The sequence below is a fragment of the Sciurus vulgaris genome (assembly GCF_902686455.1).
Source record: "Sciurus vulgaris genome assembly, chromosome: 7".
Lineage (NCBI taxonomy): Eukaryota > Metazoa > Chordata > Mammalia > Rodentia > Sciuridae > Sciurus > Sciurus vulgaris.
The window spans coordinates 25,001,306-25,073,394 of NC_136467.1; positions in this window are offsets into that span (position 1 = coordinate 25,001,306).

The following is a 72,089-nucleotide window of genomic DNA, read 5'->3' on the forward strand; positions in this document are numbered from 1 at the left end:
TTATTTGGTACCCTGGTTGTTTAGAGTATGCTTTTTATTTCCACAGCTCTGTGAGTTTCCAAATTCCTTTTTGTAACTGATTTCTATTCAGTTACATTCAGTTGTAACTGGAAAGCACTAAGTATTATTTTTGTCATTTTAAACATATTTAAATTTATCTTATAGCTTAGAATGTAGTTTATCTTGGAAAATATTCCAAGTGCACATGAGAACACATATTCTAAATTTTTGATGGAGTAGTCTATAGATGTCTGCTAGATTTAATTAGTTTATATTATGGAAATCTTTTAATGATTGGTAATCTTCCTAGCCATTCAATTCATTATTAAAAGTGAGATTCTGAACTAAAGAAAAAAAGAAATGAAACTATCACTATTTTAAGATGACATGATTATCTGCACAGAAAATTCCAAAGAATCTAAGTAACAAAACAAAATTAAAATTGCTAGAAGGAACCACAGAGTCAGGCAGTCACAGCATACATTAGTCTACAAATAACAATTATATATCTTTGTGCTAGCAATTAACATGAGGACATAAGAATTAAAACTACAATATCCTTTACTACCACTCAAAAGAATTAAAATATGTATTCATAACTTTTCATAAATTCATAAAAATGACATGAGATGAAAAGACAAGCCATAGACTTGGTTTACAGATAGAAAATATCTATAAACCAAACGTCTGACAAAGGATTACTATCAAAAATATACAAAGAACTCAAGAACTCAAGTGTAAGAAGCAAAAAATCCATTAAAAATTGGGCAAAATAAATGAATAGATGTTTTACTCAGTAGGGCGTGAAGTTGTCATAAAGTACATGAAAAGATACTCAACATCATTATTCATTAGGCACATTCAAATTTAAAACATAATTATGTATTATGTTATACCTACCTGAGTTTCTCTAGTTATACACATTGACGATATGAAATAAGGATTCAGAGAAACTGCCACTTATATACTGTTCATGGAAAAATAAACAGTAGATCACTCTGGAAAACAGTTTGGTAATGTCTTAATAAAATCACATACACAAATACATATGAGCCAGTAATTGCCCTTTTGATTATTTACCCTACAGTAATGAAAATCTGTACACAATACCTGTACACAAATATGTTCATACCAAATTTATTTGTGATACCCTAGATGGCAAATAATCCAAGTTCCTTCAGTTGATGAATGATTAAATAAACTGTGGTACTTTCATGCTATAAAATAGTACTCAGCAATATAAAGAAACAATATACACAATGACTTAGATGAATCTCTAGAAAATTGATCTAGTCAAAAATCAATCTTTAAATGCCTACAATTTTATGTCTCATTTTCTGTAGCATTCCTGAAAAGACAGAATCGCAGAAATGAATGACAATTAAGGACCAGTTGTTCAGGAGGGAACTTGGATAGGAGGAACATGACTTTTGCCATAAAGGTCAATGTACAGAGTTGGGCAGGCACAGTGGTATATGCCTGCAAACCCAGTGACTCCAGATGCTGAGGCCAGATTGCATATGAGTTCAAAGTCAGCCTCAGCAACTTAGGGAGGACTAAGCAACTTAGTGAGACCTCAAAAAAAAAAAAAAAAAAAGAAAAGAAAAGAAAAAAGAAAGACGGGTGGAGCTGGGAATGTGGCTCAGTTATTAAGTATGCTTAGGTTCAATCCTAATATGAAAGAAAGAAAGAAAAAGAAAGAGAGAGAGAGAGAGAGAGAGAGAGAGAGAGAGAGAGAGAAAGAAAGAAAGAAAGAAAGAAAGAAAGAAAGAAAGAAAGAAAGAAAGAAAGAAAGAAAGAAAGAAAGAAAGAAAGAAAGAAAGAAAAGAAAGAAAGCCAATGTGTGGGACATGTAAGTTCTGCATCTTACTTTATCAGTGTCCATATCCTGGTATTGGTATTTTACTATAATTTTTCAGAATTCTACCATGATGGGGGTGGTGAAAGCTGGAAAAGAGACACAGGATTTCTCTGCATTATTTCTTACAGTTGTATGGAAACTCTATCATTATCTCAAATAAAAAATTAAAGATAAATTTTTAATACACCAGAGCAATGGTAAAATGATCTAAGGTAAATATTGAATATTGAGATAATTAAACTACTTTGGAATTATGGTCATATGCAACAAATGCAATATTACATATTTCAACAAATTATTAATAATGTAAGCAAAAAATGGGGAAATAAAGAGGGAGGAAAGACAAAAGTTATTTTTATGACAATATTAAATAACTTATATCAAAGTAGCTGAAATCTCATCATGAAAAAATTTAAGAGATAAGATTAATCTTTTTTCTTAATATAGGAAGTTTTTTAGAACTTTTATTGTTGGAAAACAATAGTATGAATTTCTCATTCTCTTCAGCTCTGCTTCAGATTACATTTTGTTTACTATCAATTTGAGTAAAATAAAAAATACATTGTTAAATAGCATTATAATATTATTGTCATTACCATAATATCTGTGTAGGTACTTAGAACAATTTTAGCACTCATTTAATAAAATGTTGAACCAGGTTATTTGTAGATGCTTTAATTTTGAGTTATAGTTATTTATTTGTTTGTTTACTTTGTTTGCTTTCACCTTCATAGAAGAATGATGCTAGTTGGAAATTTTGTCTTTCTCTTACTGAATAGGTTCCATGAAATCAATGACATATCTTCTTTAGTCCATGAAATATACTCCATAAATTAGAATTTTTCCATGAAATAATATTTGCAATAATTTTGATTATCTGCAAAAATATCAATCATGATGTCCAGTCTCACTTATAGATTTATTCATATACACAAAGAAATAAATGCAAAGTTACAATCATATTATACAGGAGATCCAAATCTTATGATTATCTTCTACTGAATACTCTTAAATTGTCCACTGGTTTACATTAAGTTCCATTGAGATATACCCCATGAAGAGTAAAATGTAATATATTAAATGTTTTTTGATTAGAAGAAATGCATTATCTTTTAAACAATTAAGAAAAAATGAGCATTTTTCTGTGATAAATATTACTTAACGTGTTACATCATTTTGTTACCACAAAAATATATTATATATTACAAATTCACATTATTTATAAAATACGTGAATATTCATACTCTTAGAAATTCAAATCATTGCTCTCTACATTAAGAGATAAAGTTTCTAAAGAGCCTTTTTTAATTTTAACAAAAAAAGATTAATTTGATGGCTTAATTGTTTCTATAATGGGGTTTTAACTACTTTGATAGCATTCTAAATACTGAAAGTTTTTCATGCAAACCATGTTGGAGATTGTTCTTTTTTTGTTTTTTAAGAAAGTATATATTTTCCTAAAATACAGTTGATGAGAAATATAGAATATTAGATCATAGTTTTCTAGTTATTTTTGTTAAAATTTTCATTATTTGTCTAATCCCTGATTTTTTGGTTGATTATTAATAATTTGTTAAAATATGTAATATTGCATTTGTTGCATATAACCATAATTCCAAAGTGATTTTTAAGTCCAAGTATTTTGCCATTACTTTTGATAAGTAAATTTTTTCTGTAATATGTGATATTAATATTTAAGATATAATATTATCTTAACATTTAGTAGACTGTAAATGTGGTTTATTAACAGCACAGTTACACTTATACTATTTAATATTATTTACAGTTCATTTACTTATAGTCAAATGGAAATTCTTTATATCAAGTGACTTGAAGGATTTTTGTGAAAATCTATTACTGAATAAAGTTCTCTTGTATTTTACATAGTATGAGAAATATATTTATTTGCTTGTATTTCTCATACAGATATATAGAGAGAGAGCACCTCAGAGGAGGATGTAAAAGAAGTGGGTTGTAAAATCGATTCATTTGCAGCTGTATTTCCTTGATTACTTTAACTCTTGGTATTTTATTTGCCTGGCTTCTAACATGGGAATAATGAACCTCCCTTACAGTGGTATATGATTGAGGAACCAAAGAAGATTCTTGTAAAAACACTTAAAAACATTACATTCAATATTATTTAAAAGGTTACTTATGATGACAAGTCCCTGCTCTTGGCACCTGGGATATTTTATAAATTAAAAATAAACATGATTCAACACATTTTTTTCGCTTCGTTGTTTGTACTATTTCTCCTTTTAGGGGTAATTTTCTTGGTTTGTACTATTTTTCCTTTTAGGCTAGTGTTCTTGTTTATTACATGATCAAATATGTGAGTGGGTCAATTTTTTTATTTATATAAATTCTTTCCTGGCTAGGTAAATTCCGTACTACAGAGCCAGAAATGCAATTTTGTAATGAATATGATTTTTGTTTCATTATTTTCCCCTTTATTTCTTAATCTACCCAAAGTTTGAACAAACTTTATAAAATTTGCAGGTGTAGCAATGAAATTACCATTTTATTACATTTGGAATTAGATTGTCCTAACAAGAGGAAATGAACAATGAAGTGGAAATCACACTCATTCTTAATCACCAAATCTTTCAGAATTTACATAAAATTATACTCATCTAAAGTCATTAGTTTAGTGATCAGTTCTTTTTTTTTTTTTTTTAATTTCACTTGGGAACAGAGTAGAATTGCAAAATTAGCCAATGTTCAATTCTACAATTGAGTGTTACGAAGAAGTAAGAATAGTAAATTATTCATAATGTAAAGAGGAGTTTCTGCAAGGAAAAATATTATAATTAAGTTTCTGAATCTCTTGTACCTACATAGTATTACATGCAGCAAGAAGGACAAATCTTATCTAAGAGATGCCCTTGCATCTTTTAGATACAGAATACCTGCAGCACAAGGCATTCATTTAAAAGGAATGTTTTTCTTGTACTTTAGGCATCATTATCAGTTGAAATTCAACATAAATTAGCTTTGTGGGAGCAGGTAAAACATCAGGGTTAAATCTAACATGCTAAACCATACACATTTTCAAATCTCATTAAAGGCTCCCACAATTTAACAATTCTGGCATCTAGAAATCTATGTCTCACTGATTTTGTATGTTTTCTTGGTCTTCTGAGTTAATACATTTTTTTTGTAACCATGTATCTACTTATTGATAAAGTAAAAAGCAATTGAATTATCTGTATAATTTCAGATGACACGGGTCTCTGTCCTCAAGAAGTACATGGCTTACTGAGAGAGACAAAATTTATTTTTTATTAAAAAAAGTTTTTGGCACCGGGGATTGAATCCAGGGGTACTTTACCACTGAACCACATCCCCAACCCTTTTTATTTTTTATTTTGATTCAGGGTCTCAAAAAGACTGATTAGAGCCTCACTAAATTGTTGAGGCTGGCCTTAAACTTGTAATTCACCTGCCTCATCCTCCAGAGCTGCTGGGATTATAGGAATGTGCAAGAGGTAGATATTTTTAAGAGATAATTATGAGACATGCAACAGATGCGTGGATATTTGGGCAAAGATCTGTGGAACTACAGAGCAAAACAAATTGTAAAACCTTTGGTGGTCAATGTTACCTAAACACAGTGTAAATTTCTCAGTATTAAAGAAATCAGTCAATAGTGTAACTAAAATTGCATGTGGATTGTGTGTCTGAGTGTGATACAGAGTGAATGTACTCTATCCAGTAAGTGGTCATCTTTCTTGGTCACTTATGCTGGCCTGAGTTACTGACTGTGCCATAAAAGATTTCATTATCCCTTCAGAAGTCTGCATTTCTTCCCAACTTACCTATTTTGGTTCATTTTCTATTGCTATAAGAGATGATTTGAAATTATGTAATTTCTTAAAAAAAAGAAGAAGAAAGTTATTTTGAGCTACATTTCTGGATCCTGGGAAATTCGAGATTGTGTAGCCACATTTGGTCAGCTTCTCCTAACAGCTTTGTGCTGCTTCAATTCATGGAGGAAAGCAGAAGGTCAAGAAAGCACTTTGGAAGAAAGGAAAAGATCCTAACTTGTAAGATAGCTAACTCATTTCCACAATAGAGGCACTGATCCATTTACCTCCATGACCAAAACACCTCCTACTGAACCCACCTCCCAATACTGTTGCACTGGGGACCAGGCTTCCACATGAGTTCTGGTGTGGACAGACTATATTCAAACTGTAGAATTTCCCGTAGCCAGTTTATAATCTTCTGATACTTCAACTATCAGCAACAAAATCCTTTAAGGAAAGATGTCTGTCTAATGCTTTCCTTTAGTCTTTCAGGTATCAGAGCTCTCTGTGGGCTTTTTATCCAAAAAGTGGTCTTGGCTCCAAAGTAGACGGTATTCTTGTTCCTGTGCACTGTATACTGGCCTCACCTCATAAATCAACATACAATTTTATTCTTTTTCTTCCAGGTATTATCTCTATCTAAAACTATACTGTACCCTAGTGATTCTCCTCTTCACTTAGTTTTTACGTAGTTTTTCACTTAGTTTTATGAGCACTGGAGAATAACTTAAGATCACAGTCTCATTTGTAACCAAAGATAGGACCTCTCTCTCATTTCACAAGGTCATTTCAAGAGAGAACAAGATGATTAAATGGACCTCATTGTAAAATTATATTACAATTCTAAAGGAAAAAAGTGGGATGGTTTATTAATCTTCTCACCTAAAGTTCAGGAAAAGCACTTTAGTATTAGTGTCAAATGCCTTTATATTAAATATAACCATGCATATTTTATGAAGTGTTATATCAGTAGATCAAAGACTACAATATAAAAACATTACAGAGATATCCATTCTAAATTAACACAGAAGAAAGAAATAAGACGGGCTATTTGAACATGATGAGGCAGTCCACAGGGTTTTCTGTCTGACATCTTCAGAGGTCTTGGTAGGAAAAATCATGGCAAATTATGAGTACTGCAGTGTAAAAAGGAAAAGCAAACCAAGAGTGGCCAATGAAAAAGCTGAAGTTGTATTATACTAACAATACTGAATAAAGTGAAAGCCAGTGTTTAAAGCATATAAAACTATGAGAGAGGTGACAACTAGTCTCAATAAAATACAGATGCTGCGTGTCTGGTTAAAACAGGGTAAGTAGAAACATATTGACTCCATTATTCTCTGTGAAATACACTGAAAACAACAAGACTAAGAGAACCTACATTTAAAAAAATTATAAAACATCCAAAAGATTTCCTGAAAGTCCAAACATAAATAATCCTTTTTTTCAATATAAATTGCCAATGTTATGAAATGTTAATGAACTATGTTATTATTAAAATTCAATGCATTTGTCATAAAAATTTAAATCAGACATGTAACTCTCTTTGCAGATGATTCTTATATTTCATCTCGAAAAATAAACAAATACAACACCAAAAAAACCCAGAAGATAATCTGAAAAGAGATTAGGCCAAATACCTGTCCAATGCATCATCTCTGGATCTCCCTGTAAGCATTTCTCCAAAAAAACCTTGAGCTCATAGCTAATCTCTGTTCTTTCTTGGCCTCTCAGTAACCAATCTCACTGCCATAGCACAAATGGGCTATGAACATTCCAGCAGGTATACAAGAATGTTCATCATGCATTAATAAGAAAAACAGCATGGTAGAATAATGTAAGTGTAACATGATTTTTATAAGAAATACATATATGTGCACGCATGCGTGCACACACACACACACACACACACACACAGGTTAATCTTAGAGGTGTTCTGGGAGTCATAATTCAACCAATATCCTCCAAAACCCAAGCAAATACTATCAATGTCTGTGGAAGCTAAGTAAAAGAATAGGAAGTGGTGGTTGTGAATTGTGGAATGAATTTCATACTTAAACACATTCAAATTCAATTTTCAAAAGTTTAAACTAGGGCTGGGGATATAGCTCAATTGATAGAGTGCTTGTCTTGCAAGCACAAGACCCTGGGTTTGATCTCCAACATTGCAAAGCAAACAAACAATCAAAAAAAAAAAGTTTAAAATATCATATTGCCTAAATTAAACAGTGATTTTCTTAGGAGGGGAATCCTAGTACAGCTCTTCATATTCAGTTAGAATTGCTAGAAGTCATATGAAAAATGTTGAAGAGAGAGAAATATTTTAAAGTCGAGCCAAGATGGCAAAAGGTAACTGTCATTTACACTTTATACTTTTCTGTGCAGATTTACACTTTTTTTTTCTTTTTTACTATGAGCAAGTATTTTGTTTTTCTAAAGAGACTAGTACAAATAAAAATGTATAAAATAAACCATACAAATAAAATGTACAAATAAAAATACAATAAATTTTCTTTGTTAATATCTAAAATACACCATATATTTTTAAAATTGAGAAAGAATATTTGCCTCAAGACACTCTTAATCCAGCAATATATAACTGCATATATTTCCTGCATGTTCTGCTAAAATTTGGATTGTAGTGTTTCATATTACATGTAAACTCTCTATATAACATGACTTTATATTGTACTTGGTCTGTGGTGCTGCTTCACTTGGAATATCTGTCCCTCTGCAGTCCTTGATGTCTGCTACACATGTTTTCATCCTTCTCAAACTTGGTCAATACACTCCCTTAGATTTTTCAAAGTTTCTGGTTCCCCATGGTGACCATGGCGAATCGCCCCCTCTCCTGCAACACTTTGTTTTGCAGCATATTTTGATCCTGTGTGTATCACAAGGAGTTAGCACTTACTAGAGTGTATACTATTACTCTCCTACAGTTCAAAAGTTCCTTGAGAACAGAATTAATGCCTTATTTTCCTTAATAAGAACAGTACCATGCATAAGGCCATAAACAAAATTGGTTTGTCACAAATTTTATTCAAATGAAGTGGGAATACAAACATTTTATTTGGGTGTCATCTGTAAATCAATCCTAGAGCCTAGGAAAACAGCAAAAGCTGCTGTTTACTGAAGGATTACAATGACATTTCTTAAGCACTCAATATGTATTATCTCATTTAAGATGTCCACAGACCCTATAGATCACGCTTAAGCTCATTTACCAGATGAAGAACTCGAGTTTCTGAGTCAATACATTTCTTGACCAAGTTCTGTGATACAGAACTTCTTTATAATATCATAGGTTAAGATTTGAACCTGGAATAAACACTATCAGGAAATTACTCTTAGACTCAAGAACACATAAACTGAAAATAATGCTTATTCTATCACTTTATGTTTAAAAATTAAAAGAAGGAGTTTTTTTTCTCAATAGTAGGACAATGAGGATTTTGAAATAATAAAATTGGAAAAAAGACAAAGAAGGAAATAAATTTATGTGATTAAAAAAAACAAGTAAAAAAAAAATCCAATGAGTACAAATGAACTTGGTTCGTAAGGCTATATATGAAATGCTTTGGCATCATAAAATACACTATATTAATTAATTACTTGATATATTTAGTACAGTTTGCCCAAGAAGAGAATATAAAAAGATTAGCAAACTGGATTACTGATTTGAATATTTTTAAATATAAAGGGAAGTAAATCCAGAAGGACTAAAGAGATACAAAATTATACTTTTCAAGTTAGAGCATCACAGAAGCCCCACAATAGAAACTTAATGTGGAGAGTTCATAAATATTACTGGTTAAAAATGAAACCTTTAAAGGATTATAGAAAATAAAACATCCTAAAGCAAGATGAATCAGAAAGTAATTTAATAATTTAATTATAACATAATATCAGAAAAGGTGGAAAAGACTTGAAAAATTGGGTTCATTGGGGAACTTTAAATATCAAAAATATATATTTTAAATAAAATGGAAGTATGCAAATAAAAATCTGACATCTTACACTTATATTAAAAATGTAGGAAAAATGAAGGAATAGTTTCTAAACTTGATATCACTATATTTAAAAGTCCTGTGAAATCATAATTCTCTTAGGTTCTCAAAAAATGTGCAATATTTTCTGGAATAGGAATTCATATACTTGAATTGGAATAAGGGAATTCTTCTCCCTGCTTTAAAGTGTGTTACAGCTACATCTTCTCTGACCACAATCATCTCATTTGGATGGTTATTGTCAATTGTGAGGTAGGAATATAGGTTAAAAACCTCGTTGCCGTTAGCTGCTAATTGTAAAAATAAATGCATATAAAAGAACACTCAGAATATCACTAAGGTGTTCCTCGGTATATTTATGTGAGAAGAAAGCATCTCCTGAGAAAGTCACCACTCTATACTAAATGAGCTGCTCAAGGCCTTATGGCTCTGGGTCTCCGGGCTGTTTAGCAGCCTGTGTCAAAAAAATTACTTGTTTCAGTCCAATTTCTCTCAATTCAATAGGCCCTAAGCCTCTCAAAACAAAGCAAAGTTAAAATGATTTTCAATTGCTTTGGACTAGGATGTGTCAGGACTACATTTCATGGACATCAATGGAACAAAGCACTCACCCTTAAACTTTTCTCATTAATCAAAATTCCAATGAGATGTTTTTTTTTTTTTTTTTTTTTTTTTTTTTTTTTTTTTTTTTTAACTCTAATCTAGAGGAGGACTTAGGCGAAATGAAATTTTTCTGACTCATGACTTTCAGTTAAGTACTCTGGAGATACATTCCAGAGAAAAACAACACAGCTAATCATCCCACTTAACTCTAAATAATGTGTCCTTGATTACAGATGGTGTTCCAGAAATCTGGCAATCAAGAAGCTTGAGAAAAATGAAAGTGTGGCTCTCTGCTCTGGACTCTCTTTCTTGGTGAATGACTATTCTTACTCTGGTTTATTTAGTCACACATCCTAATATAAGTTCATTGTGTCAGAAAGGTAAAATCACAAGAATTAACGATGGAGGATTTCACTTACTCAACCGCCTGTCGCCACCTGTCAACTTTCTACCCATTCATCACTTAGCCTGTCACACTTGACATAAGCTTCTGAAGGGCTGGGCGAAGGGGAGGCAGGAGAGGCTGGATAAATGTCTTCATGATCATCTTTAGCAATGTCAGTAGCTCGGTGCTCTCAGTATTTTAGACTTGCCTGTGACAGCTTTAGCACTAGCACTGAGGCTGCATTCCAAATTGATGTTTGTGGCGGCTTGGATTCTAGGCTGGAGCCGTGCCTAAGGCAAGCCAAATTCTGCAGTTTGATACCAGTAAACAATATGATCTCTCTTTGTGTTTATGTGGATGTGCTGAAGTGGAATGAGGGAAGGATAACTTCAAATGACAGTTGCCACAGGTGATTAATTTTTTTTTTTTTTTTGTCTTTTACAGATTTATTCTCCCTGCTCTAATTTAAATCGGTGTTCATAATGATCCTTTCATTTGGCATAAAAGCTGAAGAGATGCTTTCACTCATGAAACAAATGAACAGGCAGGATGCCATGCACAAAGAGGACACCCGGGGCTCCCTGTAAAAAGGGTCCTGTTATGTGTTTCCTCTTTATTGATGCTCACCTGACCAGCCCATTTCTGAGCAGGAAACACAAGTGCGAGGCAGCCCTGGAGCAAGAAGTGGGAGGAAAGGGCTGTTCCTGAGAGTTGGGAATGGAGAGGGCAGCCTGGAGGCTTCAGGTAAAGAGCCCAAGCTGAGCCCAGAGGACAGAAGACACATGGAAATCAGGGAAAAGTAAATTAACTTCACTGTGACTCAGCGAACTAAGGAAATAATGAACGAAGACGACTTCAAAGAGACATTGTAAGGATAAGACAATGCATATGAGAACATTTTAAAAGTTTTAAGCGTTGTTCAAGAATTAGTTAAATATTATTTATAATTCTCTCATATCAAGGAGAACCCAAATGGCTGATCATTGAGCCTTTAACATTGACCTTGGGAATGAGAGAGAATACAAAATCTCATGTTTTATATGGTCTAATCTTAGCCATTTTTAGGTTTCCATTTTGGGATATATGTAAACATTGAAGCAGTAGGATTAGTATATATCAAAATATTTAAGCAACACAAATTTAGAGAAGTTGGCAGCATAGAAAGGAACAACTTTTGAGAGTAATTTTAGCCATCCCATCAGAAAACTTAAAAAAAAAAAAGAAAGAAAGAAAGAAAGAAAGAAAGACAGTAGTGCAATGCTAAATAAAGTCTCTCAAGTATAATGACAGTCCAAATCACAATTCATTTGTATGACCTATGGATTAATAAAATGTTTCTTTAAATTAACTAAAAAAAACCTCATATTTCTCATTTTATCACAGAAATAGCCTTAGAATTTAAGATTACAATGGAAAATACAGGATTTTTCACTTTGACTTTACTCAGTCAATAGTCAGGGGCTGTACTGTGATTACCTGACATACATTCAAACAAATGTGAGCTCCCACATTGATCTATTGCTCTCTGGGGAGCAAAGCTCTCAGAAGCTCTGTTTCTGCATAACAAGGTGAGGGTGAGCTGATACAAACTTCCTTTGAAAGAAAATGCCAGCTATGAAATAGAAAAACAACAGAAATTCCTTAGCCTTTTTAAAAAGATTCTTGGGCTTGAATCTCCTATAGTATGTCCTATAGACACATACTTTGAGAATGTCAGATGAACAGATGCACAAAGGTTCTACCTACCCAATCAATTCTCCCAGGGACAGAAATATGGATAATTCTAACCAAAAATATTTAAAATTTGCAATCCAATGTTGAGCAATGACTTCTTTGTTCTAATCAGATAGTACCTTGTCTGTTCCTTGAAGCAATGCCTGACATTTATTCAATTGGAAGAAACCCACAGCAAAAAAGTATGCAGGAAACAAAATGTCAATCAATTATTTATGTTCTCTAAAACATTATCCATTTTATACCTTATCACATCTTAGCTAGACAAACAGTTTAGCTTATGAGCTACCTGCATCCAGTCTGCCAGTGGTCCAAATCATCAGCATGCATTCAACACAGAAATTTGGAATTTCAAAGTCCTTCTGATCATAACTCTAGTTTTCAAACTGTTAATGACTTTCCCTTGTGTGCACACATGCACACACACACACACACACACACACACAAACAACATTTGCTTAGTACATTCTAATATCATAGCACATTTTTAATAATTCTTATTTTTCCCATTAAATCCATATTAAGTCCACAATCCAGTTAGACAAAACCTACCCATTTTCTTCCAAACACTCCTTGTATTTTTCTTCTCTATTCACACTCTTTTCTTTGTTTGAAATATTCTCACTCTTCTTTTATTTCTGTCTCATTGAACTTTTACTTACCCTTTTAGTTCTGATCAAAAGTCACACACCTATTTTTCTGCATGAATATCATTTTCCAGAACCCCAAATTATAAAAACAAAACAAAACAAAATACAAAACATTTATGTTAGTCAGTTTTTTCATCGTTGTGACCAAAATACTCAATGAGAACAATGTAGAGTAAGGAAAGTTTTATTTAGGGCTCATGGTTTCAGAGGGCTCAGTCCATAGATGGCCAACTCCATAGCTCTGGGCCCAAGTTGAGGCAGAATATCATGGCAGAGGAAGCAGATCAAGATATGGCAATCAGGTAGCAGAGAGAGCACTCCAATCACCAGGGACAAAGTACAAACTCCTAAAACATGTCCCCCAGTGACCCACTTCCTCCAGCCTTCTTCCCACCCACCTAGAGTTACTGCCCAGTTAATTCATATGAATGCATTAATGTCCTGATTAGATTAAAACTCTCATAGCTCAATCATTTCTCTTCTAAACTTTCTTCCATTGTCCTACACATGAGCGTTTTGGGGCACACCTCACCTGTAAACCGTAACAACACCTAAGAATCAAAGATATGTACAAACCCAATAAAGGCCTTCAATACTAGATGTCAAACTGCAACTAGAATCTGTGAAGGGTTTACACAGGTTACAATTACACAAACCTGAAATGTCATTCCATTTTGGAAATGGTCTCTGGCTTGTTTGTTATCATTGGAGGAATGGCACACTGCAGAGCCTGCAGAAAGCAGGAGTTTGCATCTTCTCTAGAGTTAAGACTCAGATTCTTAGCTCTATGGGCCTCCAGAGCATTTTATTAATTTTTAAACAGCAAATTATGTTATTTTTGTAATGGTCAAATATTTTCATTGCATTTCATTTTCTTAAGTGGATTACCATTCCTGGAAAATTGGGGCCTCAGAAAATCAGCAGGATCTGTGATGAAGCAAAGTTTCTGCAGCAATATTATCCCAAGACAGTGTTTGTAGGAGGGTTTATGGACGCAAGAATTTGTGTTGCTTATCTGTATATGAACCACATGATATAATTATTTGGTTAGAGTTTCAGACAGAGATGATTGGAAATAAGAGGGGTGAAATTACACACACACACACACACACACACCACATGCACACGCACATTCACATAAACTTCAATTGAGCATAAAACACTAATGAGTATTTGTGAAAATAATGGAAATTGAACCAGGAGTTATGTATATTAACCTACTTCTCAGGTATAGAACTGAAAAAGAAAAATAAAGCATAATAAATATTCAAGTGTAGGTGTCTATGGTTCTCTTTCTTTTAACTACATCATAAAAATACTTTAGCTTTGTTTTGAGAATCAAGTACATTGTGTGAAATGAATTTTATGCAACTATTTTTTTTTGCTTACTATAGAGGTTTTGTAATATGTGTTGTAATTCAAAATTGATGCTCATGTTTGATACTGTGTGCCTTACTGCATGTCTGCTGAAATTATCTGACAACCCTCCCAAATTGAGTTGAATAGAGAATAGGGGACTAAGGATATGACTCATTTTCTAAATTTTTGTTTCCATCCATTCTGGATATAATTTTCCTGTCTTCAAGAAAATTAAAAAAAAATAATAACTTGCATGGCACCTATGAAAAATACAGAACCATCAGTGATATTATATTTTAAACATTTTGGACATGTCCAGCTCTAAGCTGTAGGAAAATATTTGAAAAAGATAAAAAGCATTAGTCCTCAAAACAAACATTTGATTGGGACACAGAAATAGCATTTATTCTAAACTGTTCAAGTTATTTTGAATGACTAAGGCAAACGTCCCTTTCAAAAGATGCTTTAGAATAAGATGTTCTGTTTAGAACAGATTCCAATGTAATCTAAGAAAACTAATAGATTATCTAGTGAAGGGAGATTTTAGTAAATACTGGGAAGCAAAATATTAGCATAAAAAAGGGACACATAAAATGGGTATTTAAATGAGCCATAAAAGGTAAATCCCAAAATCCTTCAAGGAAAAGAAAGAAAAAAATGCCAACATATATAAAAATGAACAGCAATCAGTGGAACTAACTACTGAGATTGTAATAAAATATTTGATAAAATTAGGTGCCAAAATGTATTGAAAATTTAAAAATCATGAGATCTGGGGAACTGTTTTGTCATGGATATATGTCTAGCTTAGTGATAAGTGGAAAGGTTAGGAATCAGCAGGCACTTTTCTAAATAAAGAAGTGTAAACACAAATGTTCCTTTGGGAGCAGTGCCAATATATGTCTTATTTAATGTTTTATCAATGATTTAGAGAAAAAGGAGAAAACATTAATCTCAAAATTTGTGGATGACTTTTCTGTGTAATGCCAACACTTCTAAAACTAAATAAGCTCTCAGGAATATTTTGTAATTTGACTTATAGATAGAAATTAATTTTAATTGGAGGTAGTTCACTTAGAAAATAATCTAACTTACATGCAGGGGATGTTCTCTTGAAAATACCAGTTTTCACATAGTTTATAGACCTTGGAATTATTGCATTATATATCCTTCATAACAGCAGGAAAGAGGAATTATAGCATTCAAATGTAACAAAAAATCATCATCAGTAATTTGATCCTTGGAACACTACTAAAATGCTATTCTGCATTTATTCTGTACCTAAAGTACCTGTGTGTTTGTGTGTCTACATTTGCTTTTTCCTTCAAAACTCCAGGCAACTAAAATTTCCAAAAAGTTGAGGACACTGAAAAGTAAGGTAACGTCAAAAGGAAAGCTCCCCTATTCAGACTCTGAATTAATTAATTCCCTTCTGATTAAGTCCCACTTCCTGTTTATCCATCTCCTGCATCTTCAATGACTCATGTACCCAGTACTGGAACCTTCCCTTTAGCATCAATATTTAAATTTACTCTAACAGCTCATGATGCAAAATCAAAGAATTTATTTCTAAGTCAAGGACAATTGAACTTATAAATTTACCACCATCATCTTCCAAAATTGAGGGAATAGCAGTTACAAAATTTTTTAGAGATCAATATATTTTCTGTGTACATTTGTGTAAGTTTAGGTTACATATACACAGAATAACTTTTTTGGCAAATTTGTGAAGTACCAAGCCCTTCAGAAACAAAGCATTCAGATAAGGGAAGATAAGTGGTAAACATTAATGGAGAAAATGAGGATGAAAAGTCATGTTATAATGAAGCCTAAGCAATAAGATGTTAATGCAGATTGACACACATTATTAGCCAAATGCATGGCAAAATGTCAAAATATCGTTCAAAGCAAACAAACAGAAAGTAAATCCTACGATTAATTCCAGTAAATCAGGCCTAGACACTGGGCTCTTAAAATTTTAATAGTTAACAAGTAACAGTATTAAAATATATGTTAGTGATGTGAAAAAGACAAGTTTTTTTCTTGAGAAGAAAGGCAATTATATAAATAGTCAACAAAAAACTTAAAAATATAAACAAATGATTGAATACTATAAAAATATTATTAAACAACAAAAAATGGAAATGACCAGAAATATTTTAGTGATTGAATTAAGTGGGGATTTAATAAGGGAGGGGACAAAAGTATAACTGTGGTATTCTGTGGAGATTATTATTTAATTTCAGATAACTGGATTTCTCAGTAGTATTTGACAAAGTTTATCATTGAACTTGAAATGTTATATTTGCCTGATTTCAGAAACAGGAAGCTTTCCCGGTTTTTCCTCCAACACTGAACACTCCCTTGAAGTTCTCATTGTCATTGTTCCTTCCTTTTCCCAGAAGAGTCTTGGTTTCTGTGACCTGGGTCTCCACACACAGTTGCTTTTCTTCTCCCTGTATACCTTTCCCTCAGGTTATCTTCCACTAATTAGCTTTAAATGTTATGATGTGGATGACTCCAAATTTTTAGTTCCAGATTTCTCTTCTCAGTTCTGCCATATGCATTTAACAGTTTACCTCACATCAACATTAGGATGTCTCATAATTATCACAATACAGCACGTGTGAGATCAAATCCTCAACTCCTCCCATCCCCAACATTTTCTTCTCTGGTCATCCTCACCTGAGCAGTGGACTTTATCTAACAGCCATTATTCATGGTATAAACACAGAAAATTTTCTTGAAACCAGCTTTTTAATCACCCACCATTGATCCATTTCCATTCGTGAATTTACATTAAAATATCTGCTTATTCTCATCTTATTCCAAGACAATTAGACTTAAAAAAATTTCCTAAATTATGTCTGGAACTATTCCTGTCTCTCTTTAATACTTGGTCCTATCAGGATCAAAATTGATATATTTTTTAACAACATTAAGTGTCAAGGGGTGTAACTCAGTGGTAGACTGCTTGGTTTGCATATGTGAGGTTCTGTGTTTTATTCCCAGCACAGTACAAATTAATAATAATAAAAAAAAGAATAGTAAGAAGAATCAAAGAATGAGGGTACTTGTCTTAAAAAATACAGTATTCTTAAAATAAATTAATGTACTAAACATAACCTTCAAAGTTAAACTCGTTATGAATTATTGTTGAAGATTTATTCTTGCTCTTTTACATTTGAAAGAAAACTGGTTTCTTTCAATTTTGGAAAACACCAAATCCTTTTAGGTTCAAGCCATCTTATTATCTCAACCTGCTGTTCCATCCTTCTGTCCAATCTCCCTCCCATGACCTTGCTCAAGCTACCACCTGTCAATATCTACTCACCTTTTTGGCTTTAGATACAATTATTTATTTATTTGTATTTTTAAACTTAGAGACCAATTTCTACAGCACTCCCATGGAATTACACATTACTTTTCACTATTTTGATCACATTTTACACTAGTATTTCATACCATTTGTCATAATTATATTGTTAATTGTTTTAATCATCTTTATGGGGGGTGAAATCTGATTACAGACTGACCCCCATAAAAAGAAAGTGCAAAGTTTTCTGAGATGAGAACAATTTTTCCTGATGATTCCACATTATCTAGCACAGTACCCATTGGATGCTTAAGATATTTTAAATTTGATACATTTATAAATTCTACTTAATGTGCATCCCTAATAAAATGGAAATGTGCTAATCAACAAATCAGAGCAGTTCAAAGGAAGGTATTTCCTTCATAGATTTATGTTAAGTAATTACTGTTCCACATGTGTACACTAAATGCAATTCAAATACTTTTACATATAAAAAGAATAATTTAATGAATGCATTTCTTCTAAGAGATAAGGCTAACTGTAGATAGATTAATGGTTGGAGAATCACCTGTGATTTGATTTGATGTGGCTGAGGTATTTTAATCTTTAAAAATTATACATTTATTATAAAAATGATACATGTTCATTCTTACTGAAATTTCTTATTCTGCGTAACAATTCAATTATGTTTCACTTGACCCTAGTTTTAAAGACATTTTAGTTCTGTGACCCAGATTACTCCCCATTTTCAGGAATGATTTTTCAAATCGTTGTGGAAAAGTACATTTCTGCAGCACCCTCAAAGTTTCTGTTAAGGCAATTAACACAAAATACATATTTTTAATTTAATGTTTAATGTTTAATAACTATAGGATCTTGGAAATATAAAGCACAACTTTATTACTCATTATTTATTCCTAACCACTAAGATAGTGCTTGAAACACAATAATATTTCTTAATTTAGTTAATATGATTAAGTAGGGAGAAGTGGTACTAGTTTCTTAAGAGGACAATTTAATATAAATAATGTCAGAGCACAACTTAATGTAGTTAACCATTTCAAGCTTATCACATACAAGAAGCATATAATTTATGTTTAATAATAATCACTGAAGTTATATTTTATAAGCAGAGTAGGATCAGATATACATATTACTGTGAGATTCAACAAATGAAAAAGAGCAAGGAAAAAACTTGATTCTGTTCCCTATTTCCTTCTTAAAATCAAGTAAATTCCAGGCCAATTTATATATTGCGATTTCAACTTGCTTTACAAAATTCAGAGAGATGTTTTTCACTTTATTATCCAGCAAGATCACTGAGATTGAAGTACGTCTAGAATTAAATCAGAGATTTAGATTTCTTAAAAGACCCCACTTTCAATGCAGTCGACAAATAGTCTTATATCCTTACAGTTGCCTAATTGGGAAAGACTTGGGGCCAATATTAAATGCAAAGAAAAAAAGTTAAATTATAAATACTGCTACAGGTAACACAGATATCTCAAAAAACAGTAGTGCAAATATTTAGACACAGATTTACAGGTAAAATCTTATTATCCTCAATCAAATGCTGTTTGTCTCTCCTGGCCTTTTAATTCAGCTGGGTGTGTCATGTGACTCTTGAATATTGATTCCTGCTTCCAGAAGGAACTTTAAATGCTGCAAGGAAATTTGCCTTCAATTTTGGCAGATGGGAAATTCCTACTAGATCTTCATATTAAGTTAAGATTAGTTTCTTCAAAGTCAGCAAAACAACACAAAATAAACTCAATAGACCAAACCTGTAACAATAATGTAATTAGAAGCAAATTAACATTCAAAGAAATCGTTTGGAATTAACACACTGTGCATTGCATTATTGGTTAAAGATCCATTTTGTTGTATCGGCTGTCACTAACCTAATTACCAGCATGTGGAAAATAACTTTCTTGCCAAATCTGTCAAAATGAGCTCAGCTTATAACAATATAAAGACTAACACTGTACTATTAAATATGAATCTGAATATCAACCTCAGAAAAGAAATATGCTAGGCCAATTGATACACCCTTGCCATTAAAACCCAGGAGAGTTAGGATGTAAGAATATTTTAAAATGTTGTTAATATGAGTTCCTGATTTGGTATATGCAAATCTACATTTTTGTTGCAATAAACATACACACACACACATGCACACACACCCATGTGCATGCACCCACACACCCTTATCTTTTTGTATCTATATGAGTGTGTATATTCACATAAATCATGTCACTTTTTGATATAACATATTACTAAATTTATCAGATCTAAGTTTTTGAATAAAATTGAATGGTTTGGTATCTTAGGAATATTTAGAGTCACCGGTAAGAACTGTGATACTGGGAAGTCATGATATTTTGATTGTACTGTAAATAAAGAAGTACTGTTTTACTTCTACTTTAAAAGTTGAAATTATGAAATAAAGTATTGTTCATTTTAAATGAAATAGGAACAACAGGTAACCATTAAGTAATAAAGTAAAACAGCACTTATGAGGGATATATCACATGCAAAATGTGTACTGACAAATTTTTCCATTATAGTTTGTAAGAATCTGTAAGCAAATATTTCTCTTATTTTACTGATCTCAGCACCATGAAACCTGTTTCCTAAAGGTATATTTATGTTCTTAGGCAAATTATTTAAATTCTTGAGGCTTAACTTTAAATGAGATGATACATGTGAAAGTACTTATATAAATTATAAAGTGTTCCACAAGGGAAAATTATCATTACATCCTTATCCTTACAGGGAGATAATTCTGGATTGTTCACCTGACTCCTCTGGCATGGAGATTCCAGAATTCTCCTCCCCACAAAACACAAAGATCTTTACATTTTATAGAATTCAAATTTCCTCAAGTTTGAGATTTCCAGGAGTTGAAAGAGTGATTCATAATCCAGCTGCATATATGCTTATAGGAATTTACTGAGACACAACTATTAACAATTAATTACATAATGAGTTTTGGTAACTCTTCAAAACATTAATATTTTAATAGAAAAGATATGATGGGAGATCTTTAAAGAATAGACTTCGGTTTCTTATTTGGCCTATTTCCTTTTTGCTCCTGCAATCAGGGTGAATGATCCTCAAACTCATCAGACTTCCTGTAAGAGTGTGGCAAGCCCTGACCCCACAGGGAAGAGCAGAGGGAAGGGCAAGCAGGTATTTTGGGAATGGTTAAACTACAAAGGACAGTTGGTGCAACATGAGTCTGTTTGAGTCCAACTGCAGGTGTAAGACACTCTTCAGTGATGTAACATTCCATTTTATACTTCCAGGAGATAAAAAGAAGGGCCAGGATTCAGCATCAGATTCATCCTTTGTTCTGTTATGAAGACAAAATCTTGAAGTTATGTTCACTTTGGGTGCAACTTACTCTTTCATAGGGGAATAAACTAGAGCCATCAATAAATACAATCAAAACAGAGAAAAAAATCAGTCCTGGCCAGGTGGCACACCTACATCCCAGCAGCTCTAGAGGCTGAGGCAAGAGGATTACTTGTACGAGTCCAGCCTGAGCAATTTAGGGAGGTCCTATTCCAAAATGAAAAAAGCTGGTGCTATAGTTCATTGGTTAAGTGCCCCTTGGTTAAAATCTCCAGTGTGTATGTGTTATCCACATACACACACCACCCACACACACACACACACACCACACATAATATTACATTATAATGTATGTATACATAATTAATCTAAAGAATATAGACCAAGAGGGAAGTTGAGGTTAAATACCTGTTGCTAATAGATCTTATCACAATATTTATTTTTTCAGTTTTCATATGTATTTAAAGGGCAACTATGCTTCCTTCCAGTTCTGTATCAGAAAAGAATGAAATGTTTTCAACCATACACAATGTGGGAATTGTTATACCCTCCAGAGATTCATGAGTGTTTATTTATCCAAAATGATTTTAACCTTCATTGTTGTTAGTATTGTCAGTCATGAAAATAGACTTTGTAGCATAAATTAAATTTTATAATTGCATGCAAAGTTAATGTATCGTATATATTTTAATGTTTTATGTTAGAATACTTTCACACTCACAGTAAAGTTTCAAAGACAGTACACAGAGGTCCTGTATATATCACTATCAGTTTTTCCCTCTGTTTACTTCCTTTATTATTGGTAAATTTGGTAAATTTGTCACAACCAATAAATAAAAAACAATAAATATTAATGAACCAACACTGATTTAGATGAGTAATATATGTGACTACAATGATATGTAAATGCATATAATTAGTGAATTAATTTGAGATATATAAAGCTACTAACGATATGTGGAAATATCTAATTAACTATTATTATAATTGACATAAAACTAATAGACAAACCTTATTCTAGCTTTGTTAATTTTGCTCTATTGTGCTTTCATTTTTCCAGGCTCTTATCGAGAATTCCACTTTCCATTTAGTGATCATGTCTCAGTGAAAAGGCCTAAGTTTCCTTAAGCTGTGTAATTTCTCCAATTTTTCTTGCTTTTGAAGATGTCAACAGTTTTAAGGCATGTGGGTCAGGTACTCTGTTGACTTTTTTCAAATGGTGTCTTTGATTTATTTTCAATAAGACAGCAGTTATAGGTTTGGAGTGGAATATATCAGGGGGCTGTGTAATCCACTAACAATGCCAGCATTGCTGATGCTTAGAACTGGCTAATGTAGTGTTCACCAGTTTCAGCGCTTCAAAGTTTCTTGTCTTTATTTCCTCCCTTTTCATGCTGTATTCTTTACACACACACACTGACACAAATCACTAAGAATATACCATACAATCAACCTTCTTAATAGGAGGCATATTTACATAAATTATTTGGAATTTATTTTTTAGAAAAATTTGTATTTGCTTCTACGGGTATTGATTTATTAATTGTTATTAGTGTAAACTTATGTATATTCATTTTGTATTTTTCATCATAACCCAATACTACATTATTTATTTGATCTAATGTTTCCACTTTGACCACTGAAAGCCCTTTCAGCTGGCTTCTGTTGACTTCTGTGCCCTTTTGAAATGTCCCAGTTGTTTTGATTGTTTGGGAGTGTCTTACTTTCAGGACTCACCTAGGCTCATTTTTTATATTCCTTCACCCAGTCCTAGAATTGGCCACTTCTCAAAAAAATCCTTGTTGCTTTTAATGAAAAATGATATTAGAATCAAACATGAAGTGCTAAGTATGTTGTTTTGATACTTTGTTGCTTATAGGTGCTCTCAGTGGGGAGAGGTTGGAGTTATATGTGTATGAATGCTAGCATGTGTCCACACAGAGAATTGTTTCTGCACCTATCCTTTTCAAACTTTAAAATCAGCAGGAATTCATAGTTATATTTCCAGACCGAAGGTGATAGATACCACATGGCTCATTGAAAACTTCCTGCCTTGATTATCTGTAAATTTCCACTGTAACAGTGAGGAAGCGGTCTCACAACATTCACTGTTCATTTCTCTATTGACCCAATTTCCAGTATACATGTGCAAGAAACTCACAATAGTTAACCCACACTGAAGTTCATCCTATCATGTTTTTCTTTCAGGGATTATGCCTTTGCTGTAGTATCTAAGTTAATTTTGTGAAAGTTGTAAAATCTGTGACAGCACCTTTCTCTTTTGTATTTGGACCTCATTTATTCTGTCAAAACTTTTTGTAAAGAATATCCTTTCTCTAGTAAATTGCTTTTAGGACGTTGTCAAAAATCATTTGATCATACTGTGTGGTTCTGTGGGGGTACTCAGTTTCTTCTGTTTATCTATGCCTCTGTTCTTTTACCAGTGCCACATGGTCTTGTCCAGTTTAGAGTTGCAGAAATTCTTGAAATCAGGTGCAGAGTCCTCCAACTTTGTTCTTCTTAAACTTGTGTGTGCTTTACTAGGTTCTGAGCATTTCCATCTTAATTTTAGAATCAGTTTTGCAAAACCCATTAAAAATATTTTTGTGGGGCTAGGGAGATAGCTCAGTTGATAGAGTGCTTGCCTATCAAGCACGAAGCCCTGGGTTCGATCCCCAGCACTGCAAAAAAAAAAAAAAAAAAAAAAAAAAAAAAAAAAAAAAAATATATATATATATATATATATGTATTTTGTTGTTGTTGTTGTTGTTTGTTATAAGATCTGTAAAAAGAAAATCCAGTCTGATTTAGACCCTTGCCTTTTTTTACAATATCAAACTCAAGGTTGTAGCCAGTGCAGTAAAGCAGTCAAAGAAACAAAATTTATCTAGATATTAAAGAAAAGTAGAAATTATATTCCTATATGTATAGAATGCAATAAAATCTACCAAAAGTTATTGTAAACAATAAGAAAGTTAAGCAAAGTTGCAGGATAGACGATAAATGTAATAAGTCAGTCAGATTTCTATTTAGTAGTAAAGAATAATCAAAAAGAGCAATTCAAACATAATGCACCGTAAGTAGCATAAATTTAGGCATTTAAAAATAAATCTAACAAAAAGTGTATAGGACCTGTATACTACTATTTAAAATCTCATATACCTGCTATTAGTATCAAATTTAAGGACTTAAATATGGTTAGAAGTCTCTATATTGTTAAGAAGTCATTTATCTTCACATTGGTTTATATGATGTATAACAGGCAATACTAATTAAAATTCTAATACAGTAGGGAATACATATTATTGTTTTTATTGTTAAAACTGTTATTGATGAAACTATTGTTTTGATATCAAAATTATGAAATGGAATGCATAGAGCCAGATGAAGAAGAATTCATACTTGTGTGATTCTATTTCTATAAATTCTACAAAATATAAACCATTGTTAGAGACAAAAAAAAATCAGTATAACCTTGAGATTGAAATGGGTGAAGAGGAAGCAGTTTCGGGGGGGATAAAGAAGAGAGAAAAAACCTTTAGAGGTAATGCTCTCCATGGTGAATTGACTCAAGACCCCATAGACACTAAGCTCTGTGGATGTTCAAGTTCCTCATATAAAATGGTATCCTATACTCATTTAACCTACTCACTTTTAGTCATTCTAGATACTTAAAATAGCTAATACAATGTAAATGCTATGTAAATAGTTGCTATCATATTGTTTGGGGAATAATGACCAGAGAAAACATCTGTATATGTTCAGTACAGACACGATTATTTTTAAGACATTTTATCAGCAGTTGCTTGAATCCATGGATGTGGAAACCATGGATACAGAGGGTCAACTATACTCCCCATCTTATTTGTGGTGATTGATCCCTGGGTGTGTGCGCATGTCAAAGATTTTCTAAGTGTACATTTTAAATTATTCCCTATGCTCTTTATTAATTACATGACAAGCCATTTTAAAAAGTTAAAAGGAAATGTTCCCTTTAACTGTTTTCCTCAAACCAAATCTTCCCAAGGATAAACATGATTAGGTCATATTCCTATCTATATCTTAATGAATTGCATACATATTTTATGTATACAATATATATATTTTGCATAAATTACATACTACTATTATTTCACAATTTTAAGAAGAAATGACCAATGGGAAACAGAAGTAAATTTCCAAAAACTTGATATTATTCATCTTTATATTGTAAGATTTAACCAAGCAAGGCACAGTGTCCATAAACAAACCCGTCTGACATCATCCTGAGACCAATTTCAGAGCAACAAACATACACAACAGAGTCTAAAACTTTGGGAGGCACTTTGTGTGAGCAAAGAAAATGGTTACTCACCAAGGAATAAAAATCACACAGCTCTCACAGTGCAGTACTGGATCCTAAATAAAAAAGAACCAACAACTATCAACCCACATGGATATATATTTCACGTATGAAAGTACAAGTTCATCGGAACAACTGTTCAAAGGAGGGGTCTTTCTTAGAATTTATCAAATACTTGGCAATTCTAAGAAGAGCACTCCTGGTTAGTTCTTAAAAAGAGAAGTAAGTTTTCAGGCAAGGGTGGATCTATCTTGAAACCATCAAAGCTTAATTGTGGGCCCTCTTTTGCAAGTAAGTTTCAGACCCTGCAAACCTGGATTCATGCCTGACTGCAGCAGCTTAGGCAATAGGAATCAAATTAGAAATATAAATAAAAGCTAGCTTGAGACAACTTTTTTAAAAGAACAGGAAAAAAGAGGGAGAGATGATAATAGCATTAGGGGGTCATCCATGCAAGACAACTCATTTAAATCAGGACTGCAGCAAATATGCTTCTAAGAAATGTGGTAAGAGATAAAGATAAGGTGAAAATTTATTGGAAAGTGGGAATAATATATGGAACAAAGTGTCAGAGAAGACAGAAAAGGGTTTGGTTAAAAGCTCAGACTGAGAAATCTGCCTTCAAAAAACATATGGATGCTTCTCCCCCTCACCTTTCTATTAACAGTCTGGGGAGAACATTGGAAAGGCTGCTGATGTTCATTTTCTTGAGGGAGTCACGTTGAGGCTGGTCATGCTAGATGGCTTCATTTTTCCTTACAAAATGCCAAGAATGCCATCTGCTAATATAGAGGCATTTTTCAAAAGGCACTTTCCTCTGGTGTGTAATTTATTTGTAACACATTTGGGAATCAACAATTATGTTGCAGAATTAAACCGGTATATATATTGTGATCAGTGCTAAACAAAAAATTCCTTCAGTGTCCATTGATTTTAGAATAAATACATGGAAATGATTTTAATCTGGCCTACCAGGTCCCAATCACGGTCACAGAAGGATCTGTTGCTCAAAATCAAAAGGTGTCACTGGCTTTCTCTGACCAATGAGTTTTCCTCCACACAGTGAATATACTGGAGCAATGTCTTTCTTGTCTCCAAAATTTCATTATCTTTTTTAAATTATGTATTGCCTAAATGGAAAAACTGGAATGTGGGAAAGAAGTAAATAAATATAAAATGAAGTAACCAGAACATCTTGAGGAAGGTAAATGGTTTAAACTGAATCTTAAAGAATGAATCTTCATAATAAAATCTGATATGATTTGCATTTTAGTTAAAATGTTTGAATATGGATGACATTTTATTTAGTCTATAAGTAAATAAATAAATAACAAGCAGTATACATAATCACTATATAAAATCAATTTCCCTATATATACTCAAAATATATGAATATACATATATAATCATATATATATATAGTTATTCCCATTGTAAAAGAAAATAAGAAAAAGAAAGAAAGAAAAGAATTTGAGACTCAGAAAATAGTTGTCCTATTAGTGCATATTCCCAGTGTCCTAGGCATTGTGACAGATGTTGGGGATTCCAATGTAGTTAAGGTCAAGACATGTTCCAGGCAATTCACTTGTTAATGGAATATGATTAGAGGCATTGGAAAATGAAATCAACATAATAGAGTACCCTGAAAACCAATCAGAAATTTGTAGATAACTTCCTTTTGTTACCCTGATAATTCAACATAAATCAAGAAAAACTCTTAATGTAGTCTTCACATCATATTATTGTACTTAATTATTTCATGTGGAAAAATATAATACCAAGAAAGTGATGATTTTAAAAAATTGAGGGAAAATATGTACAATACCATTGAAATATGTTTTAGAAGAATGAAGGAATACATTTACATTCCTAGCAATTCATATTCTACAAATTTCATTAACTAGAAATCTAATTTATCTGAAGATATTAAGTGCACTTTATGAATAGTTAATAAAAGCCAACCACAAATAATAATATGAAAAAAATACATGAAAAAATCATTGAGCCCATTATGAGGAATAATATCACAATAGGAAATAGAACAGTGACCTACTCTTAAATAATTAAACAAACTTTCCTATAACAAAGAATTCATCTGGTAATTATGTAACCATCTTCTAAGTTACTCAAATTCTCATTTGTATTTCTTCTCTGAAGTGTATTTCTGTATTTTAAGTGTGTATAACGTGTTCTCTTTCATTAGTTACAAATAACAATCCATGTTTCTTCCTGTTTGCATGCACCATATGCATGAATGTTAGAAAATGAATTATTGCTTCATAAATATACATGAAATAATTACTTAAAAATAATATCAGCCTAGAACAATAAAAATATGGTATATTAAAAGATGTTAAATGCATACATAAAAATCCAAGATTATTTCACTTTAATGCAAATGTGCTCTACAGGCAAACAGTTAACTGGTACCTTCTGGATACAATTAAACTTATTCCCAAACCCAAAAGAGTTTATCTGATGATAATTTATATAAACCTCAAGTTCATCATTCCCATCTCTGCATCTTTACAGTATGTGACCATGAGTGTATCTTCTGAATGATATTAATTTCATCTGCAGGAGAGTCTCTTAACAAGCCCTCTGAAAACAAAAGTGTGCAGGAAACATAACTTTCTATAATCTAACTTAATGTTTTAAATGAATTTCATTTCACAGAGTGTTGAAAACTGTTCATCAGTTACTTAAGTTTCTCTGGCTTTACTGAGAATTCCCTATGAAAATGTACAGTGCAAAGGAAGGGCCAGGGAGACGGAAACCAGGCACAAGGCCCCAATATGGCCACATTGTCATCATTTGCACTTTTTATTCTATCGTCTGAAATTGGGGGTTCAGGTTAGAACATATTCTTATTTTTTTGATCCAAAAGTCTTTGTAATGTGTCTATTTCTCTCAGGTGTTCAGAAATATTTGCTACTCCCCAAAGTCCTGAGCAATGGGAAACACAGACTTCCTTAAATGAAGGTTCTCATTCAGTCAATGCAGGGGAGAAAAAGTGCTTCAATATCTGTTGCATCTTCACCCCTCAGTCCTCCCCACCCAAATAAGCAAAGCAAAAGGAATCAATTAGGAGAAGAGAGGAGAGTAAAGCAAACTTGGCCGAATGTTTTAAATTGCGATTATTTCTAGAAACTCAAATCAAGTGTTATGGTTGAATTCAACATATACAGTCCTCAAAAGTGGATATTTCAACAATTTGAATTTCATTTTCCACCCTCACTTGGGGGCCATCCAAAGGTCTAAGCAGTCTGAAGTAGCATTCCTATGTGCATAAGGCACAAAGAAGGATATGGAAACACAGGCTAAGTCCTTCTGCACTCCATGAGGTGGGAGTCCCTGCGACACAGCAGGTGGGCAGGCCTTCTCTGGAGCAGAAATCAGGTCTGGAACTGAGGCATTTCTACAGGTCCTTAGCTAGTCCAGAGCGCAAGAACCCATTGTGCATCCTGTGACTCCGGGCTCTGCTCTTCCTCAGGGTATCCAACAAACAAACAAAGAATCACACATGTAAGAGGGCCAATGGATTTCAGTTGAGATCAGAGAGGAAATCAAAATTTCAGTGACACACCATCTAGAAAGTTATAAAAAAAGAACCAATTCTGAATTGTGTACCCACGGACCAGAGTCATGAGCAAAGAGAACTTCTCAAAGGCCCAGGTTATCAATAACAGCATATTTTGAGACTATAGCTGTAGCTGCTTAGAATATCTGCCTGACTAGAATTCTAGAGCCTCACTTGTCCCTCAAATAAAAAGAACACAAGAGCAGAAAGAAAGGTGGAAGAGCAGCAGAGAAGGACTTTGCTCAAGGAAACAAATTCTCCATTTAGGATCTCTTTCCAAGAGCAATGTAGCTGATGGGGGCTGCTAGAAAGAACTATGAAGGGAAAGTGAGGTCTGGGAAGGGAAAGACAGGCACACGTCTCCAGTACAGAGGCTTTTGTTCTTGCTCAAAAGTCCATCTAAATAAGATCCCTAAAGGCCTCTCTCCTACTTCAACTGAAACAGCCGGTATGCAGCACTGCCCTGCAGATGGGCTCATACTTGGGTGAGGTCCTGGAGGGAGACCCAACCACTACTTGGACGAGTGCACAGGTTCTCTAGTCACTCCTTTGCTTGTGATTTCACTCTACATCTGTTGACTTGGTTCGCTCAAGCCACAGAATATCAATTACCAATATGAAGGATGTATTTCAATCATTTGAGAAAATTTTATAAATATTTATACAATTGCCACATGGATGACAGAAGTCCAGAGATTCTCAGTCATGTAGATGAATCTTGAATGCACAGTAGAACTTCTGGTAGGATGTCCCTATTTTCACCTCTGAGCACACCACCAAAGGAAAACTGCAGATTAGCTTAATGAGAGACTGGATGCCACAGACCTTTAATTGACCTCCTGCTCCCCTAGTATCACTAGTTTCCAGTTAAGTATCTTCTGAAATACTACTTAAACGTTCAACCTCACATACTTTCTTAACTAAATTTTTGTGATCTAAGTCTATTAGTTCAGTGACTTAGCATAAGAAATGGTGAATAAACTCTGATTGCCATTTTTGGTTACTGTTATGAATTGAAGGAATTCCAACAGTTTGCATACCCCAAAACCAATTATTTACAAAACTTCCAGTTGTATCCGCACTTGGTGCTAGTTTTCTATGTTAATTAATTAGACTGTTATGTCAACTAACTGTCCTGATTTTGGTGTGGAAAAAATTAGGCCCTGGAAAGCCAGATTAAACATGAAGTTATTGGTTATCTAAAAGGGAGGAATCAAAGCAAGGCCCTAAGCAACTGAGCAAAATAAAAAATAAATAAATAAAAAGGGCTGGTGATGTGGCTTAGTTAGTTAAGCACCCCTGGGTTCAATCCTAATACCAAAAAACATAAAAGAGAGAGAGAGAGAGAGAGAGAGAGAGAGAGGAATTGAACACAAAGGAAGAAGGTATCAAATTGAAATTTTTCACTTTATAATTTGGTCTAGAATTAGCCCTTAGACCTTATAAAAATCTGGTGACTTAGGCCATTCATAGTGCTATCAGGCTCTGAAACTTTCCTCAATTTCACACACTGAGATCTCCTACTTAAATAGTGTTCTGGGACAAGACAAGTCCACAGGAAGAGATGACTCAGAAAACCTGTTAAGGTTGACTTTCTCATTGCTGTGTTTCCTGTTTCCCTTGCAGTTCATGTATTTTTGGCAGGGTGTCATGTTATAAATCGTCTGGGGCTGTTGTTTCATGATAGTGCATTAAGTTGCTAAAAAGAGAGAATTCTGAGTTACTGAATGACTAAGCAGTGTTTCACCCTGAATAATGACAGACCTACTAGACAGCTGTAACTGGATTTTCCATTGCCTTTTTGACAACAGCATAGGGTTATGGGGCTGGAAGTTCTCTAAATAGATGTGTAAACCATAAACACTTTAGTATTGTTTATCTTCTCAGTGCTGATCTCTAGACAAGGGTATCATCTTTAGTTAGCTAGTTAGTTGTCTTTGTAGGAAACAATAGCTGTAGAGTTTCTTAGCATAGATGTATATCTCCTTTCTATGCTGAACTTTTTAGTTATGAAACAATACGAAATAAAAAGGTATCGTGCAATTTTGAAATTTATTTTTCTATTTAAGATGAATAGTTTTCTCAAAAGATAAACACATTGTGTCTCAGTCTAAAACAAAATATTATGGCTGACAAAAAGGCATGACAAACTGTCTAAGTGCTAAGACTGTACCTCAGAGGTCGGCCTGGTATGTTTGAGACTCTGGGTTCCATCCCCAGCACTGGAAATATAAATAAATGAGAAAATGAATCCACATGACATAGCAAAAATAATTTTTAAAACAATAGAAAAATCTCTTCATTTCTTTCATGTAAAATGAGTATTTCTATTTACTGATCTTGGATTTGAAGTGCCTATTGCTATCTGATCAAAGAACCAAGAAAATGCATTTTCATGAAGTAAAAGATCTTAATAAGTTATCCAATAATTACAGTGTAAAACTATTTACTATGCTTTATTGCTTGGTCTATGTGAATATGCCTGCTTTTAAGTTAATATTTGCTCATAAGTATATAAATAAAACAGATATTTTCAGTTTTCTTGACAATTTCTACCAACTGCTTAAAATATTTTAAGTGCATTTTATCAAGTTCTGTATACTTCAGGAAAGTTTTTAAGAATCTGCCAACTCAAAGACACATGGAGCTTTATAACATAGACAAATCAAATTAGTGACTTTCAGATTGGCATGGGCTGGTAGAAGTTGACATATGAACTTAAAAATCTGCAATTATTTACCTTTCCTTTCAATACGTATTTTATGAGCTTCTAAAGATACCAAAATGATATTTCAAATACCTCTCCCAACTGTAATAAAAGCAGTCATTCAGCATTCTTCATCAAGGTTTATGGCTTCATCTGGGCAACATTTTATTTTTACTGATACAAAGTTAAAATGATATTGCATTTAGACAGATTTTCCGTATCTTACATATAGCATCTTCTTGAGACTTTATAAAAAAAAAAAAAAAAAAATTAAGCTCTCCAAATTGGAAAACAAAACATGAGCTAGAATTTCCTCCATAATTTGCTCTTGTTGGTGTCATGGAAACAGTGTTTACTCTAAATCTTGGAAAACTTATTTTCTTTAGAAAAATGGAATTCAAGTCACCTATTTTCCCCCCAAAGTTTAAATACAAAAATAAGACCCACCCCCCAAAAAACAGGTGGGCAAACATGACCCCTATTGACCTGATTTCAAATCAGTGCTGACATAATGCAGTATATTCACTTGGGAAAGTGATCTTTTCCTGAACTTCAATTTTTTCATCTGTAAGATAGATGCAATCATTTCATCAGCCTATAAAATTGCTGTGAGCATTGAGAAATAGCACATAGTAGGACACTCAAAATGATTGCAAATATAAAAAGCTGAAAAATTACTTGCAAAGCAGCTTGAGTGTTTGTGCTATTTTTTGTTATTATTTTATTATATAGGCACTAGTTACAATTAAATATTTTATTTTACTTCAGTGTTCATCATTTTCCTTATTTAGGCTCTTATTCTTCCTGGGAACAATTACAGCTTCTATCCTGCAGATCTTCTGGTCTCTAGCTCCCACACATAGCAAAATCACTTCTCGTCTTTTGTGGAACATGGTTATTTTTATCAAAGCAGATTATATTCCAAGAATATTTATTTTAATGAGTTACTTTTTCAAATGAGTTATTATTCACACCATTTAGCTGTTATAAAGTTCTTAGAACCATGCCTGGCACATAGGAAGTGTTATATAAAAAGCTATGTTAAAAATATATATATGTCATCTTTCTACTTACGTTTTGCTTTTTTCCTTCCAGTTTTAAAAAAAAAATTCTTCTTTCATTTATTTTTACTTTCTATATGAGGGAGTTGTAACTTACGCTTGGTGTTACTTTTGTCTCCTGTTAAAGTTATATTGATTTTCAGCACAGATATATCTGTTTGTGTGCAAACCTTATCATGAACATAAAAAGTACTCTTTCAGATTATCATACTGCATCACTCACAAACTTGATAACAGGGGGTATACAAGAGCCATCTCACACTGATTTGTAAAAGGTGATTATTAGCATTTCTTTTTCTTTCTTTCTTTTTTTTTTTTTTCAACTTTTGGTACCAGGGTCAACCACTGAGCCACATCTCCCACCCTGTTTTGTATTTTATTTAGAGACAGGGTCTCATGGAGTTATTTAGTGACTCTCTAAATTGCTGAGGCTGGCTTTGAACTCAATATCCTCCTTCTCAGCCTCCTGAGCCACTGGTATTATAGGCATGTGCCATTGTGCCTGGCCAGCATTTCTTCTCAACTCTAAGGTAAGTGGCCTCATCTCAAAAGCTTCAATTATCCAAAATTGGGGGATTTAAACCACAGAAACTGACAGATTGTACAAAATATATAACTTTCTCAAATTCTTACTCTTATTCACGTGCTCTGTCTTATGCACTTGCTCTCCCTTTCTCTTTTTGAAAATTCAGTTGTTAAAGATTTGCCAACACATTCCCATTAAAATGTAGCCTGAAATGCCTGAAAAAAAAAAGATTATTCCATAAAAACAATTATGATAGACACATATCAGGGTGCTATTTAATGCCATAGAAAGAAAGTGGTTCCAGGGTTTCTTCTTTTTATTCAGAAATGTACATGATACCTGATAAATCAGACTTGAACAGTGCTTGTAGAATAAATGATGTGATTTGAAAAAAAAAAAAAAAGATATATAGGCAGAATAACAATAGCTAATGTTTCTTGAGCACTATTAGATATCAGACACTACCTCAATTGATTTACAGAATCTTTAGGAAAATGGTGCATGAGTTAAACATTAATGTCTTCATTTTAACTACGTAGAAATCAAGTAACAAAATGCTTAATTGGAGATTTATGAACCTAATTTGCAACTGGTATTATTGGATAAATACTTACTTTATACTTGCATATTCTTCAAGTCTAACTCAAGATCTGACTTTCCTTGAAATTTTGAACTAGCTGTGGTCCAATTCCAATTTGAATTAAAAAATCAGAAATTTATATGATTTATAGGAAGCATGGTTTCTGATCTCTGGAAATAGTTGAGACTACAATTCCTGAACCAATACTAGAAACTTACTGTGAAGTTTGCTCCTAATCAGTGTAATAAAATGATGAAAGTCAAAGGCATGTCAATATATCTTTGTTGTTTTGTTGTTTTAAAAATGAAAATAATTACATATGATTTTGAATAGTATTATATGTATATGTATACGTTTGACTTTTTATATGAAAGTCCATCTATATGGTGCACATACATAGAGGTCATAATTTTATAATTAACATAAAATGTACCCAATAATATATATAGTTCATAGTTTCATAACTAACCAAAAATGTACCCAATGATGTTCTCAGATTGATTCAGGAAACATTGATTTGACAAATATTTTCCATCCTGGCACCCGTCTCCTCATTGAGTAACCTGTTTCCATTACATCCTGATTCCCCACTCTCTTACCATGTTCCAGGCGTCTCGAGTATGGTGTTGCTACTATATTTCCTGAATGAACTTACTGACTCTGACGTGGTTCAGATTAAGTCTATATACCTGTTATAGACATATATCTATCTCATAGCAAATACTATTACAAGGGTGTTGATGTTATTTGTTATAAAGCAAACATTACAAAAGAAGCCAGCTCCTTTTTCCTTTCAGCAAATGCAGCAGGTAGCATAGAATAGCATGATCCCATTAGATCCTTCAGCAAAGGGTCGGAGTGGTGGCCCTGAGACAAGAGAGAACTCCTGCACAATAGACATCGCATTTCTGAACTGCAATCCTGGCAGTGGCTTCTGGCAGTTACATAGTTTTTTTTCTGCTTATCACCACCAAGGGAATATTGTGGGCTGAGTAATTTGGAGGAGGAAAACCTCAGCAGATCTTCCACCCATGGTTATTTTCCAAGTACACTCATCAGTTACTTTTGGTAATGGAAAGAAAGAATGATCAGAAAATGAGTAAAGAGGAAGGTTTACGAGTACTTTAAAGTGCATGTAGAATAATTCTGACTATAGCCAGGCGAGAGATATTTACTCTATATCTAAGCTTAAGCTTTGAATAAGTAAAGAAGAGAGACATTTATATACATATATTTCTTTTTCTAAAGTGCTTGTATCATTCTACAATCTAGCACCTTAGACTTAGTTAGCCAGGAAAAACCTTACCAAACTATTATTTTATCTCTACCAAGATCGGTCAGCTGTGTGTCCTGGAAACTAATACTAAGACTTTCAGAACACTGGCCAAACAAGGCCAAGCAGTAGTTGCAGAAGGTTGTTGTCAAGTATAAAAGCACCAATTCCTCAAATTTGCTGTGTTTGGAGAGTCATAGTGGACTGTGACTCATGGACATGAAAATCATGTACTGAGGCTAGTTTGAGAGGTACTTTTTAAACAGAATCATTTAAAATAGTAGATTGCAGTACTTTTTAAAAAATCTCCTTTTTAAAATTTGCATAGTGCTCCCAATGAAAGCTTGACTCAGATGCAGTGTGTTATTTATAGGTATGAGTCATCAAAGCTCTGAAATGGTTAACATACAACTAACTAACTTACCCAACAGTGAGGAAGACACCAGGGAGAATCTGGTTTCCAAAGAACAATGACTCATTCTAGTATTCTCTTTTATAAATATATTAGCAAATGACATGTTATAATAAATCATGACTTCTCTGTGTGCCACACCACACACACACACACACACACACACACACACATACATATACCCATGCCAGCTAGTGATAAAATAATAGGAATACTGCTATTATTCATTCATTGTCTTATTTGCCAAAGTACTCATGTCATAAATGGTCAGCAGACATGTAGTTCTGCATCTTACTTTATCAGTGTCCATATCCTGGTATTGGTATTTTACTATAATTTTTCAGAATTCTACCATGATGGGGGTGGTGAAAGCTGGAAAAGAGACACAGGATTTCTCTGCATTATTTCTTACAGTTGTATGGAAACTCTATCATTATCTCAAAAAAAAATTAAAGATAAATTTTTAATACACCAGAGCAATGGTAAAATGATCTAAGGTAAATATTGAATATTGAGATAATTAAACTACTTTGGAATTATGGTCATATGCAACAAATGCAATATTACATATTTCAACAAATTATTAATAATGTAAGCAAAAAATGGGGAAATAAAGAGGGAGGAAAGACAAAAGTTATTTTTATGACAATATTAAATAACTTATATCAAAGTAGCTGAAATCTCATCATGAAAAAATTTAAGAGATAAGATTAATCTTTTTTCTTAATATAGGAAGTTTTTTAGAACTTTTATTGTTGGAAAACAATAGTATGAATTTCTCATTCTCTTCAGCTCTGCTTCAGATTACATTTTGTTTACTATCAATTTGAGTAAAATAAAAAATACATTGTTAAATAGCATTATAATATTATTGTCATTACCATAATATCTGTGTAGGTACTTAGAACAATTTTAGCACTCATTTAAAAAATGTTGAACCAGGTTATTTGTAGATGCTTTAATTTTGAGTTATAGTTATTTATTTGTTTGTTTACTTTGTTTGCTTTCACCTTCATAGAAGAATGATGCTAGTTGGAAATTTTGTCTTTCTCTTACTGAATAGGTTCCATGAAATCAATGACATATCTTCTTTAGTCCATGAAATATACTCCATAAATTAGAATTTTTCCATGAAATAATATTTGCAATAATTTTGATTATCTGCAAAAATATCAATCATGATGTCCAGTCTCACTTATAGATTTATTCATATACACAAAGAAATAAATGCAAAGTTACAATCATATTATACAGGAGATCCAAATCTTATGATTATCTTCTACTGAATACTCTTAAATTGTCCACTGGTTTACATTAAGTTCCATTGAGATATACCCCATGAAGAGTAAAATGTAATATATTAAATGTTTTTTGATTAGAAGAAATGCATTATCTTTTAAACAATTAAGAAAAAATGAGCATTTTTCTGTGATAAATATTACTTAACGTGTTACATCATTTTGTTACCACAAAAATATATTATATATTACAAATTCACATTATTTATAAAATACGTGAATATTCATACTCTTAGAAATTCAAATCATTGCTCTCTACATTAAGAGATAAAGTTTCTAAAGAGCCTTTTTTAATTTTAACAAAAAAAGATTAATTTGATGGCTTAATTGTTTCTATAATGGGGTTTTAACTACTTTGATAGCATTCTAAATACTGAAAGTTTTTCATGCAAACCATGTTGGAGATTGTTCTTTTTTTGTTTTTTAAGAAAGTATATATTTTCCTAAAATACAGTTGATGAGAAATATAGAATATTAGATCATAGTTTTCTAGTTATTTTTGTTAAAATTTTCATATTTGTCTAATCCCTGATTTTTTGGTTGATTATTAATAATTTGTTAAAATATGTAATATTGCATTTGTTGCATATAACCATAATTCCAAAGTGTTTTTAAGTCCAAGTATTTTGCCATTACTTTTGATAAGTAAATTTTTTCTGTAATATGTGATATTAATATTTAAGATATAAATTATCTTAACATTTAGTAGACTGTAAATGTGGTTTATTAACAGCACAGTTACACTTATACTATTTAATATTATTTACAGTTCATTTACTTATAGTCAAATGGAAATTCTTTATATCAAGTGACTTGAAGGATTTTTGTGAAAATCTATTACTGAATAAAGTTCTCTTGTATTTTACATAGTATGAGAAATATATTTATTGCTTGTATTTCTCATACAGATATAGAGAGAGAGCACCTCAGAGGAGGATGTAAAAGAAGTGGGTTGTAAAATCGATTCATTTGCAGCTGTATTTCCTTGATTACTTTAACTCTTGGTATTTTATTTGCCTGGCTTCTAACATGGGAATAATGAACCTCCCTTACAGTGGTATATGATTGAGGAACCAAAGAAGATTCTTGTAAAAACACTTAAAAACATTACATTCAATATTATTTAAAAGGTTACTTATGATGACAAGTCCCTGCTCTTGGCACCTGGGATATTTATAAATTAAAAATAAACATGATTCAACACATTTTTTTTCGCTTCGTTGTTTGTACTATTTCTCCTTTTAGGGGTAATTTTCTTGGTTTGTACTATTTTTCCTTTTAGGCTAGTGTTCTTGTTTATTACATGATCAAATATGTGAGTGGGGTCATTTTTTTATTTATATAAATTCTTTCCTGGCTAGGTAAATTCCGTACTACAGAGGCCAGAAATGCAATTTTGTAATGAATATGATTTTTGTTTCATTATTTTCCCCTTTATTTCTTAATCTACCCAAAGTTTGAACAAACTTTATAAAATTTGCAGGTGTAGCAATGAAATTACCATTTTATTACATTTGGAATTAGATTGTCCTAACAAGAGGAAATGAACAATGAAGTGGAAATCACACTCATTCTTAATCACCAAATCTTTCAGAATTTACATAAAATTATACTCATCTAAAGTCATTAGTTTAGTGATCAGTTCTTTTTTTTTTTTTTTAATTTCACTTGGGAACAGAGTAGAATTGCAAAATTAGCCAATGTTCAATTCTACAATTGAGTGTTACGAAGAAGTAAGAATAGTAAATTATTCATAATGTAACGAGGGAGTTTCTGCAAGGGAAAAATATTATAATTAAGTTTCTGAATCTCTTGTACCTACATAGTATTACATGCAGCAAGAAGGACAAATCTTAATCTAAGAGATGCCCTTGCAGCTTTAGATACAGAATAACTGCAGCACAAGGCCATTCATTTAAAAGGAATGTTTTTCTTGTACTTTAGGCATCATTATCAGTTGAAATTCAACATAAATTAGCTTTGTGGGAGCAGGTAAACATCAGGGTTAAATCTAACATGCTAAACCATACACCATTTTCAAATCTCATTAAAGGCTCCCACAATTTAACAATTCTGCATCTAGAAATCTATGTCTCACTGATTTTGTATGTTTCTTGGTCTTCTGAGTTAATACCATTTTTTTTTGTAAACCATGTATCTACTTATTGATAAAGTAAAAAGCAATTGAATTATCTGTATAATTTCGATGACACGGGTCTCGTCCCTCAAGAAGTACATGGCTTACTGAGAGAGACAAATTTATTTTTTATTAAAAAAAGTTTTTTGGCACCGGGGATTGAATCCAGGGGTACTTTACCACTGAACCACATCCCAACCCTTTTTATTTTTTATTTTGATTCAGGGTCTCAAAAAGACTGATTAGAGCCTCACTAAATTGTTGAGGCTGGCCTTAAACTTGTAATTCACCTGCCTCATCCTCCAGAGCTGCTGGGATTATAGGAATGTGCAAGAGGTAGATATTTTAAGAGATAATTATGAGACATGCAAAGAGCGTGGATATTTGGGCAAAGATCTGTGGAACTACAGAGCAAAACAAATTGTAAAACCTTTGGTGGTCAATGTTACCTAAACACAGTGTAAATTCTCAGTATTAAAGAAATCAGTCAATAGTGTAACTAAAATTGCATGTGGATTGTGTGTCTGAGTGTGATACAGAGTGAATGTACTCTATCCAGTAAGTGGTCATCTTTCTTGGTCACTTATGCTGGCCTGAGTTACTGACTGTGCCATAAAAGATTTCATTATCCCTTCAGAAGTCTGCATTTCTTCCCAACTTACCTATTTTGGTTCATTTTCTATTGCTATAAGAGATGATTTGAAATTATGTAATTTCTTAAAAAAGAAGAAGAAAGTTATTTTGAGCTACATTCTGGATCCTGGAAATTCGAGATGTGTGTAGCCACATTTGGTCAGCTTCTCCTAACAGCTTTGTGCTGCTTCAATTCATGGAGGAAAGCAGAAGGTCAAGAAAGCACTTTGGAAGAAAGGAAAAGATCCTAACTTGTAAGATAGCTAACTCATTTCCACAATAGAGGCACTGATCCATTTACCTCCATGACCAAAACACCTCCTACTGAACCCACCTCCCAATACTGTTGCACTGGGGACCAGGCTTCCACATGAGTTCTGGTGTGGACAGACTATATTCAAACTGTAGAATTTCCCGTAGCCAGTTTATAATCTTCTGATACTTCAACTATCAGCAACAAAATCCTTTAAGGAAAGATGTCTGTCTAATGCTTTCCTTTAGTCTTTCAGGTATCAGAGCTCTCTGTGGGCTTTTTATCCAAAAAGTGGTCTTGGCTCCAAGTAGACGGTATTCTTGTTCCTGTGCACTGTATACTGGCCTCACCTCATAAATCAACATACAATTTTATTCTTTTTCTTCCAGGTATTATCTCTATCTAAAACTATACTGTACCCTAGTGATTCCTCCTCTTCACTTAGTTTTTACGTAGTTTTTCACTTAGTTTTATGAGCACTGGAGAATAACTTAAGATCACAGTCTCATTTGTAACCAAAGATAGGACCTCTCTCTCATTTCACAAGGTCATTTCAAGAGAGAACAAGATGATTAAATGGACCTCATTGTAAAATTATATTACAATTCTAAAGGAAAAAAAGTGGGATGGTTTATTAATCTTCTCACCTAAAGTTCAGGAAAAGCACTTAGTATTAGTGTCAAATGCCTTTATATTAAATATAACCATGCATATTTATGAAGTGTTATATCAGTAGATCAAAGACTACAATATAAAAACATTACAGAGATATCCATTCTAAATTAACACAGAAGAAAGAAATAAGACGGGCTATTTGAACATGATGAGGCAGTCCACAGGGTTTTCTGTCTGACATCTTCAGAGGTCTTGGTAGGAAAAATCATGGCAAATTATGAGTACTGCAGTGTAAAAAGGAAAAGCAAACCAAGAGAGGCCAATGAAAAAGCTGAAGTTGTATTATACTAACAATACTGAATAAAGTGAAAGCCAGTGTTTAAAGCATATAAAACTATGAGAGAGGGTGACAACTAGTCTCAATAAAATACAGATGCTGCGTGTCTGGTTAAAACAGGGTAAGTAGAAACATATTGACTCCATTATTCTCTGTGAAATACACTGAAAACAACAAGACTAAGAGAACCTACATTTAAAAAAATTATAAAACATCCAAAAGATTTCCTGAAAGTCCAAACATAAATAATCCTTTTTTTCAATATAAATTGCCAATGTTATGAAAATGTTAATGAACTATGTTATTATTAAAATTCAATGCATTTGTCATAAAAATTTAAATCAGACATGTAACTCTCTTTGCAGATGATTCTTATATTTCATCTCGAAAAATAAACAAATACAACACCAAAAAAACCCAGAAGATAATCTGAAAAGAGATTAGGCCAAATACCTGTCCAATGCATCATCTCTGGATCTCCCTGTAAGCATTTCTCCAAAAAAAACCTTGAGCTCATAGCTAATCTCTGTTCTTTCTTGGCCTCTCAGTAACCAATCTCACTGCCATAGCACAAATGGGCTATGAACATTCCAGCAGGTATACAAGAATGTTCATCATGCATTAATAAGAAAAACAGCATGGTAGAATAATGTAAGTGTAACATGATTTTTATAAGAAATACATATATGTGCACGCATGCGTGCACCACACACACCACACACACACACACAGGTTAATCTTAGAGGTGTTCTGGGAGTCATAATTCAACCAATATCCTCCAAAACCCAAGCAAATACTATCAATGTCTGTGGAAGCTAAGTAAAAGAATAGGAAGTGGTGGTTGTGAATTGTGGAATGAATTTCATACTTAAACACATTCAAATTCAATTTTCAAAAGTTTAAACTAGGGCTGGGGATATAGCTCAATTGATAGAGTGCTTGTCTTGCAAGCACAAGACCCTGGGTTTGATCTCCAACATTGCAAAGCAAACAAACAATCAAAAAAAAAAAAAGTTTAAAATATCATATTGCCTAAATTAAACAGTGATTTTCTTAGGAGGGGAATCCTAGTACAGCTCTTCATATTCAGTTAGAATTGCTAGAAGTCATATGAAAAATGTTGAAGAGAGAGAAATATTTTAAAGTCGAGCCAAGATGGCAAAAGGTAACTGTCATTTACACTTTATACTTTTCTGTGCAGATTTACACTTTTTTTTTCTTTTTTACTATGAGCAAGTATTTTGTTTTTCTAAAGAGACTAGTACAAATAAAAATGTATAAAATAAACCATACAAATAAAATGTACAAATAAAAATACAATAAATTTTCTTTGTTAATATCTAAAATACACCATATATTTTTAAAATTGAGAAAGAATATTTGCCTCAAGACACTCTTAATCCAGCAATATATAACTGCATATATTTCCTGCATGTTCTGCTAAAATTTGGATTGTAGTGTTTCATATTACATGTAAACTCTCTATATAACATGACTTTATATTGTACTTGGTCTGTGGTGCTGCTTCACTTGGAATATCTGTCCCTCTGCAGTCCTTGATGTCTGCTACACATGTTTTCAATCCTTCTCAAACTTGGTCAATACACTCCCTTAGATTTTCAAAGTTTCTGGTTCCCCATGGTGACCATGGCGAATCGCCCCCTCTCCTGCAACACTTTGTTTTGCAGCATATTTTGATCCTGTGTGTATCACAAGGAGTTAGCACTTACTAGAGTGTATACTATTACTCTCCTACAGTTCAAAAGTTCCTTGAGAACAGAATTAATGCCTTATTTTCCTTAATAAGAACAGTACCATGCATAAGGCCATAAACAAAATTGGTTTGTCACAAATTTTATTCAAATGAAGTGGGAATACAAACATTTTATTTGGGTGTCATCTGTAAATCAATCCTAGAGCCTAGGAAAACAGCAAAAGCTGCTGTTTACTGAAGGATTACAATGACATTTCTTAAGCACTCAATATGTATTATCTCATTTAAGATGTCCACAGACCCTATAGATCACGCTTAAGCTCATTTACCAGATGAAGAACTCGAGTTTCTGAGTCAATACATTTCTTGACCAAGTTCTGTGATACAGAACTTCTTTATAATATCATAGGTTAAGATTTGAACCTGGAATAAACACTATCAGGAAATTACTCTTAGACTCAAGAACACATAAACTGAAAATAATGCTTATTCTATCACTTTATGTTTAAAAATTAAAAGAAGGAGTTTTTTTTCTCAATAGTAGGACAATGAGGATTTTGAAATAATAAAATTGGAAAAAAGACAAAGAAGGAAATAAATTTATGTGATTAAAAAAAACAAGTAAAAAAAAAATCCAATGAGTACAAATGAACTTGGTTCGTAAGGCTATATATGAAATGCTTTGGCATCATAAAATACACTATATTAATTAATTACTTGATATATTTAGTACAGTTTGCCCAAGAAGAGAATATAAAAAGATTAGCAAACTGGATTACTGATTTGAATATTTTTAAATATAAAGGGAAGTAAATCCAGAAGGACTAAAGAGATACAAAATTATACTTTTCAAGTTAGAGCATCACAGAAGCCCCACAATAGAAACTTAATGTGGAGAGTTCATAAATATTACTGGTTAAAAATGAAACCTTTAAAGGATTATAGAAAATAAAACATCCTAAAGCAAGATGAATCAGAAAGTAATTTAATAATTTAATTATAACATAATATCAGAAAAGGTGGAAAAGACTTGAAAAATTGGGTTCATTGGGGAACTTTAAATATCAAAAATATATATTTTAAATAAAATGGAAGTATGCAAATAAAAATCTGACATCTTACACTTATATTAAAAATGTAGGAAAAATGAAGGAATAGTTTCTAAACTTGATATCACTATATTTAAAAGTCCTGTGAAATCATAATTCTCTTAGGTTCTCAAAAAATGTGCAATATTTTCTGGAATAGGAATTCATATACTTGAATTGGAATAAGGGAATTCTTCTCCCTGCTTTAAAGTGTGTTACAGCTACATCTTCTCTGACCACAATCATCTCATTTGGATGGTTATTGTCAATTGTGAGGTAGGAATATAGGTTAAAAACCTCGTTGCCGTTAGCTGCTAATTGTAAAAATAAATGCATATAAAAGAACACTCAGAATATCACTAAGGTGTTCCTCGGTATATTTATGTGAGAAGAAAGCATCTCCTGAGAAAGTCACCACTCTATACTAAATGAGCTGCTCAAGGCCTTATGGCTCTGGGTCTCCGGGCTGTTTAGCAGCCTGTGTCAAAAAAATTACTTGTTTCAGTCCAATTTCTCTCAATTCAATAGGCCCTAAGCCTCTCAAAACAAAGCAAAGTTAAAATGATTTTCAATTGCTTTGGACTAGGATGTGTCAGGACTACATTTCATGGACATCAATGGAACAAAGCACTCACCCTTAAACTTTTCTCATTAATCAAAATTCCAATGAGATGTTTTTTTTTTTTTTTTTTTTTTTTTTTTTTTTTTTTTTTTTAACTCTAATCTAGAGGAGGACTTAGGCGAAATGAAATTTTTCTGACTCATGACTTTCAGTTAAGTACTCTGGAGATACATTCCAGAGAAAAACAACACAGCTAATCATCCCACTTAACTCTAAATAATGTGTCCTTGATTACAGATGGTGTTCCAGAAATCTGGCAATCAAGAAGCTTGAGAAAAATGAAAGTGTGGCTCTCTGCTCTGGACTCTCTTTCTTGGTGAATGACTATTCTTACTCTGGTTTATTTAGTCACACATCCTAATATAAGTTCATTGTGTCAGAAAGGTAAAATCACAAGAATTAACGATGGAGGATTTCACTTACTCAACCGCCTGTCGCCACCTGTCAACTTTCTACCCATTCATCACTTAGCCTGTCACACTTGACATAAGCTTCTGAAGGGCTGGGCGAAGGGGAGGCAGGAGAGGCTGGATAAATGTCTTCATGATCATCTTTAGCAATGTCAGTAGCTCGGTGCTCTCAGTATTTTAGACTTGCCTGTGACAGCTTTAGCACTAGCACTGAGGCTGCATTCCAAATTGATGTTTGTGGCGGCTTGGATTCTAGGCTGGAGCCGTGCCTAAGGCAAGCCAAATTCTGCAGTTTGATACCAGTAAACAATATGATCTCTCTTTGTGTTTATGTGGATGTGCTGAAGTGGAATGAGGGAAGGATAACTTCAAATGACAGTTGCCACAGGTGATTAATTTTTTTTTTTTTTTGTCTTTTACAGATTTATTCTCCCTGCTCTAATTTAAATCGGTGTTCATAATGATCCTTTCATTTGGCATAAAAGCTGAAGAGATGCTTTCACTCATGAAACAAATGAACAGGCAGGATGCCATGCACAAAGAGGACACCCGGGGCTCCCTGTAAAAAGGGTCCTGTTATGTGTTTCCTCTTTATTGATGCTCACCTGACCAGCCCATTTCTGAGCAGGAAACACAAGTGCGAGGCAGCCCTGGAGCAAGAAGTGGGAGGAAAGGGCTGTTCCTGAGAGTTGGGAATGGAGAGGGCAGCCTGGAGGCTTCAGGTAAAGAGCCCAAGCTGAGCCCAGAGGACAGAAGACACATGGAAATCAGGGAAAAGTAAATTAACTTCACTGTGACTCAGCGAACTAAGGAAATAATGAACGAAGACGACTTCAAAGAGACATTGTAAGGATAAGACAATGCATATGAGAACATTTTAAAAGTTTTAAGCGTTGTTCAAGAATTAGTTAAATATTATTTATAATTCTCTCATATCAAGGAGAACCCAAATGGCTGATCATTGAGCCTTTAACATTGACCTTGGGAATGAGAGAGAATACAAAATCTCATGTTTTATATGGTCTAATCTTAGCCATTTTTAGGTTTCCATTTTGGGATATATGTAAACATTGAAGCAGTAGGATTAGTATATATCAAAATATTTAAGCAACACAAATTTAGAGAAGTTGGCAGCATAGAAAGGAACAACTTTTGAGAGTAATTTTAGCCATCCCATCAGAAAACTTAAAAAAAAAAAAGAAAGAAAGAAAGAAAGAAAGAAAGACAGTAGTGCAATGCTAAATAAAGTCTCTCAAGTATAATGACAGTCCAAATCACAATTCATTTGTATGACCTATGGATTAATAAAATGTTTCTTTTAAATTAACTAAAAAAAACCTCATATTTCTCATTTTATCACAGAAATAGCCTTAGAATTTAAGATTACAATGGAAAATACAGGATTTTTCACTTTGACTTTACTCAGTCAATAGTCAGGGGCTGTACTGTGATTACCTGACATACATTCAAACAAATGTGAGCTCCCACATTGATCTATTGCTCTCTGGGGAGCAAAGCTCTCAGAAGCTCTGTTTCTGCATAACAAGGTGAGGGTGAGCTGATACAAACTTCCTTTGAAAGAAAATGCCAGCTATGAAATAGAAAAACAACAGAAATTCCTTAGCCTTTTTAAAAAGATTCTTGGGCTTGAATCTCCTATAGTATGTCCTATAGACACATACTTTGAGAATGTCAGATGAACAGATGCACAAAGGTTCTACCTACCCAATCAATTCTCCCAGGGACAGAAATATGGATAATTCTAACCAAAAATATTTAAAATTTGCAATCCAATGTTGAGCAATGACTTCTTTGTTCTAATCAGATAGTACCTTGTCTGTTCCTTGAAGCAATGCCTGACATTTATTCAATTGGAAGAAACCCACAGCAAAAAAGTATGCAGGAAACAAAATGTCAATCAATTATTTATGTTCTCTAAAACATTATCCATTTTATACCTTATCACATCTTAGCTAGACAAACAGTTTAGCTTATGAGCTACCTGCATCCAGTCTGCCAGTGGTCCAAATCATCAGCATGCATTCAACACAGAAATTTGGAATTTCAAAGTCCTTCTGATCATAACTCTAGTTTTCAAACTGTTAATGACTTTCCCTTGTGTGCACACATGCACACACACACACACACACACACACACACAAACAACATTTGCTTAGTACATTCTAATATCATAGCACATTTTTAATAATTCTTATTTTTCCCATTAAATCCATATTAAGTCCACAATCCAGTTAGACAAAACCTACCCATTTTCTTCCAAACACTCCTTGTATTTTTCTTCTCTATTCACACTCTTTTCTTTGTTTGAAATATTCTCACTCTTCTTTTATTTCTGTCTCATTGAACTTTTACTTACCCTTTTAGTTCTGATCAAAAGTCACACACCTATTTTTCTGCATGAATATCATTTTCCAGAACCCCAAATTATAAAAACAAAACAAAACAAAATACAAAACATTTATGTTAGTCAGTTTTTTCATCGTTGTGACCAAAATACTCAATGAGAACAATGTAGAATAAGGAAAGTTTTATTTAGGGCTCATGGTTTCAGAGGGCTCAGTCCATAGATGGCCAACTCCATAGCTCTGGGCCCAAGTTGAGGCAGAATATCATGGCAGAGGAAGCAGATCAAGATATGGCAATCAGGTAGCAGAGAGAGCACTCCAATCACCAGGGACAAAGTACAAACTCCTAAAACATGTCCCCCAGTGACCCACTTCCTCCAGCCTTCTTCCCACCCACCTAGAGTTACTGCCCAGTTAATTCATATGAATGCATTAATGTCCTGATTAGATTAAAACTCTCATAGCTCAATCATTTCTCTTCTAAACTTTCTTCCATTGTCCTACACATGAGCGTTTTGGGGCACACCTCACCTGTAAACCGTAACAACACCTAAGAATCAAAGATATGTACAAACCCAATAAAGGCCTTCAATACTAGATGTCAAACTGCAACTAGAATCTGTGAAGGGTTTACACAGGTTACAATTACACAAACCTGAAATGTCATTCCATTTTGGAAATGGTCTCTGGCTTGTTTGTTATCATTGGAGGAATGGCACACTGCAGAGCCTGCAGAAAGCAGGAGTTTGCATCTTCTCTAGAGTTAAGACTCAGATTCTTAGCTCTATGGGCCTCCAGAGCATTTTATTAATTTTTAAACAGCAAATTATGTTATTTTTGTAATGGTCAAATATTTTCATTGCATTTCATTTTCTTAAGTGGATTACCATTCCTGGAAAATTGGGGCCTCAGAAAATCAGCAGGATCTGTGATGAAGCAAAGTTTCTGCAGCAATATTATCCCAAGACAGTGTTTGTAGGAGGGTTTATGGACGCAAGAATTTGTGTTGCTTATCTGTATATGAACCACATGATATAATTATTTGGTTAGAGTTTCAGACAGAGATGATTGGAAATAAGAGGGGTGAAATTACACACACACACACACACACACACCACATGCACACGCACATTCACATAAACTTCAATTGAGCATAAAACACTAAATGAGTATTTGTGAAAATAATGGAAATTGAACCAGGAGTTATGTATATTAACCTACTTCTCAGGTATAGAACTGAAAAAGAAAAATAAAGCATAATAAATATTCAAGTGTAGGTGTCTATGGTTCTCTTTCTTTTAACTACATCATAAAAATACTTTAGCTTTGTTTTTGAGAATCAAGTACATTGTGTGAAATGAATTTTATGCAACTATTTTTTTTTGCTTACTATAGAGGTTTTGTAATATGTGTTGTAATTCAAAATTGATGCTCATGTTTGATACTGTGTGCCTTACTGCATGTCTGCTGAAATTATCTGACAACCCTCCCAAATTGAGTTGAATAGAGAATAGGGGACTAAGGATATGACTCATTTTCTAAATTTTTGTTTCCATCCATTCTGGATATAATTTTCCTGTCTTCAAGAAAATTAAAAAAAAATAATAACTTGCATGGCACCTATGAAAAATACAGAACCATCAGTGATATTATATTTTAAACATTTTGGACATGTCCAGCTCTAAGCTGTAGGAAAATATTTGAAAAAGATAAAAAGCATTAGTCCTCAAAACAAACATTTGATTGGGACACAGAAATAGCATTTATTCTAAACTGTTCAAGTTATTTTGAATGACTAAGGCAAACGTCCCTTTCAAAAGATGCTTTAGAATAAGATGTTCTGTTTAGAACAGATTCCAATGTAATCTAAGAAAACTAATAGATTATCTAGTGAAGGGAGATTTTAGTAAATACTGGGAAGCAAAATATTAGCATAAAAAAGGGACACATAAAATGGGTATTTAAATGAGCCATAAAAGGTAAATCCCAAAATCCTTCAAGGAAAAGAAAGAAAAAAATGCCAACATATATAAAAATGAACAGCAATCAGTGGAACTAACTACTGAGATTGTAATAAAATATTTGATAAAATTAGGTGCCAAAATGTATTGAAAATTTAAAAATCATGAGATCTGGGGAACTGTTTTGTCATGGATATATGTCTAGCTTAGTGATAAGTGGAAAGGTTAGGAATCAGCAGGCACTTTTCTAAATAAAGAAGTGTAAACACAAATGTTCCTTTGGGAGCAGTGCCAATATATGTCTTATTTAATGTTTTATCAATGATTTAGAGAAAAAGGAGAAAACATTAATCTCAAAATTTGTGGATGACTTTTCTGTGTAATGCCAACACTTCTAAAACTAAATAAGCTCTCAGGAATATTTTGTAATTTGACTTATAGATAGAAAATTAATTTTAATTGGAGGTAGTTCACTTAGAAAATAATCTAACTTACATGCAGGGGATGTTCTCTTGAAAATACCAGTTTTCACATAGTTTATAGACCTTGGAATTATTGCATTATATATCCTTCATAACAGCAGGAAAGAGGAATTATAGCATTCAAATGTAACAAAAAATCATCATCAGTAATTTGATCCTTGGAACACTACTAAAAATGCTATTCTGCATTTATTCTGTACCTAAAGTACCTGTGTGTTTGTGTGTCTACATTTGCTTTTTCCTTCAAAACTCCAGGCAACTAAAATTTCCAAAAAGTTGAGGACACTGAAAAGTAAGGTAACGTCAAAAGGAAAGCTCCCCTATTCAGACTCTGAATTAATTAATTCCCTTCTGATTAAGTCCCACTTCCTGTTTATCCATCTCCTGCATCTTCAATGACTCATGTACCCAGTACTGGAACCTTCCCTTTAGCATCAATATTTAAATTTACTCTAACAGCTCATGATGCAAAATCAAAGAATTTATTTCTAAGTCAAGGACAATTGAACTTATAAATTTACCACCATCATCTTCCAAAATTGAGGGAATAGCAGTTACAAAAATTTTTTAGAGATCAATATATTTTCTGTGTACATTTGTGTAAGTTTAGGTTACATATACACAGAATAAACTTTTTTGGCAAATTTGTGAAGTACCAAGCCCTTCAGAAACAAAGCATTCAGATAAGGGAAGATAAGTGGTAAACATTAATGGAGAAAATGAGGATGAAAAGTCATGTTATAATGAAGCCTAAGCAATAAGATGTTAATGCAGATTGACACACATTATTAGCCAAATGCATGGCAAAATGTCAAAATATCGTTCAAAGCAAACAAACAGAAAGTAAATCCTACGATTAATTCCAGTAAATCAGGCCTAGACACTGGGCTCTTAAAATTTTAATAGTTAACAAGTAACAGTATTAAAATATATGTTAGTGATGTGAAAAAGACAAGTTTTTTTCTTGAGAAGAAAGGCAATTATATAAATAGTCAACAAAAAACTTAAAAATATAAACAAATGATTGAATACTATAAAAATATTATTAAACAACAAAAATGGAAATGACCAGAAATATTTTAGTGATTGAATTAAGTGGGGATTTAATAAGGGAGGGGACAAAAGTATAACTGTGGTATTCTGTGGAGATTATTATTTAATTTCAGATAACTGGATTTCTCAGTAGTATTTGACAAAGTTTATCATTGAACTTGAAATGTTATATTTGCCTGATTTCAGAAACAGGAAGCTTTCCCGGTTTTTCCTCCAACACTGAACACTCCCTTGAAGTTCTCATTGTCATTGTTCCTTCCTTTTCCCAGAAGAGTCTTGGTTTCTGTGACCTGGGTCTCCACACACAGTTGCTTTTCTTCTCCCTGTATACCTTCCCTCAGGTTATCTTCCACTAATTAGCTTTAAATGTTATGATGTGGATGACTCCAAATTTTTAGTTCCAGATTTCTCTTCTCAGTTCTGCCATATGCATTTAACAGTTTACCTCACATCAACATTAGGATGTCTCATAATTATCACAAATACAGCACGTGTGAGATCAAATCCTCAACTCCTCCCATCCCCAAACATTTTTCTTCTCTGGTCATCCTCACCTGAGCAGTGGACTTTATCTAACAGCCATTATTCATGGTATAAACACAGAAAATTTTCTTGAAACCAGCTTTTTAATCACCCACCATTGATCCATTTCCATTCGTGAATTTACATTAAAATATCTGCTTATTCTCATCTTATTCCAAGACAATTAGACTTAAAAAAATTTCCTAAATTATGTCTGGAACTATTCCTGTCTCTCTTTAATACTTGGTCCTATCAGGATCAAAATTGATATATTTTTTAACAACATTAAGTGTCAAGGGGTGTAACTCAGTGGTAGACTGCTTGGTTTGCATATGTGAGGTTCTGTGTTTTATTCCCAGCACAGTACAAATTAATAATAATAAAAAAAAGAATAGTAAGAAGAATCAAAGAATGAGGGTACTTGTCTTAAAAAATACAGTATTCTTAAAATAAATTAATGTACTAAACATAACCTTCAAAGTTAAACTCGTTATGAATTATTGTTGAAGATTTATTCTTGCTCTTTTACATTTGAAAGAAAACTGGTTTCTTTCAATTTTTGGAAAACACCAAATCCTTTTAGGTTCAAGCCATCTTATTATCTCAACCTGCTGTTCCATCCTTCTGTCCAATCTCCCTCCCATGACCTTGCTCAAGCTACCACCTGTCAATATCTACTCACCTTTTTGGCTTTAGATACAATTATTTATTTATTTGTATTTTTAAACTTAGAGACCATTTCTACAGCACTCCCATGGAATTACACATTACTTTTCACTATTTTGATCACATTTTACACTAGTATTTCATACCATTTGTCATAATTATATTGTTAATTGTTTAATCATCTTTATGGGGGGGTGAAATCTGATTTACAGACTGACCCCCATAAAAAGAAAGTGCAAAGTTTTCTGAGATGAGAACAATTTTTCCTGATGATTCCACATTATCTAGCACAGTACCCATTGGATGCTTAAGATATTTTAAATTTGATACATTTATAAATTCTACTTAATGTGCATCCCTAATAAAATGGAAATGTGCTAAATCAACAAATCAGAGCAGTTCAAAGGAAGGTATTTCCTTCATAGATTTATGTTAAGTAATTACTGTTCCACATGTGTACACTTAAATGCAAATTCAAATACTTTTACATATAAAAAGAATAATTTAATGAAATGCATTTCTTCTAAGAGATAAAGGCTAAACTGTAGATAGATTAATGGTTGGAGAATCACCTGTGATTTGATTTGATGTGGCTGAGGTATTTTAATCTTTAAAAATTATACATTTTAATTATAAAATGATACATGTTCATTCTTACTGAAATTTCTTATTCTGCGTAACAAATTCAATTATGTTTCACTTGACCCTAGTTTTAAAGACATTTTAGTCTGTGACCCAGATTACTCCCCATTTTCAGGAATGATTTTTCAAATCGTTGTGGAAAAGTACATTTCTGCAGCACCCTCAAAGTTTCTGTTAAGGCAATTAACACAAAATACATATTTTTTAATTTAATGTTTAATGTTTAATAACTATAGGATCTTGGAAATATAAAGCACAACTTTATTACTCATTATTTTATTCCTAACCACTAAGATAGTGCTTGAAACACAATAAATATTTCTTAATTTAGTTAATATGATTAAGTAGGGAGAAGTGGTACTAGTTTCTTAAGAGACAATTTAATATAAATAATGTCAGAGCACAACTTAATGTAGTTAACCATTTCAAGCTTATCACATACAAAGAAGCATATAATTTATGTTTAATAATAATCACTGAAGTTATATTTTATAAGCAGAGTAGGATCAGATATACATATTACTGTGAGATTCAACAAATGAAAAAGAGCAAGGAAATAACTTGATTCTGTTCCCTATTTCCTTCTTAAAAATCAAGTAAATTCCAGGCCAATTTATATATTGCGATTTCAACTTGCTTTACAAAATTCAGAGAGATGTTTTTCACTTTATTATCCAGCAAGATCACTGAGATTGAAGTACGTCTAGAATTAAATCAGAGATTTAGATTTCTTAAAAGACCCACTTTCAATGCAGTCGACAAATAGTTCTTATATCCTTACAGTTGCCTAATTGGGAAAGACTTGGGGCCAATATTAAATGCAAAGAAAAAAAGTTAAATTATAAATACTGCTACAGGTAACACAGATATCTCAAAAAACAGTAGTGCAAATATTTAGACCACAGATTTACAGGTAAAATCTTATTATCCTCAATCAAATGCTGTTTGTCTCTCCTGGCCTTTTAATTCAGCTGGGTGTGTCATGTGACTCCTTGAATATTGATTCCTGCTTCCAGAAGGAACTTTAAATGCTGCAAGGAAATTTGCCTTCAATTTTGGCAGATGGGAAATTCCTACTAGATCTTCATATTAAAGTTAAGATTAGTTTCTTCAAAGTCAGCAAAACAACACAAAATAAAACTCAATAGACCAAACCTGTAACAATAATGTAATTAGAAGCAAATTAACATTCAAAAGAAATCGTTTGGAATTAACACACTGTGCATTGCATTATTTGGTTAAAGATCCATTTTGTTGTATCGGCTGTCACTAAACCTAATTACCAGCATGTGGAAAATAACTTTCTTGCCAAATCTGTCAAAATGAGCTCAGCTTATAACAATATAAAGACTAACACTGTACTATTAAATATGAATCTGAATATCAACCTCAGAAAAGAAATATGCTAGGCCAATTGATACACCCTTGCCATTAAAACCCAGGAGAGTTAGGATGTAAGAATATTTTAAAATGTTGTTAATATGAGTTCCTGATTTTGGTATATGCAAATCTACATTTTTGTTGCATAAACATACACACACACACATGCACACACACCCATGTGCATGCACCCACACACCCTTATCTTTTTGTATCTATATGAGTGTGTATATTCACATAAATCATGTCACTTTTTGATATAACATATTACTAAATTTATCAGATCTAAGTTTTGAATAAAATTGAATGGTTTGGTATCTTAGGAATATTTAGAGTCACCTGTAAGAACTGTGATACTGGGAAGTCATGATATTTTGATTGTACTGTAATAAAGAAGTACTGTTTTACTTCTACTTTAAAAGTTGAAATTATGAAATAAAGTATTGTTCATTTTAAATGAAATAGGAACAACAGGTAACCATTAAGTAATAAAGTAAAAACAGCACTTATGAGGGATATATCAACATGCAAAATGTGTACTGACAAATTTTTCCATTATAGTTTGTAAGAATCTGTAAGCAAATATTTCTCTTATTTTACTGATCTCAGCACCATGAAACCTGTTTCCTAAAGGTATATTTATGTTCTTAGGCAAATTATTTTAAATTCTTGAGGCTTAACTTTAAATGAGATGATACATGTGAAAGTACTTATATAAATTATAAAGTGTTCCACAAGGGAAAATTATCATTACATCCTTATCCTTACAGGGAGATAATTCTGGATTGTTCACCTGACTCCTCTGGCATGGAGATTCCAGAATTCTCCTCCCCACAAAACACAAAGATCTTTACATTTTATAGAATTCAAATTTTCCTCAGTTTGAGATTTCCAGGAGTTGAAAGAGTGATTCATAATCCCAGCTGCATATATGCTTATAGGAATTTACTGAGACACAACTATTAACAATTAATTACATAATGAGTTTTGGTAACTCTTCAAAACATTAATATTTTTAATAGAAAAGATATGATGGGAGATCTTTAAAGAATAGACTTCGGTTTCTTATTTGGCCTATTTCCTTTTTGCTCCTGCAATCAGGGTGAATGATCCTCAAACTCATCAGACTTCCTGTAAGAAGTGTGGCAAGCCCTGACCCCACAGGGAAGAGCAGGGAAGGGCAAGCAGGTATTTTGGGAAATGGTTAAAACTACAAAGGACAGTTGGTGCAACATGAGTCTGTTGAGTCCAACTGCAGGTGTAAGACACTCTTCAGTGATGTAAACATTCCATTTTATACTTCCAGGAGATAAAAAGAAGGGCCAGGATTCAGCATCAAGATTCATCCTTTGTTCTGTTATGAAGACAAAATCTTGAAGTTATGTTCACTTTGGTTGCAACTTACTCTTTCATAGGGGAATAAACTAGAGCCATCAATAAATACAATCAAAACAGAGAAAAAATCAGTCCTGGCCAGGTGGCACACCTACAATCCCAGCAGCTCTAGAGGCTGAGGCAAGAGGATTACTTGTACGAGTCCAGCCTGAGCAATTTAGGGAGGTCCTATTCCAAAATGAAAAAAGCTGGTGCTATAGTTCATTGGTTAAGTGCCCCTTGGTTAAATCTCCAGTGTGTATGTGTATATCCACATACACACACACACACACACACACACACACACACACACATAATATTACATTATAATGTATGTATACATTAATTAATCTAAAGAATAGACCAAGAGGGAAGTTTGAGGTTAAATACCTGTTGCTAATAGATCTTAATCACAATATTTATTTTTTCAGTTTTCATATGTATTTAAAGGGCAACTATGCTTCCTTCCAGTTCTGTATCAGAAAAGAATGAAATGTTTTCAACCATACACAAATGTGGGAATTGTTATACCCTCCAGAGATTCATGAGTGTTTATTTATCCAAAATGATTTTAACCTTCATTGTTGTTAGTATTTGTCAGTCATGAAAATAGACTTTGTAGCATAAATTAAATTTTATAATTGCATGCAAAGTTAATGTATCGTATATATTTTAATGTTTTATGTTAGAATACTTTCACACTCACAGTAAAGTTTCAAAGACAGTACACAGAGGTCCTGTATATATCACTATCAGTTTTTCCCTCTGTTTACTTCCTTTATTATTGGTAAATTTGGTAAATTTGTCACAACCAATAAATAAAAAACAATAAATATTAATGAACCAACACTGATTTAGATGAGTAATATATGTGACTACAATGATATGTAAATGCATATAATTAGTGAATTAATTTGAGATATATAAAGCTACTAACGATATGTGGAAATATCTAATTAACTATTATTATAATTGACATAATTAACTAATAGACAAACCTTATTCTAGCTTTGTTAATTTTGCTCTATTGTGCTTTCATTTTTCCAGGCTCTTATCGAGAATTCCACTTTCCATTTAGTGATCATGTCTCAGTGAAAAGGCCTAAGTTTCCTTAAGCTGTGTAATTTCTCCAATTTTTCTTGCTTTTGAAGATGTCAACAGTTTTAAGGCATGTGGGTCAGGTACTCTGTTGACTTTTTTCAAATGGTGTCTTTGATTTATTTTCAATAAGACAGCAGTTATAGGTTTGGAGTGGAATATATCAGGGGGCTGTGTAATCCACTAACAATGCCAGCATTGCTGATGCTTAGAACTGGCTAATGTAGTGTTCACCAGTTTCAGCGCTTCAAAGTTTCTTGTCTTTATTTCCTCCCTTTTCATGCTGTATTCTTTACACACACACACTGACACAAATCACTAAGAATATACCATACAATCAACCTTCTTAATAGGAGGCATATTTACATAAATTATTTGGAATTTATTTTTTAGAAAAATTTGTATTTGCTTCTACGGGTATTGATTTATTAATTGTTATATTAGTGTAAACTTATGTATATTCATTTTGTATTTTTCATCATAACCCAATACTACATTATTTATTTGATCTAATGTTTCCACTTTGACCACTGAAAGCCCTTTCAGCTGGCTTCTGTTGACTTCTGTGCCCTTTTGAAATGTCCCAGTTGTTTTGATTGTTTGGGAGTGTCTTACTTTCAGGACTCACCTAGGCTCATTTTTTATATTCCTTCACCCAGTCCTAGAATTGGCCACTTCTCAAAAAAATCCTTGTTGCTTTTAATGAAAAATGATATTAGAATCAAACATGAAGTGCTAAGTATGTTGTTTTGATACTTTGTTGCTTATAGGTGCTCTCAGTGGGGAGAGGTTGGAGTTATATGTGTATGAATGCTAGCATGTGTCCACACAGAGAATTGTTTCTGCACCTATCCTTTTCAAACTTTAAAATCAGCAGGAATTCATAGTTATATTTCCAGACCGAAGGTGATAGATACCACATGGCTCATTGAAAACTTCCTGCCTTGATTATCTGTAAATTTCCACTGTAACAGTGAGGAAGCGGTCTCACAACATTCACTGTTCATTTCTCTATTGACCCAATTTCCAGTATACATGTGCAAGAAACTCACAATAGTTAACCCACACTGAAGTTCATCCTATCATGTTTTTCTTTCAGGGATTATGCCTTTGCTGTAGTATCTAAGTTAATTTTGTGAAAGTTGTAAAATCTGTGACAGCACCTTTCTCTTTTGTATTTGGACCTCATTTATTCTGTCAAAACTTTTTGTAAAGAATATCCTTTCTCTAGTAAATTGCTTTTAGGACGTTGTCAAAAATCATTTGATCATACTGTGTGGTTCTGTGGCGGGTACTCAGTTTTCTTCTGTTTATCTATGCCTCTGTTCTTTTACCAGTGCCACATGGTCTTGTCCAGTTTAGAGTTGCAGAAATTCTTGAAATCAGGTGCAGAGTCCTCCAACTTTGTTCTTCTTAAACTTGTGTGTGCTTTACTAGGTTCTGAGCATTTCCATCTTAATTTTAGAATCAGTTTTGCAAAACCCATTAAAAATATTTTTGTGGGGCTAGGGAGATAGCTCAGTTGATAGAGTGCTTGCCTATCAAGCACGAAGCCCTGGGTTCGATCCCCAGCACTGCAAAAAAAAAAAAAAAAAAAAAAAAAAAAAAAAAAAAAAAAAAATATATATATATATATATATATATATGTATTTTGTTGTTGTTGTTGTTGTTGTTATAAGATCTGTAAAAAGAAAATCCAGTCTGATTTAGACCCTTGCCTTTTTTTACAATATCAAACTCAAGGTTGTAGCCAGTGCAGTAAAGCAGTCAAAGAAACAAAATTTATCTAGATATTAAAGAAAAGTAGAAATTATATTCCTATATGTATAGAATGCAATAAAATCTACCAAAAGTTATTGTAAACAATAAGAAAGTTAAGCAAAGTTGCAGGATAGACGATAAATGTAATAAGTCAGTCAGATTTCTATTTAGTAGTAAAGAATAATCAAAAAGAGCAATTCAAACATAATGCACCGTAAGTAGCATAAATTTAGGCATTTAAAAATAAATCTAACAAAAAGTGTATAGGACCTGTATACTACTATTTAAAATCTCATATACCTGCTATTAGTATCAAATTTAAGGACTTAAATATGGTTAGAAGTCTCTATATTGTTAAGAAGTCATTTATCTTCACATTGGTTTATATGATGTATAACAGGCAATACTAATTAAAATTCTAATACAGTAGGGAATACATATTATTGTTTTTATTGTTAAAACTGTTATTGATGAAACTATTGTTTTGATATCAAAATTATGAAATGGAATGCATAGAGCCAGATGAAGAAGAATTCATACTTGTGTGATTCTATTTCTATAAATTCTACAAAATATAAACCATTGTTAGAGACAAAAAAAAATCAGTATAACCTTGAGATTGAAATGGGTGAAGAGGAAGCAGTTTCGGGGGGGATAAAGAAAGGAGAAAAAACCTTTAGAGGTAATGCTCTCCATGGTGAATTGACTCAAAGACCCCATAGACACTAAGCTCTGTGGATGTTCAAGTTCCTCATATAAAATGGTATCCTATACTCATTTAACCTACTCACTTTTAGTCATTCTAGATACTTAAAATAGCTAATACAATGTAAATGCTATGTAAATAGTTGCTATATCATATTGTTTGGGGAATAATGACCAGAGAAAACATCTGTATATGTTCAGTACAGACACGATTATTTTTAAGACATTTTATCAGCAGTTGCTTGAATCCATGGATGTGGAAACCATGGATACAGAGGGTCAACTATACTCCCCATCTTATTTGTGGTGATTGATCCCTGGGTGTGTGCGCATGTCAAAGATTTTCTAAGTGTACATTTTAAATATATTCCCTATGCTCTTTATTAATTACATGACAAGCCATTTTAAAAAGTTAAAAGGAAATGTTCCCTTTAACTGTTTTCCTCAAACCAAATCTTCCCAAGGATAAACATGATTAGGTCATATTCCTATCTATATCTTAATGAATTGCATACATATTTTATGTATACACATATATAATATTTTGCATAAATTACATACTACTTTATATTATTTCACAATTTTAAGAAGAAATGACCAATGGGAAACAGAAGTAAATTTCCAAAAACTTGATATTATTCATCTTTATATTGTAAGATTTAACCAAGCAAGGCACAGTGTCCATAAACAAACCCGTCTGACATCATCCTGAGACCAATTTCAGAGCAACAAACATACACAACAGAGTCTAAAACTTTGGGAGGCACTTTGTGTGAGCAAAGAAAATGGTTACTCACCAAGGAATAAAAATCACACAGCTCTCACAGTGCAGTACTGGATCCTAAATAAAAAAGAACCAACAACTATCAACCCACATGGATATATATTTCACGTATGAAAGTACAAGTTCATCGGAACAACTGTTCAAAGGAGGGGTCTTTCTTAGAATTTATCAAATACTTGGCAATTCTAAGAAGAGCACTCCTGGTTAGTTCTTAAAAAGAGAAGTAAGTTTTCAGGCAAGGGTGGATCTATCTTGAAACCATCAAAGCTTAATTGTGGGCCCTCTTTTGCAAGTAAGTTTCAGACCCTGCAAACCTGGATTCATGCCTGACTGCAGCAGCTTAGGCAATAGGAATCAAATTAGAAATATAAATAAAAGCTAGCTTGAGACAACTTTTTTAAAAGAACAGGAAAAAAGAGGGAGAGATGATAATAGCATTAGGGGGTCATCCATGCAAGACAACTCATTTAAATCAGGACTGCAGCAAATATGCTTCTAAGAAATGTGGTAAGAGATAAAGATAAGGTGAAAATTTATTGGAAAGTGGGAATAATATATGGAACAAAGTGTCAGAGAAGACAGAAAAGGGTTTGGTTAAAAGCTCAGACTGAGAAATCTGCCTTCAAAAAACATATGGATGCTTCTCCCCCTCACCTTTCTATTAACAGTCTGGGGAGAACATTGGAAAGGCTGCTGATGTTCATTTTCTTGAGGGAGTCACGTTGAGGCTGGTCATGCTAGATGGCTTCATTTTTCCTTACAAAATGCCAAGAATGCCATCTGCTAATATAGAGGCATTTTTCAAAAGGCACTTTCCTCTGGTGTGTAATTTATTTGTAACACATTTGGGAATCAACAATTATGTTGCAGAATTAAACCGGTATATATATTGTGATCAGTGCTAAAACAAAAAAATTCCTTCAGTGTCCATTGATTTTAGAAATAAATACATGGAAATGATTTTAATCTGGCCTACCAGGTCCCAATCACGGTCACAGAAGGATCTGTTGCTCAAAATCAAAAGGTGTCACTGGCTTTCTCTGGACCAATGAGTTTTCCTCCACACAGTGAATATACTGGAGCAATGTCTTTCTTGTCTCCAAAATTTCATTATCTTTTTTAAATTATGTATTGCCTAAATGGAAAAACTGGAATGTGGGAAAGAAGTAAATAAATATAAAATGAAGTAACCAGAACATCTTGAGGAAGGTAAATGGTTTAAACTGAATCTTAAAGAATGAATCTTCATAATAAAATCTGATATGATTTGCATTTTAGTTAAAATGTTTGAATATGGATGACATTTTATTTAGTCTATAAGTAAATAAATAAATAACAAGCAGTATACATAATCACTATATATAAAATCAATTTCCCTATATATACTCAAAATATATGAATATACATATATAATCATATATATATATAGTTATTCCCATTGTAAAAGAAAATAAGAAAAAGAAAGAAAGAAAAGAATTTGAGACTCAGAAAATAGTTGTCCTATTAGTGCATATTCCCAGTGTCCTAGGCATTGTGACAGATGTTGGGGATTCCAATGTAGTTAAGGTCAAGACATGTTCCAGGCAATTCACTTGTTAATGGAATATGATTAGAGGCATTGGAAAATGAAATCAACATAATAGAGTACCCTGAAAACCAATCAGAAATTTGTAGATAACTTCCTTTTGTTACCCTGATAATTCAACATAAATCAAGAAAAACTCTTAATGTAGTCTTCACATCACTATATTATTGTACTTAATTATTTCATGTGGAAAAATATAATACCAAGAAAGTGATGATTTTAAAAAATTGAGGGAAAATATGTACAATACCATTGAAATATGTTTTAGAAGAATGAAGGAATACATTTACATTCCTAGCAATTCATATTCTACAAATTTCATTAACTAGAAATCTAATTTATCTGAAGATATTAAGTGCACTTTATGAATAGTTAATAAAAGCCAACCACAAATAATAATATGAAAAAAATACATGAAAAAATCATTGAGCCCATTATGAGGAATAATATCACAATAGGAAATAGAACAGTGACCTACTTCTTAAATAATTAAACAAACTTTCCTATAACAAAGAATTCATCTGGTAATTATGTAACCATCTTCTAAGTTACTCAAATTCTCATTTGTATTTCTTCTCTGAAGTGTATTTCTGTATTTTAAGTGTGTATAACGTGTTCTCTTTCATTAGTTACAAATAACAATCCATGTTTCTTCCTGTTTGCATGCACCATATGCATGAATGTTAGAAAATGAATTATTGCTTCATACAAATATACATGAAATAATTACTTAAAAATAATATCAGCCTAGAACAATAAAAATATGGTATATTAAAAGATGTTAAATGCATACATAAAAATCCAAGATTATTTCACTTTAATGCAAATGTGCTCTACAGGCAAACAGTTAACTGGTACCTTCTGGATACAATTAAACTTATTCCCAAACCCAAAAGAGTTTATCTGATGATAATTTATATAAACCTCAAGTTCATCATTCCCATCTCTGCATCTTTACAGTATGTGACCATGAGTGTATCTTCTGAATGATATTAATTTCATCTGCAGGAGAGTCTCTTAACAAGCCCTCTGAAAACAAAAGTGTGCAGGAAACATAACTTTCTATAATCTAACTTAATGTTTTAAATGAATTTCATTTCACAGAGTGTTGAAAACTGTTCATCAGTTACTTAAGTTTCTCTGGCTTTACTGAGAATTCCCTATGAAAATGTACAGTGCAAAGGAAGGGCCAGGGAGACGGAAACCAGGCACAAGGCCCCAATATGGCCACATTGTCATCATTTGCACTTTTTATTCTATCGTCTGAAATTGGGGGTTCAGGTTAGAACATATTCTTATTTTTTTGATCCAAAAGTCTTTGTAATGTGTCTATTTCTCTCAGGTGTTCAGAAATATTTGCTACTCCCCAAAGTCCTGAGCAATGGGAAACACAGACTTCCTTAAATGAAGGTTCTCATTCAGTCAATGCAGGGGAGAAAAAGTGCTTCAATATCTGTTGCATCTTCACCCCTCAGTCCTCCCCACCCAAATAAGCAAAGCAAAAGGAATCAATTAGGAGAAGAGAGGAGAGTAAAGCAAACTTGGCCGAATGTTTTAAATTGCGATTATTTCTAGAAACTCAAATCAAGTGTTATGGTTGAATTCAACATATACAGTCCTCAAAAGTGGATATTTCAACAATTTGAATTTCATTTTCCACCCTCACTTGGGGGCCATCCAAAGGTCTAAGCAGTCTGAAGTAGCATTCCTATGTGCATAAGGCACAAAGAAGGATATGGAAACACAGGCTAAGTCCTTCTGCACTCCATGAGGTGGGAGTCCCTGCGACACAGCAGGTGGGCAGGCCTTCTCTGGAGCAGAAATCAGGTCTGGAACTGAGGCATTTCTACAGGTCCTTAGCTAGTCCAGAGCGCAAGAACCCATTGTGCATCCTGTGACTCCGGGCTCTGCTCTTCCTCAGGGTATCCAACAAACAAACAAAGAATCACACATGTAAGAGGGCCAATGGATTTCAGTTGAGATCAGAGAGGAAATCAAAATTTCAGTGACACACCATCTAGAAAGTTATAAAAAAAGAACCAATTCTGAATTGTGTACCCACGGACCAGAGTCATGAGCAAAGAGAACTTCTCAAAGGCCCAGGTTATCAATAACAGCATATTTTGAGACTATAGCTGTAGCTGCTTAGAATATCTGCCTGACTAGAATTCTAGAGCCTCACTTGTCCCTCAAATAAAAAGAACACAAGAGCAGAAAGAAAGGTGGAAGAGCAGCAGAGAAGGACTTTGCTCAAGGAAACAAATTCTCCATTTAGGATCTCTTTCCAAGAGCAATGTAGCTGATGGGGGCTGCTAGAAAGAACTATGAAGGGAAAGTGAGGTCTGGGAAGGGAAAGACAGGCACACGTCTCCAGTACAGAGGCTTTTGTTCTTGCTCAAAAGTCCATCTAAATAAGATCCCTAAAGGCCTCTCTCCTACTTCAACTGAAACAGCCGGTATGCAGCACTGCCCTGCAGATGGGCTCATACTTGGGTGAGGTCCTGGAGGGAGACCCAACCACTACTTGGACGAGTGCACAGGTTCTCTAGTCACTCCTTTGCTTGTGATTTCACTCTACATCTGTTGACTTGGTTCGCTCAAGCCACAGAATATCAATTACCAATATGAAGGATGTATTTCAATCATTTGAGAAAATTTTATAACATATTTATACAATTGCCACATGGATGACAGAAGTCCAGAGATTCTCAGTCATGTAGATGAATCTTGAATGCACACCGTAGAACTTCTGGTAGGATGTCCCTATTTTCACCTCTGAGCACACCACCAAAGGAAAACTGCAGATTAGCTTAATGAGAGACTGGATGCCACAGACCTTTAATTGACCTCCTGCTCCCCTAGTATCACTAGTTTCCAGTTAAGTATCTTCTGAAATACTACTTAAACGTTCAACCTCACATACTTTCTTAACTAAATTTTTGTGATCTAAGTCTATTAGTTCAGTGACTTAGCATAAGAAATGGTGAATAAACTCTGATTGCCATTTTTGGTTACTGTTATGAATTGAAGGAATTCCAACAGTTTGCATACCCCAAAACCAATTATTTACAAAACTTCCAGTTGTATCCGCACTTGGTGCTAGTTTTCTATGTTAATTAATTAGACTGTTATGTCAACTAACTGTCCTGATTTTGGTGTGGAAAAAATTAGGCCCTGGAAAGCCAGATTAAACATGAAGTTATTGGTTATCTAAAAGGGAGGAATCAAAGCAAGGCCCTAAGCAACTGAGCAAAATAAAAAATAAATAAATAAAAAGGGCTGGTGATGTGGCTTAGTTAGTTAAGCACCCCTGGGTTCAATCCTAATACCAAAAAACATAAAAGAGAGAGAGAGAGAGAGAGAGAGAGAGAGGAATTGAACACAAAGGAAGAAGGTATCAAATTGAAATTTTTCACTTTATAATTTGGTCTAGAATTAGCCCTTAGACCTTATAAAAATCTGGTGACTTAGGCCATTCATAGTGCTATCAGGCTCTGAAACTTTCCTCAATTTCACACACTGAGATCTCTCCTACTTAAATAGTGTTCTGGGACAAGACAAGTCCACAGGAAGAGATGACTCAGAAAACCTGTTAAGGTTGACTTTCTCATTGCTGTGTTTCCTGTTTCCCTTGCAGTTCATGTATTTTTGGCAGGGTGTCATGTTATAAATCGTCTGGGGCTGTTGTTTCATGATAGTGCATTAAGTTGCTAAAAAGAGAGAATTCTGAGTTACTGAATGACTAAGCAGTGTTTCACCCTGAATAATGACAGACCTACTAGACAGCTGTAACTGGATTTTCCATTGCCTTTTTGACAACAGCATAGGGTTATGGGGCTGGAAGTTCTCTAAATAGATGTGTAAACCATAAACACTTTAGTATTGTTTATCTTCTCAGTGCTGATCTCTAGACAAGGGTATCATCTTTAGTTAGCTAGTTAGTTGTCTTTGTAGGAAACAATAGCTGTAGAGTTTCTTAGCATAGATGTATATCTCCTTTCTATGCTGAACTTTTTAGTTATGAAACAATACGAAATAAAAAGGTATCGTGCAATTTTGAAATTTATTTTTCTATTTAAGATGAATAGTTTTCTCAAAAGATAAACACATTGTGTCTCAGTCTAAAACAAAATATTATGGCTGACAAAAAGGCATGACAAACTGTCTAAGTGCTAAGACTGTACCTCAGAGGTCGGCCTGGTATGTTTGAGACTCTGGGTTCCATCCCCAGCACTGGAAATATAAATAAATGAGAAAATGAATCCACATGACATAGCAAAAATAATTTTTAAAACAATAGAAAAATCTCTTCATTTCTTTCATGTAAAATGAGTATTTCTATTTACTGATCTTGGATTTGAAGTGCCTATTGCTATCTGATCAAAGAACCAAGAAAATGCATTTTCATGAAGTAAAAGATCTTAATAAGTTATCCAATAATTACAGTGTAAAACTATTTACTATGCTTTATTGCTTGGTCTATGTGAATATGCCTGCTTTTAAGTTAATATTTGCTCATAAGTATATAAATAAAACAGATATTTTCAGTTTTCTTGACAATTTCTACCAACTGCTTAAAATATTTTAAGTGCATTTTATCAAGTTCTGTATACTTCAGGAAAGTTTTTAAGAATCTGCCAACTCAAAGACACATGGAGCTTTATAACATAGACAAATCAAATTAGTGACTTTCAGATTGGCATGGGCTGGTAGAAGTTGACATATGAACTTAAAAATCTGCAATTATTTACCTTTCCTTTCAATACGTATTTTATGAGCTTCTAAAGATACCAAAATGATATTTCAAATACCTCTCCCAACTGTAATAAAAGCAGTCATTCAGCATTCTTCATCAAGGTTTATGGCTTCATCTGGGCAACATTTTATTTTTACTGATACAAAGTTAAAATGATATTGCATTTAGACAGATTTTCCGTATCTTACATATAGCATCTTCTTGAGACTTTATAAAAAAAAAAAAAAAAAAATTAAGCTCTCCAAATTGGAAAACAAAACATGAGCTAGAATTTCCTCCATAATTTGCTCTTGTTGGTGTCATGGAAACAGTGTTTACTCTAAATCTTGGAAAACTTATTTTCTTTAGAAAAATGGAATTCAAGTCACCTATTTTCCCCCCAAAGTTTAAATACAAAAATAAGACCCACCCCCCAAAAAACAGGTGGGCAAACATGACCCCTATTGACCTGATTTCAAATCAGTGCTGACATAATGCAGTATATTCACTTGGGAAAGTGATCTTTTCCTGAACTTCAATTTTTTCATCTGTAAGATAGATGCAATCATTTCATCAGCCTATAAAATTGCTGTGAGCATTGAGAAATAGCACATAGTAGGACACTCAAAATGATTGCAAATATAAAAAGCTGAAAAATTACTTGCAAAGCAGCTTGAGTGTTTGTGCTATTTTTTTGTTATTATTTTATTATATAGGCACTAGTTACAATTAAATATTTTATTTTACTTCAGTGTTCATCATTTTCCTTATTTAGGCTCTTATTCTTCCTGGGAACAATTACAGCTTCTATCCTGCAGATCTTCTGGTCTCTAGCTCCCACACATAGCAAAATCACTTCTCGTCTTTTGTGGAACATGGTTATTTTTATCAAAGCAGATTATATTCCAAGAATATTTATTTTAATGAGTTACTTTTTCAAATGAGTTATTATTCACACCATTTAGCTGTTATAAAGTTCTTAGAACCATGCCTGGCACATAGGAAGTGTTATATAAAAAGCTATGTTAAAAATATATATATATGTCATCTTTCTACTTACGTTTTGCTTTTTTCCTTCCAGTTTTAAAAAAAAAATTCTTCTTTCATTTATTTTTACTTTCTATATGAGGGAGTTGTAACTTACGCTTGGTGTTACTTTTGTCTCCTGTTAAAGTTATATTTGATTTTCAGCACAGATATATCTGTTTGTGTGCAAACCTTATCATGAACATAAAAAGTACTCTTTCAGATTATCATACTGCATCACTCACAAACTTGATAACAGGGGGTATACAAGAGCCATCTCACACTGATTTGTAAAAGGTGATTATTAGCATTTCTTTTTCTTTCTTTCTTTTTTTTTTTTTTCAACTTTTGGTACCAGGGTCAACCACTGAGCCACATCTCCCACCCTGTTTTGTATTTTATTTAGAGACAGGGTCTCATGGAGTTATTTAGTGACTCTCTAAATTGCTGAGGCTGGCTTTGAACTCAATATCCTCCTTCTCAGCCTCCTGAGCCACTGGTATTATAGGCATGTGCCATTGTGCCTGGCCAGCATTTCTTCTCAACTCTAAGGTAAGTGGCCTCATCTCAAAAGCTTCAATTATCCAAAATTGGGGGATTTAAACCACAGAAACTGACAGATTGTACAAAATATATAACTTTCTCAAATTCTTACTCTTATTCACGTGCTCTGTCTTATGCACTTGCTCTCCCTTTCTCTTTTTGAAAATTCAGTTGTTAAAGATTTGCCAACACATTCCCATTAAAATGTAGCCTGAAATGCCTGAAAAAAAAAAGATTATTCCATAAAAACAATTATGATAGACACATATCAGGGTGCTATTTAATGCCATAGAAAGAAAGTGGTTCCAGGGTTTCTTCTTTTTATTCAGAAATGTACATGATACCTGATAAATCAGACTTGAACAGTGCTTGTAGAATAAATGATGTGATTTGAAAAAAAAAAAAAAAGATATATTAGGCAGAATAACAATAGCTAATGTTTCTTGAGCACTTATTAGATATCAGACACTACCTCAATTGATTTACAGAATCTTTAGGAAAATGGTGCATGAGTTAAACATTAATGTCTTCATTTTAACTACGTAGAAATCAAGTAACAAAATGCTTAATTGGAGATTTATGAACCTAATTTGCAACTGGTATTATTGGATAAATACTTACTTTATACTTGCATATTCTTCAAGTCTAACTCAAGATCTGACTTTCCTTGAAATTTTGAACTAGCTGTGGTCCAATTCCAATTTGAATTAAAAAATCAGAAATTTATATGATTTATAGGAAGCATGGTTTCTGATCTCTGGAAATAGTTGAGACTACAATTCCTGAACCAATACTAGAAACTTACTGTGAAGTTTGCTCCTAATCAGTGTAATAAAATGATGAAAGTCAAAGGCATGTCAATATATCTTTGTTGTTTTTGTTGTTTTAAAAATGAAAATAATTACATATGATTTTGAATAGTATTATATGTATATGTATACGTTTGACTTTTTATATGAAAGTCCATCTATATGGTGCACATACATAGAGGTCATAATTTTATAATTAACATAAAATGTACCCAATAATATATATAGTTCATAGTTTCATAACTAACCAAAAATGTACCCAATGATGTTCTCAGATTGATTCAGGAAACATTGATTTGACAAATATATTTCCATCCTGGCACCCGTCTCCTCATTGAGTAACCTGTTTCCATTACATCCTGATTCCCCACTCTCTTACCATGTTCCAGGCGTCTCGAGTATGGTGTTGCTACTATATTTCCTGAATGAACTTACTGACTCTGACGTGGTTCAGATTAAGTCTATATACCTGTTATAGACATATATATCTATCTCATAGCAAATACTATTACAAGGGTGTTGATGTTATTTGTTATAAAGCAAACATTACAAAAGAAGCCAGCTCCTTTTTCCTTTCAGCAAATGCAGCAGGTAGCATAGAATAGCATGATCCCATTAGATCCTTCAGCAAAGGGTCGGAGTGGTGGCCCTGAGACAAGAGAGAACTCCTGCACAATAGACATCGCATTTCTGAACTGCAATCCTGGCAGTGGCTTCTGGCAGTTACATAGTTTTTTTTCTGCTTATCACCACCAAGGGAATATTGTGGGCTGAGTAATTTGGAGGAGGAAAACCTCAGCAGATCTTCCACCCATGGTTATTTTCCAAGTACACTCATCAGTTACTTTTGGTAATGGAAAGAAAGAATGATCAGAAAATGAGTAAAGAGGAAGGTTTACGAGTACTTTAAAGTGCATGTAGAATAATTCTGACTATAGCCAGGCGAGAGATATTTACTCTATATCTAAGCTTAAGCTTTGAATAAGTAAAGAAGAGAGACATTTATATACATATATTTCTTTTTCTAAAGTGCTTGTATCATTCTACAATCTAGCACCTTAGACTTAGTTAGCCAGGAAAAACCTTACCAAACTATTATTTTATCTCTACCAAGATCGGTCAGCTGTGTGTCCTGGAAACTAATACTAAGACTTTCAGAACACTGGCCAAACAAGGCCAAGCAGTAGTTGCAGAAGGTTGTTGTCATGTATAAAAGCACCAATTCCTCAAATTTGCTGTGTTTGGGGAGTCATAGTGGACTGTGACTCATGGACATGAAAATCATGTACTGAGGCTAGTTTGAGAGGTACTTTTTAAACAGAATCATTTAAAATAAGTAGATTGCAGTACTTTTTAAAAAATCTCCTTTTTAAAATTTGCATAGTGCTCCCAATGAAAGCTTGACTCAGATGCAGTGTGTTATTTATAGGTATGAGTCATCAAAGCTCTGAAATGGTTAACATACAACTAACTAACTTACCCAACAGTGAGGAAGACACCAGGGAGAATCTGGTTTCCAAAGAACAATGACTCATTCTAGTATTCTCTTTTATAAATATATTAGCAAATGACATGTTATAATAAATCATGACTTCTCTGTGTGCCCACCTACACACACACACACACACACACACACACATACATATACCCATGCCAGCTAGTGATAAAATAATAGGAATACTGCTATTATTCATTCATTGTCTTATTTGCCAAAGTACTCATGTCATAAATGGTCAGCACACATGAATGTCTATTTGCTTATGACACTGCATCAAAGTTGGTTACTAAAATTAATTCAGCAACATTAGCTCCTTGAAGAAAAACAGAATGATTGAAGGGCATTTCCTGTTTTGTTTATAAGTTAATACAATAAACTTCATGCCCAACTGCTTCTCTCTACTCTCAATTATATGCTGCTTTTACACCTACCCCTACATGGACTCTAAGTGACTCCATTTTATAATAATATCTATGATAACTAAATTGATCCTGATATGGTAATCTAATAATAACTCAAAGCTACTGAAAAATTGCAAATATTAAAGTAATACCAGTTATTAATAAAGATCAGTCCTAATTAACTCAAGTTGGAATCAAACTTTTAAAATAAATAATAGCAGGAATACAAATGAAATATGGATAATTATTAAAAACTCAATAAAGTAGATAAGATGTGAGTGATCGCTTACTTTATGCTTCCTGCTTTTTAAAGAACTCATGTGACAATTGTGTCCCTCACAGCCTTTGGCTTCCATTAATGGTGGACTCACTTGGCTAGATGGCTGGTCTCTTCTTGCTCTCAAATTAACAGGATATACTAAAATGGAACATGGGTGACCCAAATAGAAACTAGAATCCCAGACAATCTTTTCATGAGGGTCAAGAATAAAATAAAATTGAAAATATCACTCATGGTTTTTTTGTCAGCCACAGCAAAGAAATGCCTGTATTTAATTACAGATGGAAAGAAAACAATACAATGCAATGAGTTACTATGTGCTTTGGCTATCAGGAAGTATTTTTATAGAGGAGATTTTAATTACAAACAGCTCACTGTAGATTCATTATGCATGCCCTCTCAATCTCATTCAGAGGGGTCCATTCAGTTACGTTTTTGTTTTGTGATACAAACATATTTTTCTCTTCTATGGCATGTTAAATCTCCATGTCAACTTCCCAATTTTTTTGAAGTGGTCTGAATACAATAAAATGAGTGAATATATTACTTCACATGACCATTACTAAATGCAAGTTATGTATTAAATGTATTATAACTAGTAAGCTCGCATGTATTATAAGCCAATCACTGTTTTTTTAGACTTTTGGGGGGCTGTACCAGGGATTGAACTCAGGGCACTCAGTCACTGAGCCAGATCCCCAGTACTAATTTTTGCATTTTATTTAGAACAGGGTCTCACCAAGTTGCTTAGTGCCATTGCTGAGGTGGGCTTAGAACTCTCTATCCTCCTGCCTCAGCCTCCCCAGCCGCTGAGATTACAGGTGTGCCACTGAGCCCAGCAAGACTTTTATGTATTAACTAATTTAATCACTACAATACCTCTATCTAGTAGATAACTGGTTTTGCTCTTTATTTTTTCCCCCAGAGAAGATAAGAGATTTGCCCAACTTATAGGTATTACTAGAAGGGTAAACTATAGTCTGATATCAGAGCCAGTTTTTCTAATCTCTATGCTATGCTGCCTCCTGATAGCAAGGAGAGCTTATAAACTGATTGCATTTTTACATACAGAATAAAATTAGGTAATATTTCTCTGTATTTATCCACATATTTGTATTCACAAACAGCCCAATCAACTGACTAAATAAATTAAGAGAAATATCATTCAATTGAGCCTGGTTGGTTTTTGTTTTTGTTTTTGGTAAATATTTTTAAATCATCTTATATCAAATTCAACTTTGTATATAAGTGAGTGAAAATGAAGAGAAATACCTGAAAATGAACATTATGATATGGGGGAAAATTGACACACACATTTTATTTTTATAAATGTCTGGAGTACTATCCTTTAACACATTGGGGGTTTATGTTTTTTAATTCAAAAATTAACAAAGAATGAAAAAATTTCTCAGTAAAATGTAATGAAAATATAGGTGCCACCCTTCAATACTTGGGTCCACTATACCATATAGGCTTGTCTACTTCTGAGAATAGAAACTCAGAATGTCCCTAGCAGCTCCCCAGGAAGACCTTGCAATTGTCATGAACTGGAGTCAGAGGGTCCCGACTGCATTATCAGTGATTGGGTCACAACCACTAAGATGAGTGGAATTAGGATGATAGGTTTAAGGAGGGTAATTAAAAGGCATGTAAAACCAATCCCTTGGGTTGGGGTTGTGGCTCAACACTTGCCTTGCATATGTGAGGCACTGGTTTAATCTTTAGCACCACATAAAGATAAAT